At 42.9% G+C, this 72,089-nt stretch overlaps 2 protein-coding genes across 3 annotated transcripts; both read right to left on the reverse strand.

Annotated features, from left to right (window-relative positions):
• Positions 1–3,122: 3,122 nt before the first annotated feature.
• EPGN (epithelial mitogen) lies at positions 3,123–11,085 on the reverse strand. The gene is given in 3 exon segments (XM_067470559.1): positions 3,123–3,288; positions 3,427–3,544; positions 11,028–11,085. Coding segments are annotated over 3 exon segments (342 nt in total).
• A 6,906-nt stretch (positions 11,086–17,991) lies between these two features.
• On the reverse strand, positions 17,992–51,478 carry MTHFD2L (methylenetetrahydrofolate dehydrogenase (NADP+ dependent) 2 like). 2 transcript variants are annotated; one of them, XM_060781338.2, is made up of 8 exons: positions 51,264–51,478; positions 39,591–39,775; positions 39,200–39,322; positions 34,653–34,805; positions 28,777–28,884; positions 28,263–28,355; positions 22,093–22,218; positions 17,992–18,476 (listed from the first exon to the last, which is right to left on the reverse strand). In XM_060781338.2, exons 1-8 carry the CDS (start codon positions 51,383–51,385, stop codon positions 18,364–18,366), a joined length of 1,023 nt encoding a protein of 340 aa, XP_060637321.2. In that variant the 5' UTR covers positions 51,386–51,478; the 3' UTR covers positions 17,992–18,363. The 2 variants fall into 2 exon arrangements, with proteins under 2 accessions (XP_060637321.2, XP_060637322.2); XM_060781339.2 differs by lacking the exons at positions 34,653–34,805; positions 39,200–39,322.
• Between the last annotated feature and the right edge of the window lie 20,611 nt (positions 51,479–72,089).

Here is a 72,089-nt window from a genome sequence, read left to right on the forward strand (position 1 = left end):
GCTCAAACCCAGAACCTCAACCAATGGCTGATACCAAATGAAAGACTCCCCCCTGGGCGACTTGGAAGGCGCTGAACAGACTGCACTCTGGCACCACGAGATGCAGAGCCAATAGGGCTGGGCGGTTTCGTTTCGTTAATTCGTAATTTGTTAATAATTCGTTAATTTTTTCAATTACAAAACGATAACGAACCATTCTGGAGCAATTATTTAAAAAAAACGAATTTTCAAAAACGTTTTGTAAATGCTTCGTATTTCGATATTGTATTCGTTTCATTATTGTTTTGAGGTCGTTTCGTTATTATTTCCGCATGTCTGGGCCAGTTTTATGGTTAAATTAGTGAAAAAAAATTATAATATCACACGAACAGTCAACAACAGAGGGAGAGGGAAGCTTCAGAAGGTTTTGGAGGTTTTTTAGCATATTTCGCGGTCGCGTCCGCCATTAACGAATCGATTCGTTATTGTTTCGGAAATCGATTCGTTAATTTTTTACCATTTACAAAATTTCGTAAATATCGAACTTTTTAAAAGGAAAATTTTGTAATTATTTTAAATATTGAAACAAAACCCCCCCCCCAAATACAAATCGATTTTAGAAACAAATTTTTCCGTTGTTACCCAGGCCTAAGAGCCAACCTTCAGAAATGGGGCTACAAAGTGGAATCCACATGTGAGTGTGGAGAGGAGCAAACCACTGACCGCCTGCTGCAATGCACCCTGAGTCCTGCCACATGCACAATGGAGGACCTTCTTGCGGCAACACCAGAGGCACTCCAAGTGGCCAGATACTGGTCAAAGGACATTTAATCAACTACCAAACTCACAAATTTTGTATTTTGTCTGTTTGTTTGCTTTGTTCTGTTAGAAATGTAATATAATTTGACTGGCTGTCCTGACACAACAAATAAATTACCAGACAATTGGATACATTTCTGCCAACAATGAACAAGTTTTCTGAAACCATCATGGAAGAAGTTGATACTCTGTTTCCGCAACCATTGTCTCACAGTTCTCTTAACGTCTTCATCAGAAGCATAATGATGTCCCTGCAGATCTTCTTTCATTATCGAGAACAGATGGAAGTCAGATGGTGCTAAATCTGGACTTTATGGAGGATGTCGTATAGTGGTGAAATCCAGTCTCTGAAGTTTCAAGTCTGTTCGCTTTCATTTCAGACCTAAGCATCCTGGGTACCCATCATGCACAGATCTTCTGATAGCCAAGCAAAGCAATAATGTGACATTCTTGTGAAATGCTGATTATGCTTGAAATTTCTGAGTGATATGATGATTGTCCTGAATCATTCTGTCAAACTTTTGCTTGTGAAACTCGGTGGTTGCTGTCACAGAACGTCCAACTCTTTGTTTGTCACGCAAGTCAGATGTTCCCACCTCAACATCTTTAAACTTACTTGCCCAATGACACACAGTACTCACATCAACACAATCACCATAAACAACTTGCATTCTCTGATGAATCTCCTTCTGATAGGCAAGCAAAGAAATAATGTGACATTCTTGTGAAATGCCGATTATGCTTGAAATTTCTCTCCGAGTGATACGACGATTGTCCTGAATAAATCTGCCAACCTTTTGCTTGTGAAACTCGGTGGTTGCTGTCACAGGACGTCCAACTCTTTGTTTGTCACGCAAGTCAGATGTTCCCACCTCAACATCTTTAAACTTACTTGCCCAATGAAGCACAGTATTCACATCAACACAATCACCATAAACAACTTGCATTCTCTGATGAATCTCCTTTGGGGTGACAACTTCTGCTGTCAAGAATTCACTGCACGTTGCTTAAGTTGCATTGACTGACCATCTGCGCAGGGTTATGTACTTCGCACTTTAACAACACAACTGTTCAATGCTAAGGCTTCCTGCCAAAATGGAAATGTAGAGGAGAGTCTACTGAACCAGCATCTGCTGCATACCAGTACTGCCATCTGTTGAGGAATTACGAAGGGTTCTGTCACTCGCTGGGCCTGTAAAGAATTTCCTTTAGAACAGGACGTGCAACCTTTGCCCAGCGGGAAGCCAGGGGCCCCAAAAGAGAAGTTCTCAAGAGGTTTTCCACCACAAATGATCTTTAGATGGCTTGTGAAGTATAACAAAGTCTTTTATTAATGAACAATCAAACAGAAACTTCTCTTGTCTTCAGAAAGTTGAACAAATGATTCCAGGCTTTTATGCAACTTCCTAAACTTGCCCACGAAGGATAGGCAACTGTCTTCAATAACTTCTACTTTACTTTAAAGGAAAGTCCCCTTTTTAACTTCTCCCAGGCTGACTGTAATCTAACCCTTACTGATGTGGGCTCCGCTACTGGGTTGAACTGCTTCTTGAACACCGAGTGGACCTATCAGTAAAGGCTTAGATGTCCTCCAGCTGGAGTTCTTTGGTCTTTAGGGCTGTTTCCTTGGAAATCTTTGGAGACTCTTAAGACTGTTCTCCCCCGGAAGGTCTTGGATGCTCTTAAGACTGTTTCCCCCCGGAAAGTCTTAAGTGTTGAAGCTTTTGTAAAGAGGAAGCTTGCACACGTCCTGTACATTAGCTTTCCTTGCTAGGACTAACTAAAAATGGCTCCCTTCCCTTCCCAATTGCCCTGAGCAAGGGGCAGGACCCAAACTTAACGATGATGGACAGGAGACTTGCCCTATGACTGCAACCAAAGGAAGATACCTTTCTGCAGAGTCCCTGAAACCCAAGCAAGCATTTAATACAAAGCAAATAAAGTTGGAGCTCCTGGTACAGCCGTACCAGCACAAAGGTGGAGGCATTACTTTTCATTCAACCCTCATACATTGCAATGGAATAGTATCCACCACTATCATCAATGTATTTGTTTACTACTGTATGACCCCCGTTTCTGCAGAACTCAAATATATGCTTTCATTAATCCACAGTTTCATTTATTCATTTAAGGCCTCCAGTACAAGCTACACCTTTTTTTGGAGCCTCCATTATTCATCCCATTGAAAATAAAAAGGGTTTCACATATCCACATGAAGTCCAGTAATGTATCCCCCACAGGAATGGGGGTTGCATGGTTTTTCAATATAGCTGACCAGACAATGTACCTGTGATAAGTACACTGAGCAAGACCAGGACAGGGCCTTATCTTTCCTACCTTTTCCTTATGAAACAGTAGATTACAGCAAAAATTCCAATGAACAACATTGCAGCACCAATCCCGACAGCAATGTAGCCTTCATAGCTATATTCTGAATAAGACCTTAACATCACGTTTTCACATCTTTCACCGCTGTAACCAGTAATACACCTATAGGGGGGAAAATCCTAAAGTGAGATGATGTGGAAGATAAATGTAACAAAAAAATTGTAAATTTTACAGTCAGGATGTGTTCTGATCCAGAGTTTATATCATTAAAGCTGATTTGCCAGGGAACGACTGGTTTACCTGCAGATGGGCATCTTTAGTTCTGTGTGAAATATGCAGTTGCCATTAATACAATAATGGTTGTGCTCTTCGAGACAGGTCTGCACACTCTTTAAATTCATAGAAATTTCTGCATTTCCTATTGGAAAGAAATAATCGATGAGAATAAATCACATGGACTATCAGGTTGCCATCCTATACATATTTAAGCATGGAGGAAGTGCCACTGAAATAATGGTTCATATTTCCAAAGAGGTATGCCTAGAATTGTGGCCAAATTGTTTTAAATTAGTGTTTTTCATAGGATACCTCATTATTTTCAGTCCTTTTATTATCATGATTTTTAAAATTTAAAGTATTTATCTGATACGGTAGATTTTGATTTTAGGATTTTTATCTCTATTTTATTTTTATTTTATTGTGTTGGTCATTGTTCATTCGTTCAGTCGTCTCCGACTCTTCGTGACCTCATGGACCAGCCCACGCCAGAGCTCCCTGTCAGCCGTCACCACCCCCAGCTCCTTCAAGGTCAGTCCAGTCGCTTCAAGGATGCCATCCATCCATCTTGCCCTTGGTCGGCCCCTCTTCCTTTTGCCTTCCACTTTCCCCAGCATCATTGTCTTCTCTAGGCTTTGCTGTCTCCTCATGATGTGGCCAAAGTACTTCAACTTTGTCTCTAGTATCCTTCCCTCCAATGAGCAGTTGGGCTTTATTTCCTGGAGGATGGACTGGTTGGATCTTCTCGCAGTCCAAGGCACTCTCAGAACTTTCCTCCAGCACCACAGCTCAAAAGCATCTATCTTCCTTCGCTCAGCCTTCCCTAAGGTCCAGCTCTCACATCCGTAGGTTACGACAGGGAATACCATGGCTTTGACTAGGCGGATCTTTGTTGCCAGTGTGATGTCTCTACTCTTTACTATTTTATCGAGACTGGACATTGCTCTCCTCCCAAGAAGTAAGCGTCTTCTGATTTCCTGGCCACAGTCTGCATCTGCAGTAATCTTTGCACCTAGAAATACAAAGTCTGTCACGGCCTCCACGATTTCTCCCTCTATTTTCCAGTTGTCAATCATTCTTGTTGCCATAATCTTGGTTTTTTTTATGTTTAGTTGCAACCCAGCTTTTGCGCTTTCTTCTTTCACTTTGATTAGAAGGCTCCTCAGCTCCTCCTCGCTTTCGGCCATCAGAGTGGTGTCATCTGCATATCTGAGGTTGTTAATGTTTCTTCCAGCAATTTTCACCCCAGCTTTGCATTCATCAAGCCCCGCACATCGCATGATGTGTTCTGCATACAAGTTAAAAAGGTTGGGTGAGAGTATGCAGCCTTGCCGTACGCCTTTCCCAATCTTGAACCAGTCTGTTGTTCCATGGTCAGTTCTTACTGTTGCTACTTGGTCCTTGTACAGATTCCTCAGGAGAGAGACAAGGAGGCTTGGTATGCCCATCCCACCAAGAACTTGCCACAATTTATTATGATCCACACAGTCAAAGGCTTTAGAATAGTCAATGAAGCAGAAATAGATGTTTTTCTGAAACTCCCTGCCTTTCTCCATTATCCAGCGGATATTGGCAATCTGGTCTCTCGTTCCTCTGCCTTTTCTAAACCCAGCTTGAACATCTGGCAACTCTCGCTCCATGTATTGCTGGAGTCTTCCTTGCAGGATCTTGAGCATTACCTTAGTGGCATGAGAAATAAGGGCCACTGTACGGAAGTTGGAGCAGTCTTTCGCATTTCCCTTTTTTGGTATGGGGATATAAGTTGATTTTTTCCAGTCTGATGGCCATTCTTGTGTTTTCCATATTGTGTTGGTCATAGATTGTAATAAATCATTGATTGATTGATTGATTGATTGATACTGTAGATTGTGTTCTTTTATGTGACGAGAATGCAGCTTGGATTTCTTAGTGTTTTTCTTATTACCGTATTTTTTCAATTCTGTGACACACCTTCTCCCCCATATAAAGATGTCTAAAAATAGAGTGCATCTTAGAATCCCAGATTTTTTTCCAGATTTTTTCATGCTTTGAAGATAGTGCCACACAATTTGTTTATCCATGGAAACCTCACCTCCAGGTTTGACCATTATTGTTCCACCTCGCTTTCACTATTCCATTGTTGAATGAAGTGGCATATCTTGCAAGTGTGGAGCCATTGCTATTATTATTATTATTATTAGTTTGCAATATAATGATTTTTTTTGTTGTTGTTCCATTGTCTGTGCAGATATAGAGACTGTCTGGTTTGCTGACTCTAGAATATGCAACGTTCAGCTGTCCATGAGAGAAGCAATCTAGATCTGAACCATAGAATTCTAAAGATTGGCCCTGAGCTTTGTGAATGGAGATTACAAATGCCAATCGAACTGGGAATTGCAATCTCTTAAATTGCACTTCCACACTCCATCATTGCCAGAAGGTGGGATTGTAAAGGCTTCCTCTTTGTTGTCTGATATTCTATTTAATATAGTATGCTGCCACCATCTGTGAGGTACTAGGCCAGTGGTTACCAACCTGGGGTCCCCAGATGTTTTTGGCTTACAACTCCCAGAAATCCCAGTCAGTTTATCAGCTGTTAAGATTTCTGGGAGTTGAAGACCAAAAACATCTGGGGACGCCAGGTTGAGAACTACTATACTAGGCTATGCTGACATCAATTAATAAAGGTTTCCTATTTAGTTTATTAATAGATTCCCCTATTTTCAAATAGATTCACTGCTACCACTCTGTAGTGTTTCTTTTGGTGTGTAGTGAGGTTTTTTTTTCTTTGAAATAGTACACTAAGACTTCAGTTACTAAAGCAAGAACAAGTTTATTTGGAGTATGGAAGGGTCTTAATGGTTTCAGAGTTCTCTTCTCCTGAGGTATAAAGCTTTACAAGTTACAGTTTCAACAAATCTTAATATAGCTTTAGGATGTCTTTTACTTCACCAACTAGTTTTTTAGTTGTTACACTTCTAAATATGTTTCATTATTTGGCAGATTAACTAAGGTCAGCTAATGCCCTTGTCTCCCTTCAGCTTCCTGCTGAAGTAAAGATTCCCAGTAGTATTTCTTCTCCTATTAACACACAGCTAAACCACAAACCTAAAAAGGCTTATTTAAATCACTCAGGCTAAAAGCTTTCCCTTAGTTTGGTTCACCACATGTTTGAACCACCTTCCCTTTGGCTCGATGACCAAAGGACTGAAGCCTCAAAATGTTTGCTTCTGGTAAGTGCAGTTGGCTCCACCCCTTTCTCCATGGCAACCTAACTCAGAGTGCTGAGCTTGGTCCCATCTCCCTAGTTCTGCCATTTCTAAATGGTTAACCCTTTATGTACATCCATAACTGTCTTTTACTTCCTGAACATATACATATAATAATATTCAACCATCTAAGGATACACACACACACACACACAATCATATTTAACTGTAGAGACACATATACATAACTACGCTTAACTTAAAGTTAAAAATCAATGCTTCATCACACAGGATTAGAATGCTACTCTGGGCAATGGCAATCATTCATAAACTGGGAGGCAAAAACACACAAAACAGCGAGTCTGCGAAAAGCGAACCGCGAAGTAGCGAGGGAACACTAAATCAAAATCTATGAAAATTAAATGTGGCAATGCATTTGGAAAGACTGAAATAGAATTGCAAAATATGTAGTATAGTGTGTGTGTTTTTTTACGTTCAGCAGATGGCACTGCTTTTGAAAAAAGGCATATTTTTATCTGTCACAAGTGTGACAAATCATAGTAAGTATGTGAAAACATAAAAACATGTACCTATTCATATGCTACATTTTGTCAAAATTTCAAAGCAGTAAGTGAAGTATTTGGGGAGATTTAAGTTTTTGAATAAATGAACATTTACATTTTTATTTATATAGATTATTATTCGATACATAACAAAATTACTACAAAGCAAACAATATCACAGATAACATGATCACTCACTGTTAAACAGCTACAAGCACACACTCCAACCCTTATGTGCAGGGGCGGCTGCACCCATTACGCAAAGTAAGCATTTGCAGTATAGTTGATTTTGCCCAGGGGTGCTCTTGATGCGCTCTTGGGGGAAAATAGACCTTGACATATGTGAGTTGTAGTTACTGGGATGTATAGTTCACCCACAATCAAAGAGCATTCTGAACTCCACCAATGATGGAATTGAACCAAATATGGCACACAGAACTCCCACGACGAACGGAAAATATATATCAGTGATTGGTTTGGGGGGGGGGGGGGGGGCAAAATACTGTTTGCTTACCGTTGAAAATTACCTAGGGCCGCTTCTGCTCATGTGATAATGTCCCAACTCGGTGCATATGGCAAAAATCTCACATGAGCATGATAACATTCCTCCCATTATAGCTGAGACCTTCAACGAACTGCTCACCTGAACCAGGGTATGTCCATGGCAGGAATGCATATGTTTCTGTCTTAATCGATACTGTTGTGCTGGAGAATGACTCTGCTACATCTGTAGAAATACGTAAGTAGGTATTACTTTACTGCGGTGCTCTTTCACAACTGTAACCAAAACTGGTTACAGTCACTATCATCCAATTTTGCATCTGATCTTTAAGGGGAACTGAAACCACATCTAAAAACAGCTAAACATTGCCTTACAATCTGATAAAATCACTCATCTACACTTTATCTGAACTGAGTTTCAGGTTGTTAGCTCTTAGGTAGCTCATTACTGACTTTTGAGAGATTTCCATCTCTCTGGTGTCTTTGATCTCTGTACAGTCTCTCCCAGCTGTTGAATATATAGCTTGCTGAACAAGATGTCGAACCATACAGAATTACATAGAACCCTAAGGCATAGTGCTAGTTTCACAGATGTCAGTAGGACATTACACTGTGTACAAATGTGTAGGATTGTGCTATACAATTTGCAATTCTGGTCCCATTGAGATGCATTGCAGTCAATGGGACAGGATTTTTTTCTATAAATGTAAATTGATTTGTGGTTCTTGAATTTTAAGAAAATGTGCAGAAACTTGGAATTTAATAAGCAACAACTATCTAATGGTTTAATGTTATATTTTTCAAAAAGCAAAGAGATGTAAGCATTTAAAGACTGAGAGAACAAAGTTGGTCACATAAGCTTTTCTAGACTTAAGTGTACTTTCTTAGATAGATATTAGGCTTGGTTGATAAAAAAAATGGTTCAAAACTGGTGGTTTGATTCGAAATTGAATTCCGAATTTTTCCCAAAATTTTTTGGACCTTTCCGAAATTTCTGAAATTTCCAAATTGCTTCTTTAATGGCAGACGCAATTGCGCAATGTATGGGATTTATCGTGTCTTTTGTGGCAACACACAGCAAGCAAATAATCAAACAGAGCACAGAGTTAGGGAAGTATAGGCTTGAATGTATGGGATTTGTAGTGTCTTTTTAGGCAACGCATAGCAATGAAAGTAAATACCAAACAGCCCTGAGAGCTTTTGAGGCCTTGTAAGCTGATTTCACAAGCTAGGGAGGTGTTGTTCGTTCGTTCAGTCGTCTCCGACTCTTCGTGACTTCATGGACCAGCCCAAGCCAGAGCTCCCTGTCGGCCGTCACCACCCCCAGCTCCTTCAAGGTCAGTCCAGTCACTTCAAGGATGCCATCCATCCACCTTGCCCTTGGTCGGCCCCTCTTCCTTTTGCCTTCCACTTTCCCAGCATAATTGTCTTCTCTAGGCTTTGCTGTCTCCTCATAATGTGGCCAAAGTACTTCAACTTTGTCTCTAGTATCCTTCCCTCCAGTGAGCAGTCGGGCTTTATTTCCTGGAGGATGGACTGGTTGGACCTTCTCGCAGTCCAAGGCACTCTCAGAACTTTCCTCCAAAAGGAAAGGGAGGTATAGGCTTGAAAGTAAGGGATTTGTAGTGTCTTTTTAGGCGATACACAGCAAACAAAGAAAATAACAAACAGCCAGCCCTGAGAACTTTTGGGGCCTTGTAAGCTGATTTCACAAGTTAGGTAAGGAAAGGCCTGAAAGTACGGGGTTTGTAGTGTCTTTTTAGGAAATGCACAGCAATCAAAGAAAATAACAAACAGCCCTGCCCTTTTTGCCTTGGAAGCTGATTTCACAACTTTAGGAAGGAGAGTTTGTGTTCAAAGAGTGGCTTGAATTGATGGGAAATCTAGTTCTTAGACATGGTTAGGTTCTGTCGGAATCCTCAGAGTCTTCAGAAAGATTTGCTTTTTGAAGCGATTTCGACGTTTTTAAGCAAACCGGAAGTCCCTTTGCCCTTCCGAAGCTTTTTCTGCCATTTCTCTTACGAATCAGTAAGTGAGTCGGTGTTTACCCACTTCTGGTCCCTGGCCTCAGCTCAAGCGGATGAATTTCCACTCTCTCTCCTCCTGCCGGTCACTGGCCCCTGGGTGTGTGCTCTCAACCCTCTTTCCCCTGCGGGCACCTCTCTCCCAGCATTGGGAAGCCTCTGGCTGAGTGAAGCGGTTGGCGAGTGTGCCCTCTGCTGCTTCCCGCCTCTTTCCTTATGCTTCTTCTGTCCTTTCTGTGCCCAGCTGGGGCTCACTGCTCCCATAGGTCGCCTTTGGCCTCGTTCCTCACTCTGCCTGCACTGGGCAAGGAGGACACAGCGGGTGCAGCACTCACAGAGACCTGCCTGCCTTCCTGCCTGCCTAAACTTCCTGGGCCAGGAGGTTAAAACTATTATTATTATTATTATTATTATTATTATTATTAAGAATTGATGGCCATCTGTCAGGGGTGCTTTGATTGTGCACTCCCTGCATGAAGGCAGAGGGGGGTTTGTTATTATTCTTATTCTTATTCTTATTGAGGCTGAATGACCATCTGGAGTCTGGGCAAGCATTTTAAAATGGAGTGGAGAATCTCCTCTCTCTCTCTCTCTCTCTCTCTCTCTATTCCCCTCTTCTGCCTGGGATCAGTGGCAAGCATTTTAAAATGGAGTGGGGAATCTCCTCTCTCTCTCTCTCTCTCTCTCTCTCTCTCTCTCTCTCTCTCTCTCCCTCCCTCCCTCCCTCCCCCCCCCCCCCCCTCTGCCTGGGATCAGTGGCAAACATTTTAAAATGGAGTGGGGAATCTCCTCTCTCTCTCTCTCTCTTCCCCCTCCTTCTGCCTGGGATAGCTGGGTTATGCCAGAGAAGCCATTTTAAACCGTTTTAAACCAGAGTGGATGAATTTCCTCCCTTTGCTCCCCCCCCCCTTTCTGGAGTAAAACAACTACTTTAAAAGTAAAGACCACCCAGTGAAACAGGAAATAATACTGTTAAACCATTAACGAAGGATTCGGAAGTCTGGGAAATTTTGAACTTTTTTTCATTGAAAATCGGAATTGACTTTAGATCCGAACCACCAGTGTCCCTTACATCCGAAACTAGTTTTGAACCATTTTTTTTTTTATCAACCAAGCCTACTAGTTCTTTTTAGGCAATGTGCAACACAAATTAAAAAACACTGAGGCCAGAGAGACCTGCTACAATGCTGAGGCTTTTAAAAATATTGGACCTTTGGTTCCTCCGTGTTGCTCCTTCCACCCATGCCATGCACCCACACACTACCCTCGTGGTGCCCACCTGGCCCAAACCCCAACAGCAACAACACACAAATGGCAAGGCAGGCTGCCCAGCCAGCCAGGCAACAGACCTTCTCCCAGCCCTTCTTCTCCTCTTGGTTGCTGCTTGCGCTCTTGCTTGCCCACCATGTTCTTCTTCCAACCTCCCATCAACACAACCTCCCTTCAACACAACCTCATTTCCCTCTCCCTTTTCCTCTCCCTTTCCCTTCTCTCTTCCCAGCTCCGAATGAGCCTCTGAGCCATGTGCTCCCCTTTATATAGAGCAAGGGCTGCCAGTGCCGAAACCCCTCCCCTCCCCAAAACTTCTTCCCTGATTGGCTGGGAGGCAAGGAGCCTCCCAGCATGCAATCTGCTTGCCTCCCAGCAGGCTAGTAGAGGGATGAAAATACGCTGAACCATTTCTGACTCACTTCCTGAGTCGTAACAAAAATGGCGGAAAAAGCTTCGGAAGGGCAAAGGGACTTCCGGTTTTTAAAAATGCTTCAACATCACTTCAAAAAGGTCAGTTTAACGAAATTATAACGAGTAACGAGTAATCTGACGCGGCTCTATCCATGCCTAATAGATATACTTAGTCTACTTCCTTAGATGCATAGAAAAAGTCTACTTCTTTAGATGCCTAGAATGAAAGCTTATGCTATCAACTTCGTTCTTTCAGTTAGTCTCCAAGTGCAACAAGAGTCCTTTGCACATTGATATTCCAGATTAATGCAGCTATGCTTTTGAACTGTATTTTTCAGTACCATGCCAAAAGCAAAATAGCTTCAAAAATAAGTGTGCCATTTGACAAGATGAGTGCTGATTAATCCCCAGATTATACTAATGAAGTTTGCAGCCCAAGATTAAGCAGAATACACATTTTGAAAAGATCAAAAACTGAGCACACTTACCTTTCAGCAATATATACATTAACATTCCCAAAGCCATACTAATCGTCAGTTCTAATGTATGACTCTCACCTCTCTCTTTCCAACGCTTCTGCTCCAGCTGGCTGTACTCCTTTGTCTCTGACATATTTATATACCATAAACGATCACCTGCTGCTCTTACTAGCATGTTAGATAACTCACCTGAAGCCTCAAAGCAAAAAGAGATCAATTTAGAAAACCATCTCAGCCTTGCAATGTGGTCAGGTATTTTTCTTGAGGACAATGCAGAAGATGCCGGGATTTTCCTGTTACCTCTAAGCATAATTTTGTCTTCAGTGACTGTTTTAAGGTGGAAATCTGATATCTGTAAGTGGAGATAAGGTACAAACCTGACACTCATGCATGCACATATTTAGAGAATGCATAAGGAATGAACAAAAAATAGACCTTGGCAGATTAGCGGAGTTCATAGCCTGAGACTAGGGATAGCTATTTTTAGCCATTCGCTGAAAGAGGGGGGATGGGGTGTGTGATTGCGTGTGTGTATGTGCACGCACACATATTTGTGGGTGTTACATATATTTTAGAATTGCAGACAAGAAAATTAGTATTTGTTCAACTTAATCACAAACCACCTCACCCGCCTCATAGGAAACCTGCTACAAATCAGGAGCTTTTTTGTTGAGTTCCAGGGCCAGAGAAGCAGATAGCGGAAACAGAAAAACTGCCTGCCTCAGGGAAGCGTGCTTGCTCCATCCATGTTCAACATCTACACAAATGACCAGCCACTGCCAGAAGGGACAGAGAGTTTCATCTATGCTGATGATCGTGCCATTACTGCTCAAGCAGGGAGCTTTGAGATGGTAGAACAGAAGCTTTCCGAAGCTCTAGGTGCTCTTACTGCCTATTACAGCGAAAACCAGCTGATCCCCAACCCATCCAAAACACAGGCATGTGCCTTTCATCTCAAGAACAGAGAAGCATCCCGAGCTCTGAAGATCACCTGGGAAGGAATCCCACTGGAGCATTGCAGCTCACCCAAATACCTGGGAGTCACTCTGGACCGTGCTCTGACCTACAAGAAGCATTGCCTGAACATCAAGCAAAAAGTGGGTGCTAGAAACAATATCATACGAAAGCTGACTGGCACAACCTGGGGATCACAACCAGATACAGTGAAGACATCTGCCCTTGGGCTGTGCTATTCTGCAGCTGAGTATGCATGCCCAGAGTAGAACACATCTCACCACACTAAAACAGTGGATGTGGCTCTTAATGAGACATGCCGCATTATCACGGGGTGTCTGCGCCCTACACCACTGGAGAAATTACACTGCTTAGCCGGTATTGCACCACCTGACATCCGCCGGGAAGTAGCAGCCAATAGTGAAAGGACCAAGGCAGAGACATCTCCAGCTCATCCCCTGTTTGGGTATCAGCCAGCACGTCAACGACTTAAATCTAGAAATAGTTTTCTAAGATCTACAGAGACACTCGCTGGAACACCTCAGCAAGCGAGAGTCCAAAGGTGGCAGGCTCAAACCCAGAACCTCAACCAATGGCTGATACCAAATGAGAGACTCCCCCCTGGGCACACAGAAAACGGGGCGACTTGGAAGGCACTGAACAGACTGTACTCTGGCACCACGAGATGCAAAGCCAACCTTCAGAAATGGGGCTACAAAGTGGAATCCTTGACATGTGAGTGTGGAGAGGAGCAAGCCACTGACCACCTGCTGCAATGCAACCTGAGCCCTGCCACATGCACAATGGAGGACCTTCTTGCAGCAACACTAAAAGCAATCCAAGTGGCCAGATAGTGGTCAAAGAACATTTAATCAACTACCAAACTCACAAATTTTGTATTTTGTCAGTTTGTTTGCTTTGTTCTGTTAGAAATGTAATATAATTTGACTGGTTGTCCTGACACGACAAATAAATACAAACTATAACCTTGGATAAACTAAAATTGATTTCTGTCAATGTGCCTCAACTCTGTTATGGAAAGATGTTCAATGACTTTTTGGAGCGTGGAGAACAAGACACACTAATTCACAAGTGGCTAGATTGCCCCAAAATGAAAATATTCTGGAAGTGTACTTAAACTTATTGAAGATATTACAAGAGAAAATAATTGTTCATGCTTTCTTTTGTCTGGATAATACTGCAGTTACCTGACAAATACGGTGAAAAAATTGATATAACAACCCAAGTTGGGGGAAAAAAACAAACCCCAGGGCCTGAGATTAGGTTTGCACACAGACATGTTGATCCCAGGATTTCTGCCTGTGATGTCCAGACTTGCTGCTTCATTACGGGATTTCAAAGCCTGCAAGATGGCTGCTGCAGGACGTCCTCAGGAAAATTTGGCTTAAAAGAAAAACACCTTTAAATACGCAGATGTGAATATGTACATTGTTTGTATGAGTTTTGTTCCTGGGTCATACATATCTGTTCCTCATTGCTTTTATCCTGAAAATCATAGAATCATAGAATCAAAGACTTGGAAGAGACCTCATGGGCCATCCAGTCCAACCCCCTGCCAAGAAGCAGGAATATTGCATTCAAATCACCCCCGACAGATGGCCATCCAGCCTCTGTTTAAAAGCTTCCAAAGAAGGAGCCTCCACCACACTCCGGGGCAGAGAGTTCCACTGCTGAACGGCTCTCACAGTCAGGAAGTTCTTCCTCATGTTCAGATGGAATCTCCTTTCTTGTAGTTTGAAACCATTGTTTCGCGTCCTAGTCTCCAGGGAAGCAGAAAACAAGCTTGCTCCCTCCTCCCTGTGGCTTCCTTTTACATATTTATACATAGCTATCATATCTCCTCTCAGCCTTCTCTTCTTCAGGCTAAACATGCCCAGCTCCTTAAGCCGCTCCTCATAGGGCTTGTTCTCCAGACCCTTGATCATTTTAGTCGCCCTTCTCTGGACACATTCCAGCTTGTCAATATCTCTCTTGAATTGTGGTGCCCAGAATTGGACACAATATTCCAGGTATGGTCTAACCAAAGTGGAACAGAGGGGTAGCATTACTTCTCTAGATCTAGACACTATGCTCCTATTGATGCAGGCCAAAATCCCATTGGCTTTTTTTCCCGCCACATCACATTGTTGGCTCATGTTTAACTTGTTGTCCACGAGGACTCCAATATCTTTTTCACACGTACTTGTCTTGAGCCAGGCATTGTCCCCCATTCTATATCTTTGCATTTCATTTGTCCTGCCAAAGTGGAGTATCTTGCATTTGTCACTGTTGAACTTCATTTTGTTAGTTTTGGCCCATCTCTCCAATCTGTCAAGATTGTTTTGAATCCTGCTCCTGTCCTCTGGAGTATTGGCTATCGCTCCCAATTTGGTGTTTTCTGCAAACTTGATGATCATGCCTTCTAACCCTTCATCTAAGTCATTAATAAAGATGTTGAACAGGACCGGGCCCAGGACGGAACCCTGCGGCACTCCACTTGTCACTTCTTTCCAGGATGAAGAGGAATCATTGGGGAGAATCACCCTCTGGGTTCGTCCTTTTAACCAATTCCAGATCCACCTCACCGTAGTTTTGCCTAGCCCACATTGGACTAGTTTCCTTGCCAGAAGATCATGGGGGACCTTGTCGAAGGCCTTACTGAAATCCAGGTATGCTACATCCATGGCATTCTCCGCATCTATCCATGTAGAACGTTTACAAGAGGGCAAAAACTTTGTTCTGGCAAGATAAACTTCATCCTCCACACATTTAATGAAGTTTGTGGCACACAAACAAAGTTTGTGGCACACAAACAAAGTTTGTGGAGTGGGACCACTACTTTCAAAGTCTGGACTACACTATTAAACAGGAACGGATACTTTCAAGCTATAACAGGACTTTGTCATTATTATTATTATGCTATCTGTCCAGACAGCCTTTGACAATACGTTGTCCAGACAGGTTTGGTTGTTCCTGGAAACAACCTGGTGATGTTCCTGGGTTATACATGTCTGTTCCTCATTACTTTTATCATAGAAACATGGGGAAAGTTGATTGCATGGCAAAAGCTTTGTGACCGCATCTCCGTATATGAACCCACACGATCTCTCCGATCATCTGGAGAGGCCCTGCTCACGATCCCACCTGCGTCGCAAGCGCGGGACAGGGCCTTCTCCGTGGTGGCCCCCCGACTCTGGAACTCTCTTCCCAAGGACATCAGACAAGCCCCAACATTGGCAGGCTTTAGGAAGAGCTTGAAGACGTGGTTGTTCCAGTGTGCCTTCCTAGAATAGGAAACTCCAAGCATCATGTCCCAAATGCACTTTATTAGAGATTTAAGATTGTCTGCACATTGCACCTATCTCCAAAAACCTATCCATTTCACCTGTCATGCCCAGCATTTTAAAAATTTTAATCATTACATTGGCCCGGCCTTAGTTTTAAATGTGTCATGGTGTTATTGTATAATGTTAATTGCTATTGTTTTAATGTTTATTGCTTGTTTTATGAGTTATTTATTGTTGTATTTGTTATGCTGTTGTTTTTTGTTGTGTTGGGCCTCAGCCTCTTATAAGCCGCACCGAGTCCTTCAGGAGATGTTAGCGTGGTATAAATAAAGGATTATTATTATTATTATTATTATTATTATTATTATTATTATTATTATTATATTGTGTGTCACAAACTTCATTAAACAGGTGGAGGATGAAGTTTCTCTTGCCAAGATAGTCAACTGTTGCCATGTTTTTAGGTTACAACTAATCAGAAACTGACATAAATAATCAGGGAACAAACTGACATAAAAAATCCCATATTTTCTGAGTGTAGGGACATACAGAGATTTTCTGACCAGAACGAGGATATTCCACAACTGAAAATCTTGCAATTTTAGTGCTTTGTCACAATTCCTCCCATGTTTTCACAGAACACAGTTTGGCCACCCACCATTTAGAACTGGGAGGTCCTGAGATAAAGGTATTGTGTGGATGGTCCCGTAGAAAAAAGGAACCACCTATCCCTGAGTTGAATGGTAAAAAGTAAGAGCTTAGTCCATTCCTCTGTTGCGCCAGCTCCACTGGCTGCCTGTTTGCTTCCGGGCACAATTCAAAGTGCTGGCTTTAGCCTATAAAGCTCTAAATGGTTTCGGTCCAACTTACCTATCAGAACGTATCTCTCCTTATGAACCATCTAGGACGTTAAGATCTTCTGGGTAGGCCCTGCTCTCGCTCCTGCAGATGCGTCTGGTGGGGACAAGAGATAGGGCCTTTTTGGTGGTGGCCCCTAGACTGTGGAATTTCATAGATAGGAAATTTGCTTATGATAATCTTTTTCACACATCTATTTCCTCACTTTGGATTGTTGTCTGTAACTATCATAGGAACATATGAATGCAAAATAAAAAACATACATCAAGAATGACTGTTGTAAAGATTATCACATAGTTTTTAAAGGAAGCATTGCTTCAACAAAGTTCAAGATGGGAGGTGAGAATACCAACACTTAAATATTTAATAGTTATCTGAATTTATTGGGAATGAAACAATACAACTAAAATGGGTAATTTATCAATATTTTATTGTTGATTTTTTTATCTGAAGAAACTCTTCTGATTTGGGTTCATACAAGCATTTATATGAAATTATAGCAACAAGTACTGAATAAGATACTGTATTAAGTCCCTATGGTTGGGATAAAGATATGTTGATAAGTACTTAAGTGGATTCATCTCAGTTTTCATAATGGATCAACCAAAAATTTCAGCAGATTTTTTCATCAGTAATTTTTTACTTTCATCAGTCTTGGGTAATATGCTTAGACATTACATTGTACTTGCATAGAAATGTTGACCATAAACTTTTCAAATCCTTCTCAAGGCTTATAACCCTAAATATATGTCCAATTATCTTTGAACCTTTTCCTATGCCTTCATCTTTGGAAATGAGGATGTGGCAAATGTCTTTTCTTCAGATGTGAAAGCCAAGCTAGAGGTAGACATCAAGTGCTATGACGTACAGCCATCCTAAGAGTAGTACACATTTCAGTCATGATAAAAGCAATTAGAAAATACAGAGCATGCTAGAGTCTACATGCAGTTTACTTCATTTGTGTTATCTTCAAACATGTCCAACCATCATAACCTGGTTTTCCAGATTCATTTTTAGCAAGCATATCCCACAAGGAGTTTCTGAGTGCATGGTTGAGGTTTTCCCCCTTTGTGCATAAGGTTACTAAGGTATGAGCCCTTTATTAGCATACACTACAGTGACATTACAGGATGGAAACACAGATTCACATGTCACATTCGTCTGGAAGACTGTTCCTGCTAACAAACGACATTTTACAAAAAGTCACAACTCAAATTTGTTTTGGATCAACTGGGAAATCACACCAATTCATACATGAAGTCAACAGATGCATATTTTGCAGTGTAAGTAATAGTTTTGTAACATTTTGTAAACAATATACTTGCATAAATAAATAAATAAATACAATTTAATTTAGAAATAAATGTATCTGTAATAAAAATAATGTTTGTGTATCCATAAATAGAATTACTTGAATCTAAAATTTAGTGATTAAGCTTCTTTGCAGCAATTAATGTATTCTTCAGGAGCATGGCAACTGTCATTGGTCCTACTCCTCCTGGCACAGGGGTGATGAAGCCCACCTTCTTCTTCACCTCTGTCATGAAAATGGGGATTAGAAAAGGGAAAGGGGAGTGAAACATAAGTGTAAAAACGATAGTAATTGATTACATTCAACCAGCCAACATACACTGATTAACAATGCTAGCAATCAATCAAACTCAACTTGGGAAGATAAGACAACTGTACACTTTCAGATTCACATTGTCTGAATGCCTGATCACTGTCTCCCAAAGCAGTTACTTTATTATTAGCTCAAGAATGGATAGGGGCGGCTCAACCCATTACGTAAAGTAAGCATTTGCAGTATAGTTGATTTTGCCCAGGGGTGCTCTTATTTATTTATTTGGGGTTCTTGTACCCCGCCCTTCTCACCCCGGAGGGGACCCAGGGCGGCTTACAGCTGCAAGGCGCACTTAGACGCCTGCCACACAAAACAATCATCACAAAAGTACAACAATACAAGTTCCCACAATTCAGCCATTATCCCAATAAAATCAATAAAATGATAAAATCAATAAAACAATACAAACCTAGTTCTTCCTCCTACCCATCAGTGTACACTAACTCAAAGATCTGTTTTTGATTCCACTTCGACAATCCTGCTGATCTTACACATCTGATTGTCTTATTTAGTTGTCTTATTTAATTGCCTGGTTGCCCAAAGGCCTGGTTCCACAACCATGTCTTCACCCTCCTCCTGAAGGAGAGGAGGGTTGGTGATGTTCTGATTTCCCCCGGGAGTGAGTTCCACAGGTGGGGGGCCACCACTGAGAAGGCCCTGCTTCTCGTCCCCACCAGCCTCACTTGTGAGAGTGGTGGGGTCGAGAGCAGGGCCTCCCCAGATGATCTCAAACTCCGAGGTGGGATGTAAAGGGAGATATGTTCGGACAGATACACTGGACCAGAACCGTATAGGGTTTTGTAGGTTAAAACCAGCACCTTGAATTGTGCTCGGAATTGAACCGGCAGCCAGTGGAGCTGGCATAACAGGGGGGTGGTATGCTCCCTGTATGTCGCTCCAGTGAGCAATCTGGCTGCCGCTCGCTGGACTAGTTGGAGTTTCCGAACAGTCTTCAAGGGCAACCCCACATAGAGCGCGTTGCAGTAGTCTAATCGGGATGTAACAAGAGCGTGGACCACCGTGGCCAGATCACACTTCCCAAGGTACGGGCGCAACTGGTGCACAAGTTTTAATTGCGCAAAAGCTCTCCCGGCCACCACCGAGACCTGGGGTTCCAGGCTCAGCGGCGAGTCCAGGATCACTCCCAAGCTGCGAACCTGCGTCTTCAGGGGGAGTGTAACCCCATCCAGCACAGGCTGTAACCCTATACCCTGTTCGGCCTTATGACTGACCAGTAGGACCTCTGTCTTGTCTGGATTCAATTTCAATTTGAGGCGCTCTTGGTGGAAAATAGACCTTGACATATGCGAGTTGTAGTTACTGGGATGTATAGTTCACCTACAATCAAAGAGCATTCTGAACTCCACCAATGATGGAATTGAACCAAATATGGCACACAGAACTCCCACGACGAACAGAAAATATATATCAGTGATTAGTTAGGGGTGGGTGGGTGCCAAAATACTGTTTGCTTACCGTAGAAAATTACCTAGGGCCACCTCTGAGAATGGAAAATGGATTGTCAGTGGAAAACAGTTTGAAAAGCTAACCTTAAAAATGTGGAATAACACCAAAAACTGGGAAGTCCTGGCACTCAAGCACTGTAATTAGATGTCAACTATGACTAACAATTCTATGGATTCCGAGGCATTAATACAGAGTAAAAGAGAAATGTGCCAAGAGGAAGATGTGTCAAGCAAACCCTTGCAGTCATTGCCTCTTATCTGGAAATCTATGTTCTCATTGTGAAAGACCATGTGGATCTAGAGTAGCAACCTCATAAGATGGGGTTACTTTGGCGGAAGACCCCGGTTCAGCTACAGTTTACCCACAGAGCCTGCCAACTCTCATCTCACAATGCAGGGGAACTTCTTGTGGGGCTCCATGGGTAAACTATAGTGGAATCTGCATATGCCACTGTGGTGGCAATGCGGGAGGCTTCCCATGTTGCACCAGAAGCAATGGGGGGAAGCAATGTGGTCGACGCAATGCTGGTAAGCTGCATGATGTGGGGCGTGGGGTGACAAGTTCCTGGCGATTCTAACAGCCTTTATAAGGTTCTAGGTCTTTGCAGCCACTTACGGACACACTACCAAGACTCTATCCCTGAAAAACAATCATAGCCAAGAGTGATCGCTTATAGACACCTGTGAGATGCATTTTTAATAAACTCTGGATATTTCATGATGATAACACTTCCTGCCCCACATCAACTCTCACTTTCTAATGTAGCCACTTTTCAAGTAGGAGACCTTTTAAAAGCTGCATATTGTCTGAAGTTGCTGGAGATCTATCTCCAGTGAAGTGTGGGTGTGGGAAGCACCCATTGTCTTCAGAATCATTTTTAAATGCTCAGTCTTCAGTAAGTTCACATGAAAAGTGATAGGACTCATTGGTAAGACCACTTGCAGTCCAAAGGTATGCAAACAACATACTGTCCGAACGTATCTCTCTCTATGAACCACCTTGGAGGTTAAGATCTTCTGGGGAGGCCCTGCTTTCGGTCCTACCTCCTTCGCAGATGCGATTGGTGGGGACGAGAGACAGGGCCTTCTCAGTGGGAGCTCCTCGACTATGGAACTCCCTCCCCAGTGACATCAGATCAACTCCCTCCCTCCTGACCTTTAGAAAGAAATTAAAAACTTGGTTGTGGGACCAAGCCTTTGGAGAATAATTCAATGTAGTAAGTGGATATGAAATAAGTGCAACATGATTTGAATGGCTCCTGGACTATGATTTTGGACTTGTGTGGTTTTAATAATTGGTTTTAATGTATAAATGCTTTTTTCTTAATCATTTTTAGTTTTTAATGTATATGCTAATTGTATTTATATGTTTGCTTATATGGCATTGAATTGTTGCCAATTTGGAAGCTGCTCGGAGTCCCCTTCGGGGTGAAGGAGGGCGGGGTATAAATGTAGTAAAAAAAAAGAAATAAAATTTTGGATACATCTATCTAAGTCTGGTTTTGCTTCCTCAAAAAAACCCATAAATTTCATGTAAATATAAATATACGGATGTCCATCCAAGACACAGTGATCTACAAGGTAATAATGCAGGAAAATATCATGATTAGTACCAGGACAGTTTAAGGAAATCCTGATATAATTACAAAATTCTGACTGAAACGCTGTCAGTGCATGCATGAATATGAGAGGGGCGTCATTCCGTCTACAAAAATGGAGCAATATGTTGTGATTTCACATTAAAAGGGCCATTATATAAGTCAAGGTGCCCTGTACTGAATACATTTTCATGTAGGGAATTACAGAGTGCCATAAGTATTTTGCCCCAGATGTTTGGGACACGGTCAAGTACACACAGCATTCTCAGAATTTACACACGCACAAATCCTAAAGTGTAATTCTTTCTCATCTAACAATATACCACATTTTTGAAGCTTCTTTTGTATCTTTTTGTGATGCTTTTCTTTATAACAAGGGATATAGCATCACCAAACTTCTCCTAATTCCAAAGCAGCTATACAACATTTATTTAACAGTTCTGTGAGTATAGGCGTTTTGCTTACCTTCAAAGTCCACATCCCCAACTAACTTGGTCTTTCCTGTGACAGGATCTTGGATGTGGTTGATACCGACATCAATCACTGCTGCTCCTTCTTTAACCATATCAGAAGTAATCAGCTTTGGGATACCTACAATGACCAATTTAGTTAGGACTCCCAGATGTGAATCAAGGCTCCTTAGACACCCCAAACTATAGTCTCCCAGGATACCAAAACTGAGAAATGTTTCAGAAGGAGAATGTAATCTATTAAAGGGGTTCATTATTTAAAACAAATAAACAAAAAGTAATAAATAATTTTGCATTTATTGGCAGAGGGAAATGAACTAATATGGACTTTGCAAGTAATCAAGAATATATTCTACATAACAAAAACTTACAAATTCCTATTCGAGTGGGCTACAGAAGAAGAGCGCATTAAAGAGTATATGATAAAATGGGCAAGAATCATAGGAAGATCTATCTCATTGGAGGAGTGGAATCTAATATGGAATAAGAAAAGTAACTACTCCTACTCATATGATTTAAGAGAACATTGGATGAAAATTACTCATCAGTTGTACTTAACACCATGTAAGCTGGCAAAGTTCTCAAAAATATATGCAAAAATTGTTGGAAATGTGGAACTAAGGAGGGCACCTTCCATCATATGTGGTGGTCCTGTGAGAAGGTGAAATCCTTCTGGAAAATAATACAGGAAGCAATACAGAAAATACTGAAAAGTGACATCCCTCTCAAACCAGAATGTTATCTATTAGGACTAACCACAAAGAAATGGGACAAGAACACAGATAAACTATTTACTTATCTAATAACAGCTGCCCGCATCCTTCTGGCGAGAGTATGGAGACAAAACAAAATACCAACAAAGGAAGAATGGATGGAAAAGGTACTGGACATTATGAACATGGACCACGTAACATACATATTGGCTTGTGCATGAAACACACCCATCAGAACAACAGACTGGAATCCCGTTAAAGAGTGGTTAAAGGAAAACAAGGTGAAGATATTGCTATGACCAGACTAAATAGGAAGAGAAATCGTTCCTCAATTCAAAGTAATATGAGGAACGAGAAAAAAAAAAGAGGAAGAAAAGAGAAGAGGAGAGAAGAGTGAAGGAAAAGAAAGAAATGAAGGAAAAATCAGAAGAAGTAGGAAAGGGGGAATGTAGATAAAAGAAGAAGTAAAAGATCAGACGAACAGAAGAAAAAAAGAAAAAAATAGGAAACTACTGACGCTCGCAAATAGGAATAGGAAAATAGGAATCGGAAGAACGGATTAAGTATATTTGTAGAATATCATGATAGAGAAGAGTGGAAGTCTGAACAATTCACTTGTCATCTATCTTGGCTGTTGTCTTTTGTAAGCTGTTACTTGTGTATGTTCTTTGTTTGTTTGTTTTTCTTTTTTCTTTTTCTCTCCTAACTTAACATTTGTGATTTTAATAGTGTACTTTTGAAAACTTAATAAAAACATTTTTTAAAAAAGAATATAGAATCATAGAATCATAGAATCAAAGAGTTGGAAGAGACCTCATGGGCCATCCAGTCCAACCCCCTGCCAAGAAGCAGGAATATTGCATTCAAATCACCCCTGACAGATGGCCATCCAGCCTCTGTTTAAAAGCTTCCAAAGAAGGAGCCTCCACCACACTCCGGGGCAGAGAGTTCCACTGCTGAACGGCTCTCACAGTCAGGAAGTTCTTCCTCATGTTCAGATGGAATCTCCTCTCTTGTAGTTTGAAGCCATTCTTCCGCGTCCTAGTCTCCAAGGAAGCAGAAAACAAGCTTGCTCTCTCCTCCCTGTAACTTCCTCTCACATATTTATACATGGCTATCATATCCCCTCTCAGCCTTCTCTTCTTCAGGCTAAACATGCCCAGCTCCTTAAGCTGCTCCTCATAGGGCTTGTTCTCCAGACCTTTATTATATAATATATTCTACATTGTCTCACTATGGGAGATCAGCCCATGCAGCTACAAAGCCAGACTGGCTCAGTACTCTGAACTTACACAACTCAAAATATGTGCTTAAGACCATTATTGTGGGCACTGCCTCTTCATGCCCTTCTTCAAGTCCAACAGGACTGCCTAGTTCAGACACAAGTAACTTGTGTACAGAAACTGAAACAACTTGTATAATGATCACCTTCATGTTTTAGAATTCAGTACACATCTTAACGACTTTCTGAGTGGCAGAAATAATTTGGCAGTCTTCTTTCAATAAAAGAGGCTATTAAAAAGGTTTCCCAAGAGTATATGAGAATTTGGGAAGAGAAAGCAAAATATAGAATGTTTGATAATTAATGGAATAGAAGCTTTATTTCTTTTTCCACTGTGATGACTACTACATTGGGACCACCAAAGCTAGTTCATGAGTTGCAGGTCTGAGGAACTGGGTAGGTTTGGGGATAGCAGAAACCGAAGGAAGGCCAACACTACTATGACCATTACAGTAAGTTATGTAAAAGAACGAGATTTCTGGAGGAAAGGGCAAGAACAGTTATATAATTGTGCTAGAGAAATATCGCTAGTAAACGTTGGCATTTGCAGTACTGAACGGCCCTATAATTATATTTGCATGCCAAAAATTCTGTGAATACCAAGGAGCAATTAAACAATAAAAGCATTTGAGGATGACCTTTTTCAAAGGCAGGTTCTAAAGATATTGATAGACATTGTATGAATGACAAATCCACACTTTAAAACATGCTTCATTTTCCCCACAAAAAAAGATTTAAACAAAATCTCTTGCAGAATTAACTCAACCTGCTGTATATTAAAATATAGATTTTTAGGCAGGCATACAAATATACATACTTTTTATTCTGTGACTTCTACAACAAAAAGGGAATAGGCAATACACACTGGGCAAGAAGAAGAAGAAGAAGAAGAAGAAGAAGAAGAAGAAGAAGAAGAAGAAGAAGAAGAAGAAGGAGAAGAAGAAGAAGTTGTTTTTTATTTTTCTACCCCGCCTCCATCTCCCTTGGGAAGGAATCCCACTGGAGCATTGCAGCGCACCCAAATACCTGGGAGTCACTTTGGACCGTGCTCTGACCTACAAGAAGCACTGCCTGAATATCAAGCAAGAAGTGGGTGCTAGAAAGAATATCATACGAAAGCTGACTGGCACAACCTGGGGATCACAACCAGACACAGTGAAGACATCTGCCCTTTCGCTATGCTACTCTGCTGCTGAGTACGCATGCCCAGTGTGGAACACATCTCACCACACTAAAACAGCGGATGTGGCTCTTAATGAGACATGCCACATTGTCACAGGGTGTCTGCGCCCTACACCACTGGAGAAATTACACTGCTTAGCCGGTATTGCACCACCTGACATCCGCCAGGAAGTAGCAGCCAATAGTGAAAAGACCAAGGCAGTGACATCTCCAGCTCATCCCTTGTTTGGGTATCAGCCAGCACGTCAATGACTCAAATCAAGAAATAGTTTTCTAAGATCTACAGAGACACTCGCTGGAACACCTCAGCAAGCGAGAGTCCAAAAGTGGCAGGCTCAAACCCAGCACCTCAATCCATGGGTGATACCAAATGAGAGACTCCCCCCGTGGGCACACAGAAAACTGGGAAACTTGGAAGGCGCTGAACAGACTGCGCTCTGGCACCACGGGATGCAAACCCAATCTTAAGAAATTGGGCTACAAAGTGGAATCCACGACATGCGAGTGTGGAGAAGAGCAAACCACAGACCACGTGCTGCAATGCAACCTGAGCCCTGCCACATGCACAATGGAGGACCTTCTTATAGAAACACCAGAGGCACTCTAAGTGGGGGTGTGATTTTTGACTATAATTTTAAGATTGATACTTTTTATATACTTGTACAGTACATTAAATCCTCAAATGAAATCAATTGATTCATTTGTTGCATACATTTAGCCCATCTTTATAAAAGCTTAGGATAGCTAAGAATCTCACAGACAGTTAATTTCACAAGTGACCTAAACACCTAAAACTACAAGTCTAAATATCACAAAAGTATTTGTGTAAAATCAGAGATGACCAAAAATGGACTTGGAAGTTACTGGGTTGTTGCAGGTTTTTTCGGGCTGTATGACCATGGTCTAGAGGCATTCTCTCCTGACATTTTGCCTGCATCTATGGCAGGCATCCTCAGAGGTAGTGAGGTGAGGATGCTTGCCATAGTTGCAGGTGAAATGTCAGGAGAGAATGCCTCTAGACCATGGCCATACAGCCCGAAAAAACCTACAACAACCCAGTTATTCCGGCCATGAAAGCCTCCGACAATACATTGGAAGTTACTGTCCTCAAGGTCCTGCCCAGTCTTAGAGGCTCCACGCCATACCTTCTACAGGAATGGATGATATGTTCACTATTAGCCTGAGGAACAGTCTTGACCTCACAAGTTTGTACATTGCGCACTAAGTACTTTATTTAGATTAGGGCTGGAATTGTATGTTCCTTTAAATGTTGCAAGGAATTCCTCACCATGGGCTATACCGGCTAAGACTGCTGGTGAATGCAGCTTGATGATATCTGGAGGACCATATGATTTGCAACTTTGATTTAAATCCTCAAATAGGTACTACTAACATATGCAAATCAAAAGTTGAATTGAAGTGAAGCATCTTACATTCAGTGGAACTTCTTTGCTTTTTTAATAAATAAAACTGTTTATTTTGGTACATAACAGAAAAGCAAATTGTGGCAGATATAATCAGGTATCAATATTTTTGATGTGTACATGCCTATATACCTTAGTCAATCAACTAGTTAATTTTGACATTGTATTATTTATTTATCGTGTCAGGCAACCGAACAGTTGTATTACATTTTTGACAGAACAAACAAACAAACATACAAAAGACACAGAATGTGCAAACTTGGTAGTTGATTAAATGTTCTTTGAGCAGTATCTGGCCACTTGGAGTGCCTCTGGTGTTGCTGCAAGAAGGTCCTCCATTGTGCATGTGGCAGGGCTCAGGGTGCATTGCAGCAGGTGGTCTGTGGTTTGCTCTTCTCCACACTTGCATGTTGTGGATTCCACTTTGTAGCCCCATTTCCGAAGGTTGGCTCTGCATCTCGTGGTGCCAGAGTGCAGTCTGTTCAGCGCCTTCCAAGTCGCCCAGTTTTCTGTGTGCCCAGGGAGGAGTCTCTCATCTGGTATCAGCCATTGATTGAGGCTCTGGGTTTGAGCCTGCCACCTTTGGACTCTCGCTTGCTGAGGTGTTCCAGAAAAAGTCTCTGTAGATCTTAGAAAACTATTTCTTGATTTAAGTCATTGACGTGCTGGCTGATGCCCAAACAAGGGATGAGCTGGAGAAGTCACTGCCTTGGTCCTTTCACTATTGGCTGCTACTTCCCGGCAGATGTCAGGTGGTGCAATACCGGCTAAGCAGTGTAATTTCTCCAGTGGTGTAGGGCGCAGACACCCCGTGATAATGTGGCATGTCTCATTGAGAGCCACATCCACTGTTTTAGTGTGGTGAGATGTGTTCCACACTGGGCATGCAGACTCAGCAGCAGAGTAGCATAGCGCAAGGGCAGATGTCTTCACTGTGTCTGGTTGTGATCCCCAGGTTGTGCCAATAAGCTTTCGTATGTTATTGTTTCTAGTACCCACTTTTTGCTTGATATTCAGGCAGTGCTTCTTGTAGGTCAGGGCACGGTCCAGAGTGACTCCCAGGTATCTGGGTGTGCTACAATGCTCCAGTGGGATTCCTTCCCAGGTAATCCTCAGAGCTCGGGATGATAATCTGATTGAGATTCAGTACCACTCCCATTGGATTATGCTCCTCTTAAAACCTGGCCACTTGGCCCAGCAGCATGCACACCATGGCCACACCTCAGTTGAGTAAATTTGAGCCCTGTTGCCTGCCCCATTTCTGGACATTTGGTTGCCAGATCTGAAAAACAGCACCGTGCACAGCCCTAATCGCTAATATTATCTACAGCCAGTTAAGGCTGACAAGGGATGTCCTAGGACCTAGTCTCATACACCTGGGAAATGTCAGATCACAGAAAGTATGTTCATTTTGTATGAAGTTTTCACCTGATCCTAACACAATATTTTGTTTTAGTATCTTCAAAATGTGTTAAAAGAGTGAGCTAAAATAACACAATATTTACCTTCAGATCTATACTGTTTGGATTTCAATACATGTTAAACACTGCAAAAGTTATATTACCTGCTGCAACAATTATAATATCGGCAAGCTGCGTATGGATCTTCAGCTGATCTTTTGGTGTATATCTGTGAGTAATCGTCACTGTAGCATCACCTGTCAACACAGTCATCACAATAGGTAAATGAAGAAAATAGATTCAGGTAGAAAAATGAAAAATCAGGCTGAATGACATCTCGTCCTTTTTCATACTTCTATTTTGTAAAAAATGGACAATGAAAAGTTGTCAAAATTTAAAATATATTTGGATCCAGTCAAAATAACAGAGCATCACATCCTGTGACTCTCAGATAGTGAAATACTTAAAACTAAATGGAATGTCTAATAACCAAGTACATTTTATTTTCCAATAACAATAACAGGAATTCTGATTTCTATCTAACTGAACAAGTTTCAGTTGATTTTAAATCTTGCTCTAAATGAAGGCAATAAAGAACTATTTAACTTTTCTTTGCTTCCTCCCTTTCCTCTGTGTTGAAGATTGCAACAGAACCAATTAGTATATGTATCAACCTACCTCCAGGCCTTTCATGTCCTCCATCGGTATGCAGAAGCATTGAAATCGGCATTCCAACATTCTTTGATCTTCCAGCTACGACAACATTTCTTCCAAATGTTGGTATACCTTAGAGAACAAGCAAAAATATAAATAAATAACCAATCTCCATAAACATTCATGTGAATAAAATAGAGAGTTTTTTTGTCTTTCAGTTTTGGAAATTATTTTCTTTCCAATGTGGAAATAATAGAATGGCATTATAAGTGCTCAGATTCTTCTCTCTTATTTGACTTTAACAATGATTACCGTTATTACAATATGAAGAAGAAGAAGAACAACAACAACAACAAGAACAACAACTTTATTTTTCTACCCCGCCTCCATTTCCCCGAAGGGACTTGGGGCGGCTTACATGGGGCCAAGCCCAAGACAGAATACAATTAAGACAAAGTAATAACAATTAAGACAGTACAAAACAAGTCCGCAGTTTGGGTGTCCTTCTGGACTCATCACTTTCGCTTGAAGTTCAGGTGGCCGGGAGGACTTTTGCACAATTGACACTCGTGCGCCAACTGCGACCGTACCTCATGAAGGCTGATCTGGCCAGGATGGTCCATGCCTCGGTCATCTCCAGATTGGACTACTGTAATGCACTCTACGTGGAGCTGCCCTTGAAAACAGTCCGGAAATTCCAACTAGTCCAACGGGTGGTGGCCAGGTTGTTAACTGGTGCTCCTTACAGAGAGAAGTCAATCCTCCTGTTTAAGGAGCTCCATTGGCTGCCGTACATCTTCCGGTCCCAATTCAAGGTGCAGGTGCTTACCTACAAAGCCCTAAACGGTTTGGGACCCGCCTACCTGCGTGACCGCATCTCCGTATATGAACCCACACGATCTCTCCGATCATCTGGAGAGGCCCTACTCACGATCCCACCTGAGTCGCAAGCACGTTTGGTGGGGACGAGGGACAGGGCCTTCTCTGTGGTGGCCCCCCAACTCTGGAACTCTCTCCCCAAGGACATCAGACAAGCCCCAATGTTGGCAGTCTTTAGGAAGAGCTTGAAGATGTGGCTGTTCTGGTGTGCTTTCCCTGAATAGGAAACTCCTAGCATCATGTCCCAAATGCACTTTACTAGAGATTTAAGTCTGCACACTGCACCTATCTCCAAAAAACCTATCCATTTCACCTGTCATGTCCAGCATTTTTAAAAATTTTATCCATTACATTTGGCCCAGCCTCAGTTTTAAATGCGTCGTGGTGTTGTTGTCTAATGTTTATTGCTATTGTTTTAATGTTATTGTTTTGCTTTATGAGTTTATTTATTGTTGTATTTGTTATACTGTTGTTTTATTGATGTGTTGGCCTTGGCCTCTTCTAAGCCGCACCGAGTCCTTTGGGAGATGTTAGCAGGGTATAAATAAAGTTAATAAATAATAATAATAAATAAATAAATAAAACAGCGTAACAATACTAGCAAGCACCAACAGTAACTGCAGACTAATTTTGGAGGGGGGGGGGGGGGAAGAGAGGACCACTATGCAAGCTGGTTAAAGGATAAGGTGGTTCAATAAGGTGGATAGCAGCGCATAATAGCATAGGAAATATCATGACAGCAGAGCAAATTAACAGGGTCGGAGTCAATTCAGTTAATGTAATATAGGAAATCAGATTAAATGATGATTCAAGTCACAATACAGGTCATTTGTCATAGGAGTCATCAATCAAAAGCACGACGAAACATCCACGTCTTTAATTCCTTGCGGAATGTGGCTAGGGAGGGTGCCAGCCTAATCTCTCTCTGGGGAGGGAGTTCCAGAGATGGGGGGCCACTACCGAGAATACTCTCTCTCTCATCCCCACCAACAGGGGTGGGAGTGAAAGAAGAGCATCCCTGGAAGATCTTTGTAACACATGGCTTCAAGAAATACAACCAATTTTTTAAAAAGTGAGGGTGTCCTTGCGCTGCTCAAGGTCTTTCAAGTAAACCAAGCAGCCCAGTACAATACTGCTAGTTCCCATTCTAGGGCACTTCCAGATAGCATCAAAATTTGGATTAAATAAGTCGGTTCAAAAACCATGGGACTAGATAGCAAGTTCAGACACAGACTTGTCAGTTCTGGGAAATGGTCCCCCACTGTTTTGACACCTTCCTTGTAGTGGATTTTAGAAGTCTGCAAGATGGACTTGTAAAGACATCTCTCCAAGATGCACTGGATTGTATACACGCTCATGCAGATATCTTAATGTACACACAAGCAGATTTCTTATCTCTCCTAACTCAACTATAAATGCAAGCTCTGTTTAATATCATGAATATCAGAACAAAGGAATGGTTGCAGAGAGTTCTAATTGTAATTGTTTTCCATTTGTGCTTCTATTTAGCCACTTATGTGTCCATGGCTCCATTTTTGACAGTCCTGATTTCCACTATTTTGGGCTTTAAAAGCATGCACATACACTGGATGAGTCCACAATGGGTAAAGGAAGGAAGTCTTGTGTTTTCCATTACTGAAGGGATATACAGTCATGCAAATATGCACTTCCTTTTGGCCAGAATTGGGTTTTAAGCACACCTTTTAAACACGTGATTTTCAGCTGTTAACCTGATTCAGCCTGCGCTTTCGTAAAACATCATTTAGCTACACCACACACCTCTTTATCATGGTTTCTTCTGGGTTTTAGTGCATGTGTAGAAGGGCCCTACACACAGTTCCTTCTCTCATGCTCTCTTTATCCCATAATCAACTTTAGGGTTTGGTGTTGTCATCCTTGTAGAAGTGACTAGTAAGGTTTGCATCTGTTAATCTCTTTCTGGACATAATGTATCTCCTGACTCTTTACTCTCAATCCTTTAAAACCCAAAAACCATCTCTTCATAGACAGAACATTTTCTATTGTAAAATAAGTGGTTTAGATTGCTACACCACCATGAAGCTTTTAGGGAAAAATCTGGGAGATCCCCTCTTCCTTCCTACTTGCTAAACATTTTGTGCAGTTTTCAGAAGTGCAATTTCAAACTAAAATACAAAATGGAAATAATATCTTCATATGCCCTATAGGATTCTTTAAAAAAAAACCTTTCCCACTCAGCCTCTCTTGATATAATGAGAACAGCACTGATGGTAAAACACTACTTCCACACTCCTTCAAGAACTGCCTTGATGACATTCTAGTCAAGAAATTCATTCTAAAAACCTGGGTTGTCTTATCCTAGAGTCAATGTAAGTATTGTACCATAACCAGGGGCGGCTCAACCATTACGCAAAGTAAGCCTTTGCAGTATAGTTGATTTTGCCCAGGGGCGCTCTTGAGGCACTCTTGGGGGAAAATAGACCTTGACATATGCGAGTTGTAGTTACTGGGATGTATAGTTCACCTACAATCAAAGAGCATTCTGAACTCCACCAATGATGGAATTGAACCAAATATGGCACACAGAACTCCCACGACGAACAGAAAATATGTATCAGTGATTGCTTGGGGGGGACAGGACACCAAACCACTGCTTGCTTGTTGTTGAAAATTACCTAGGGCCGCCTCTGACCATAACCCTTATAAAACCATTTTTATAAGGTGCCATTCCCCTCTCTGAGTAGAGTGGCGAAAGGCAAGAGCTTTGTCCATCCCAGGAGAATCAAAGAGAAACAATGGCAATCTATATCCTTTCCACCACAGTGCTACTCCTTACCTATTTGATGCCTAGGTATCCAAAGGTGACTGACTCCTTGGCACGTTTACTTCGCCACAAAATGACCTTTGACTTATTCACAGATCGTATCAAAATCCAATTTTCCCCCCAAACCTGCCCTCAGTTGATACATAAGGTTAACTTATATAAGAATATATACAATATATTACATATAGTGCAGATCCAGAATTCAGCTTTTAGCTGACTGTGGAACAGCAATGCCTCTGTCATACTAAATGGTTTTGGCATAGAAATGCTCCTAACTGTGAACATTCAACATTTAAAACAGACCATATAGGTAAATATTTCAGGATTTCTATCTAAAAACTTGGCTTTTAAGAACTTTAAAATGTACATATGATGTGGACATATTGGAAATATAGATATTTATACATATATTATATGTACATTAGAAGCACTGAAATGTAAAAAAATCATGCTCTCTCTGTATTAGGAAGGCAAGCTGACAGGACAAAATGTTGTTGAAGGAGATCTGTGTTGAAAGGGGGAGGAGAAGGGGGGGGGCTGTTATCTATACATTCCCAAGCCCTGGTATAGCTTAGTACAGGCCATACCATAGCCTCTCTCCTCCCTCCTGACAGGTCAAAATAGGCCCCTTGATGGAACTGTGTTAGCTGAATCCTAGTCTGCTCTTTAGAAAAAATATGGAGATATGGCCCTTGCATATAGAAAGAAATAATTTGATATTTCTATGATGCAAAGGTGACATAATGATGATGTTACATATGTAGAAGCATGTTTCTTTGTTTGCCTGCATTTGAAGATGTATAAAAGGGAAAGTCAACACCTGTATCCTCACTCTGGTTTGCTTTTGGAAGAGATTCCATGCCAGGGTCTCAGCGGAAAATAAAACATACTTTTCTGCCTCAAAGGATCACTTTTGGTATTATTTATTTATTTGACTTGTATACCGCTACTCCCAATCTACAGCAGTAGATTAAAACAATACAATTAACTTTAAAATACAATAAAAACAAGAACAGACATAGTCCCGAGTTATTTACCCATCGAAAGCTTGTCGGAAGAGAAAGTTTTTACAGGCTTTCCGAAAAGCAAGTAGGTCTCGGATAGTTCGGGTTTCAACTGGCAAGGCATTCCATAAATAAGGGGCCACAATCGAGAAGGCTCTCTGCCTAGTAGAGGACAGATGATAAGTCCAGATGTTGGGGACTTCAAGCAAATTTTGGTCTTCGGACCGAAGTAATCTCTGGGATTGGTAGGGGGATAAGCAGGCCCCAGACCACATAAGGCCTTAAAGGTTAGTACCAGCACCTTGAAAGTAATCCGGTACTCAATTGGTAGCCAGTGCAGCTGTTGTAGAATTGGGGTGATACGACACCTTGCCGGCACTCGGGCGAGAAGACGAGCCACCGCATTTTGCACCAGCTTCAGTTTCCGGATCACTGACAAAGGAAGGCCAATGTAGAGGGCGTTACAGTAGTCAAGCCTCGAGATGACTGTCACCTGGATTACTGTAGCCAGGTCGTTCCTCGATAGGTAGGGAGCCGGTCGCCTAGCCTGACATAAATGGAGAAATGCAGATCTGCTCACAGCAGAGCCCTGGGCCTCCATTGTGAGCAGCGAGTCCAATAAGACACCAAGACTCTTTACAGAAGATGACGGACGTAGCGTCTCGCCATCCAGGGTAGGCAGCTGGATCTCCCTTTCTTCCAGACGGCCCAGCCAAAGGATCTCCATCTTCGCTGGATTCACCCTCAACCTGCTGGCATGCAACCATCCAGTAACGGCCTCAAGGCACTGATGGAAATTTTCAGGTACAGTGTCCGGCTGGCCCTCCATCCTCAGAATGAGCTGAGTGCCATCAGCGTACTGGTGGCACTCAAGCCCAAAGGTCCGCACCAGTCGGGCAAGCGGTCGCATATAGATGTTAAATAATAGAGGAGAGAGAATAGCTCCCTGTGGGACCCCGCAAGTTAGTGGAGATCTCTCGGAAACCATCCCTCCCCTCACCACACGCTGTCCCCGATTCTGGAGGAAGGAGGACACCCATTTAAGGGGTATCCCCCCCTAACCCCAGTCAGGGCTAGGCGGTGGGTCAATAGATTGTGATCGACCGTATCAAATGCTCTCATATCAGCCATAAACACATTGATACATGACTTCCTTGAAATATTTTCCAGAATGCATGCATCCTCCAGTGTCTTAAAATGTTTGGTTTAGTTACCTGTCCTCTTTATTATTTCCCAAACAGCAGCAGCAGTGGCAGGTATAACAGAAGGCTGGTCAAGACACAGTCGGCCAATGTTGTAAATATGGAATCCATCCACATCTTTTTCAGGGGCAACTGTGTTGCAAACAGTCCTTTCATCAATGTGTTCTGGAAAACAGTTTTATAGTCTCTTTTTTATTTTGTTTCCTACTCAACAATACCAGTAAAACAATTTTCTCGAATTATCTTGCACAATTAACATTGCAGATTTTGATAGATGAATACAGACCTTTATGAAGGTAATGAGACACACAAGTATGCTATGTTTCCTGAATCAGTTACTCAACTCCCATATTGGTGACAGAAGGGGGATTTCTCAGCATCAGTTTCTTTTCTATGGGCCTTGAAGCATTCAAGAACTTCCCCTGTCATATAGGTGGAGGAAAGTGTCACTTCCTGGTTGGCTTATCCACTAAGACAAAGATCTACAGCTAGATGGAAAAGTGCGGGAACATGCTTCTGATCTTATGTGTATTGTAACAGGCTGTGTTTTTTATTTAATTTTAGTTGTTATGTCATAATTTGTGTTTATATGTTGGGTTCTTTAAATTTTGTTAGCATGGATGTATTGTTGTTGTATTCAGGCATTGAATGTTTGCCTTTTATGTTTGGAATCCACCCTGAGTCCCTTTGGGGAGATAGAGCAGAATAAAAATAAAGATTATTATTATTATTATTATTATTATTATTATTATTATTGACACAAAAGCACAGTATGTCACAGCAAACGAGATCTATATGCTGGATTTCGTATCACAAAATCACAAGTCGAACACCATCCAAGCGTCTAGGACTGTGTGATGTATCTTCGAATGATGTGCGCAGATCCAAGTAAGGTGGCCTTTTGCGGTTGACAGATCGTGATTTTGTCAATGTTTATTGTTTCCAAATGCTGGCTGAGATCTTTTGGCATGTCACCCAGTGTGCCGATGACCACTGGGACCACTTGTCCTGGTTGATGCCAGAGCCTTTGCAGTTCGATTTTGAGGTCTTGATAGCGGCTGAGTTTTTCCTCAATGCGACTGTCACCTGGTATGGTGACATCAATAATCCAGACTTTTTTCTTTTCCACAATCATGATGTCTGGCATGTTGTGTTCCAAAACTTTGTCAGTCTGGATTTGAAAGTCCCACAGTATTTTTGCAAGTTCATTTTCCACAACCTTTGCGGGTTTATGATCCCACCAATTCTTTGCTGCTGGCAGGTGGTATTTGCGACATAAGTTCTAGTGAATTATTTGGGCCACAGAGTTGTGTCTTTGTTTGTAGTCCGTCTGTGCGATTTTCTTGCAATAGCTGAGGATATGGTCCATGGTTTCATCAGCTTCCTTATTATTATTATTATTATTATTATTATTAAATATTGCAGGCGTGTGCTTTGAAATTATGTTAGCAATGAAGTATGCAAAGAAATGTTCTCCACATCATCTATTATTGCTTTGGGAACAAGCAACAGGTTCCTCAGCCCACACATTTAAGCTGTTAATGGAAACACTGGTGATTGATGCTTAGAGGCTTTGAAACTTCTCTAGCGTCCCCTCTAGTTTTATTACAGAACTTATTAAGCAAGGGTAGAGAAATATGTGACCTCCAGTTGTTGCTGGATTGCACCTAAAACAATGGTCCCCAAACATTTGTCCTCCAAATGTTTGGGACTTCAGCTTCCAGATACACTAGCCATTGTGGTTAACAGTTAGGAATTCTTGATGTCCAAACTATCCAGAAGACCACGGTTTGATACTCACTAACTTACAGCATATGCTAGCTAGGGCTGAGAAGAATTGTAGTTCTACAACATCTTGAGAGCCACCTGTTCCCCAGGCCTACGTTAGACCTTCTCCATCATAAGCTCACCCGTGATATTTTCAAACAGGGAAGAAAGTAGGGCTGGGCGGTTTCGTTCGTTAATTTCGTAATTCGTTATTAATTCGTATTTAAATTAGCTTACGATCCGATATTGAGCCATGCAGGAATAGTGTGAGGAGTAAATTAGATTCGAAACAATTTTTTCAATTTATTTCGTTATTATTTCGAAATTATTTTGTAATTTTTTCGTAATTTTTTCGTAATTATTTTCACATGTCTGGTGCAAGTTTTATAGTTGTTGTTTGTTTTATCACACCAACAGTCAACAACAGAGGGAGAGGGAAGCTTCAGAAGTTCCCCCTGTCCCATTTGGAGGTTTTTTTTAGCATATTGCGCAATCGCGTCCGCCATTAACGAATCGATTCGAAATTAACGAAATTTCGTAAATAACGAAATTTTGAAATCTCAAAATTTTGGAAGTATTTAGAATTTGGAAACGCTAGCGCCCCCTGGAAACGAATCGAGTTTAGAAACAAATTTTTCCGTGGTTACCCAGCCCTAGAAGAAAGTTTATTGACTCTGATGTACTGTTTTTATTATATCAACACTGCCACCATGTGGACTATCCCCATTTTGCTTATCCCATCCTTTAATGCATATTGCTGCAGATGTTTGTAGCGTACATGATTTAATCGCCACATTCTCTGCCTCCAAACCACATGATATGGTCAGTGTAGATCAGGGGTCCTCAAACTAAGGCCCGAGGGTTGGATACGGCCCTCCAAGGTAATTTAGCCGGCCCTCACTCAGGGTCAACTTAAGTCTGAAATGACTTGAAAGCACACAACAGCAACAACAGCAATCCTATCTCATCAGTCAAAAGCAGACCCACACTTCCCATTGAAATACTAATAAGTTTATATTTGTTAAAATTGTTCTTCATTTTAATTATTGTATTGTTTTAAAGTGTGGTGTTTTTTTTTGTTTTTTTTTTGCATTACAAATAAGATATGTGCAGTGTGCATAGAAATTCATTCCTTTTTTTCCAAATTATAATCCGGCCCTCCAACAGTTTGGGGGACTGTGACCTAGCCCTCTGTTTAAAAAGTTTGAGGACCCCTGGTGTCGATGGAGCCGTAGTTATCCAGATGGATTACTGTAATGTGTTCTGTGTAGCATTGCCTTTTGAAGAGTATTAAAAACATCCAACTTGTTCTAAAAGTGGCAACCAGATTGGTAACACAGGAGTTCCTTGTTGTAGGAGCTTTCCCGGCTGTCACTCCATTGACTCCATAGCATTGGAGCATTGACTCCACCGTCAATGCTCCAATTGACTCCATAGTCAATGCTTTCATGTCATTCAAACTGGCACACATATTAAAGAAAAGGATATTAGAAATATGTATTACCTTAAAAACAGCAGTCTGAAAGAAAATGGAACAATTAAAGATTATCTCATCCTTTTTTAAGGGTGGTATTGGAGGTGTATATATATATATATATATATATATATATATATATATATATATGTTGTGCACATATTCTGCTATCTGAAAGTGTTGGGGTTCAGCCTGCATGTGAACCTGAACCTGATTCTCTTATTGCATTTCCTGATGCAACTGAACAGGCTGCTGAACATGTTTTTTCCCCCTGATGGTTTGGAAACTGTTGATTCTGAGGTCAATGGCTTGGAAAGTGAAACTACATTTCCTGATGGGAATGTTTCAGAATCAAGCAGTGATAGTTCTCCAGAGGAGCTAGCACCTGCCTTTTTTCAATGAGGATAGAAAATGACAGATTTGGAAAAACAGGAGTGAATCGCAGAGTCTGCGAAGGTCAAGCAGATTAAAGGAAAGGGAGGCACAAGCTTCAAAGCCTGGAGGCGTGTCCTGAAACAGTTTCTTTAGTTTAAAGTGTCTCTCCCCGGGCTGTCTCGTTAGATCAAGCATCGTTTAGACTGAGGCAATACCTTGGCAGATGTCCCGTTTCCCATGGCCTGCATTCCCAGAGGCTTCTAGTTTCCAAGTACGGTTAGTGAAATGCTAACAGGTTCCAGGTTTTTATGGTGTTGCTTTTGGAATTTTGATCTAGTTCAGAGATATTCCTGACTGCTGAATTTTACTGTGGTTTTTTAATTTGTCTTTTCCTCTATTTTATAACCATTTTTCATCAATAAAAAGGGATTGTTTTTTCCCACAGTCAAGTGTGGTGGATTAATATCTTATGGTCTTGTTTCCTGATCTGGGTTGCAACAGAAAGCTACCTTAGATATCTTAGGAAATGAGTGAAAAGCATCTCATGGACCTACGCTAGCATGTGGAAAATATAAATATCACACAAGTTGCTAAAATTATTGCTATATTTAATGGAGTATCCAGATCATCTCATTTGAAATTGAGAGTAGTAATTGCAATGAAGGAAGTGATCTCCTTTGTCACATTGGTATGATGGTATTCAGCAGAGCTATTCCAAATAGTAAGGGGTTGGTTTTTTAACATATTGACCTCTATAAAACAATGTATTTTTTAAAAAATGAGGGGTTACAATTGGGAAGTAAATATCAATGGGATCAATACAGTTTTGAAGATTATTTTTAACATTTTGGTTGCATTGGTATGTAAACTGCAATTAATGTTTCTCATTTAACACCCACAATCACCCAACCCATCTCAGTTGTATAAAACAGTATGACATTACCTGGCAGAGGTAACTGGACTAAGATGCCACTGACTCTTGAATCATTGCTTAGTTTGGCAGTTAGATCTAAAAGCTCTTCCTGAGAAATATTTTTAGGCTTCAGTATTATTTCACTAGAAATGCCTGGGGGAAAAAAAGATCAACTCTGTTTTACTTAAGTCCAACAAAAGTGAAATTGTATAATTCTAACACAGGCAACTATTCAACAGTATCAAATTTAAACAACAGTAACAATTTAAACAACAATATAAAACGGGGGTGAGAAGGGCAGGGTACAAATGGTCTAAATAATAAATAAATAAATATAATTCTACATTTCATAAGCACTTTGAGACAAAAATATGATAAAAACAACTGTGCACTGATATAATTTCTTTTTTTAAAGGCATACCTACAGCTGCTGCTGCTTTTACTTTATTTCTGACATAGGTGTGACTGGCTGGGTTGTCCCCCACAACCACAACTGTGAGATGAGGCCTCTTCTTTCCGAGGGCGAGCCAATCTTCTAAGTCCCTTTGTATCTCCACACAGACCTGGGCAGCCAGCTTTCTCCCTGAGATAATAGTTGCTTCAGAGCTATAAAATGCAAAAACATGCAAAGAAAATGTTAAAGGGTTCCCCACTTTTTAAATCTAAAATGTTACGACTAAGAAAATAGCAGTATTCTAATTTATTTGTGTGTCTCAAAGCATTTGCATGTTGCTGTTTAGAGAAATTTGCATGACACACCACATGGTGAGAAGACTATGTTTAAAAAGGTTTCTGTCATTTCTTACGTTTTTATATTGTGAACCATTTTGAGTCTCTTTTAAGCGAGAAAATAATAATAATAGTAATAATGATAATAATAATAATTGTGATGATGGCCACCAATTTGCGAAGAAGCCACCAGTTTGTAATGGTTTTGTAAAGGAGCCACCACTTCGTAAGGGCTTATTAAATTGATAGCGTAGCTAATAGCTAGTAATATTGATTTGGTCTTTCTTCAAGCTGTAGCGTGCCTTAACTTGGAAAGGATTTGTAACAGAGACCAGGTTTTAGAAGAAACTGTAACAAGTTTATTGAAATGTAGCAGAAGCTTGATGGTTTCAATGTTTCTTGATTCTTAGAGACACATATCTTCAGAGGTTACATTTATAACATTCCTTAAAACAACTCTGGAAAGGACTCTTCCTTCTACTAAACAGGTTTCAAACTTATTTTTCTTCAAACTGTGTTTCTTTCCTCAAGATTGCTAAGATCGTCTGGAGGGGCCCTGTTCTCGATCCCACCTGCCTCACTTTAAAGTTAGGTGTCATATCCGCAAGCCTTGCATCTACATTCTGAGTAAAGAGAACAAACTGCAGTCTACCAGATATCACTATCTCCCATTAGCTCAAGTTATACTATCTAATGATGAGGAATACAGGAATTGTAGTCCAGGGTCTGGAGGGCCACATAAGATGACATGGAGGGCCAGATTTGGCCTGCGAGCCTTGAGTTTAACACATGTGCTTTACCTCCAACACAACTCCATGGTCAACTTCAGAGCAAGCGTTGGCTGTAGAATTGTGCAGGAAGACTTACCAGTGGGTTGTTGTAGGTTTTTTCAGGCTATATGGCCATGTTCTAGAGGCATTCTCTTCTGATGTTTCACCTGCATCTATGGCAAGCATCCTCAGAGGTAGTGAGGTCCAAAAAAACCTACAACGTATAGTCCAAAAAAACCTACAGCAACTCAGTGATTCTGGCCACGAAAGCCTTCGACAATACATCAGACTTACAAGTGCCTGAAAAAGTCCTGGGGGGGGGGGGGGGGTATAGTTTGAAAAAACATGAACATATTCCTATGCACATCACAATATCTTATTTGTAATGCAGAAGATGAAAAAGCAATATAATATTTAAAATGAAAACAATTTTATCCAACATAAATTTACCAATAGTTCAATGGGAAATGTGGGCCTGCTTTTGGCTGATGAGAGAATCAAGTTAATGAGGGTTGCTATTGTTGTGCGTCTTCCTGTTGTTTCAGTCTTAGGGTGACTCTAAGTCTAATAGGATGGAGGGCAAATAAATGACTTCATCAGGGCCACATCTGGCCTGCGGGCCTTAGTTTGGGGACCCCGATCTATGTCCTTTAGTACAACCCTATGGTCAACCTCCAGCGGACATTGACCATTAACTAGCACTGGAGGACCTAGATCAAGCATATTAACCAAATCCTCAAATAATCAAAATTGCAAAAGTGAAATTTGTGGATGTGGAGGAACAATTATACATGATTTATGCTGGCTAGACAACTTGTTGTGTGTTTTTAAGTTATTTCTAATTCATGGCACATATTACACCATTTTCTTGTCAAGATCTCTTCCGCTAAGGCTGAGAGGTTGCTACTTGAACACAGTGGGTTTCCATGGTAGAGTTAGGATTCAAAATCTTGGTATCCAGGAGTCCAACATTCATATGACAACATTACACTGCTTTGAATCAATGGTAAGACCATTTACACTGATGAATCCCAAAGATCTCAAACTAAGGCCCGCAGGCCAGATGTGGCCCTGACAAAGTCATTTATTTGCCCTCCATCCTATTAGACTAGAGTCACCCTAAGATTGAAACAACAGGAAGACACACAACAATAGTATCATAAATCTTCATCAGTTATTATGCCATGTACTATAATGCCACCACGTCTCTGTCAGAGCAAATACTAAAAATGGGTGGCATCAAGGGGACAGTGCGGTATTTAGTTAAGATATCTCAGACAACAACCTGACTCTCTGCATTGCCATAGTAACAGGCTGACAAAAGAGGGGGTCCAAGTTAAAACATGCTGACTGTATTCAATGGAATATCCTATATTTGCTATACACCAGCATTCCATTTTTTTTTGTAGAAACTGAAAGGCAGTGCCCATAGCTAGCATACACAACTCTCCTTGTGCTAGGAGACTACTATTCTATGTTTTCCTCCATGCCAGATAATGGAACAAGCATTGATCTTTTCCACACTCTCCACTTTTCAAATGCTCAGGCAGGAAAAACGCAGTAGTGTCCAAAGGTGGCTGTTCTCAAGGTGCATTAGCACTTTCCTCTCCAAGGGATAGCCCCTCAACTTATCCTGGGATCATATCACAATCCATAACTTTCCCCCCAAATCTTGCCATCAATTTATACATGAGGTTGACTTATACTTGAGTATATACAGTATTCTACAGTGTAGATTTACTCTTAGGACTTCATCAGGATTTCCTCACACAGGTAAATTTATCCCTCGTATGACATTTTCACCATAGTTCAGGGGTAGAGCCCTCTGGATCCTATCAAATGATATAGAGCTACTTCCGGTGAGGCTCCATCCCTGAACTGTGGTGAAAGTGTCATACGATTCCCCTGCTGTCCACTGGATTTGCCATACTGCCTGGAGAATCTCCCCACTGTTGCCCTCATTGGATGACTGAATGTGGTGGGGTCCTTAGACTCAACCAGGCTTCATTCTAAGTAGAGATGAAAACAGTTAAATAAATCTGTAAGTCAGATATAAACATCATATAAATTTTGTTTCTGTAAACACTGAGAATGTAAGAAAACAGGAATACTCCCAATATAGATATCAGTGTTATTTATTTATTTATTTATTTATTTATTTATTTGGGGTGCTTCTACCCCACCCTTCTCAACCCTCTAGGGGGGACTCAGAGCGGCTTACAAAATGCACAATTCGATGCCTAACAATTACAACATACAATGCAATATACAATACACAAATTTAACACATAATATCACAGTTATAACTGATTAAAACAATCAGACAATAAACTAGCAGCAATAAAAACATCCTGTGGTCAGTGTTCACCAAATCCAAGTCCGTAAACCATTTAGCATTGTCGTTGTCCTTTCCTACTCTGGTCATTATTGGTTGTTTTTGTCCATCTGCCAGCCTACCCGAAGGCCTGGTCCCACATCCAGGTTTTTAGTTTCTTACTGAAGGAGAGGAGGGATGTTGATGTCCTAATATCCCCGGGGAGTGCATTCCACAGGCGAGGGGCCACCACTGAGAAGGCCCTGTCCCTTGTCCCCATGAGTCTCGCTTGTGATAAAGGTGGGGCCGAGAGCAGGGCCCCCTCAGCAGATCTTAAACTCCGAGGTGGGACGTAGAAGGAGATACGTTCGGACAGGTACGCTGGGCCGGAACCGTAAAGGGTTTTGTAGGTCAAGATCTTCTGGGGAGGCCCTGCTCTCGATCCCGCCTGCTACTCAGGCACGGTTGGTGGGGACGAGGGACAGGGCCTTCTCGGTAGTGGCCCCTCAGCTGTGGAACGCCCTACCCACAGACATCAGATTAGCTCCCTCATTAATGGCATTTAGGAAGAAAGAAAAAAACCTGGTTATTCGAACAGGCGTTTGAATAGGCAGTGCAATGAATTACAATGAATTATAGGAAATCGGTACAACGGATGACGAGCTTGGATTATGACTTTAGTTATGAGACGCCAGTGTGTTGTTTATTGATGTTACTGATGGTTATTGATGTTAATAGCTTATTGTATTATTGTCTTAACTGTCTTTTAAATGGCTGTACGATGTCTGTATTGAATTTTTTGCCGCTACTTGTTGTTAACCGCTCTGAGTTGCCTAATTGGCTGAGAAGAGCGGTATACAAATAAAGTAAATAAATAAATAAAACCAGCACTTTGAATTGTGCTCGGAACTGGATCGGCAGCCAGTGGAGCTGACATAGCAGGGGGGTGGTATGCTCCCTGTATGACGCTCTGGTGAGCAATCTGGCCGCCGCCTGTTGGACTAATTGAAGTTTCCGAACAGCCTTCAAAGGCAACCCCACGTAGAGCGCGTTGCAGTAATTCAGTTCCTTCTCTTGTTACTTGCTCAGTACTGTAATGTCTGAGAATAATAATAATAATAATAATAATAATAATAATATCTTTATTTTATACCCCGCCAACCATTTCCCCTAGGGGACTCGAGGGGGCTTACAAGGGACACGCTCAAGATTACAATTAAAAGATACATGTAAAATACTCTAATCAATTATAAGTCTTGTTGATTAAAATTAGACTGATCTAGCAAGTTATCTAAGACCTTGATTTTTGATCTCGGAGTACTAATCTCATGTAGTACAGGTTTCCACCCACTATCCTACACAAATATCAAGCCTCTTCAGAAATAATCCCAATGAAACCTTTTATAATAAATACGTCCCGGAGAGTATAGTAAGGAATAAATCCACAACAAGAAGAAAAACCAATTTGGTTAGAAGTTTTCCCCATTCCCACACATGTTAGTGTATCCTTTGTTTCAGTGGAACAAAGTCAACAAATAAAAATTCTGATATTTTTTCCCCTTTTGGAAGGAGTGAAGTGTTTTTAAGAAAAGGTTTTATTCACTCAAAATTCTGGGATCTATGCACTGTTCTGACTTACATACAAATTCAACCTAAGAACAACCCTACAGAACCTGTCTCGTTCATAACTTGAAGACTGTTAGTATTCTGAAGTTAACTATTTCTGTCAGGTTTTACAATGTATTGTAATGTAATATAGCTGAGTCATGCACTGCTAATAGTCTTCTATTGGAAAAGCTGAGTCATGCATTAACTGTATATAGGGAATCATTTGGGGAATGTGTTCTGGACTGATCCAGGTGATTGTGAATGATGCAATCCTGGGTTTGAGATAAGTCAATGAGTTGGGAACCAATCAGTGATTGCTATGTGTAAATGTACAGAATTGTATATAAGGAAGTCGTGTACAGTGTATATTTCCTCTCCTTGTGCTGTGATGCTGTTTGCCGAAGGCTCTATGTAATTTATTAAAGGAGCCTGTCTGCCAAGACAAGATATAACCGTGTGCTGTGGTAAGTTTGTAGTGTCATCTAGATTGGAGGAGAAAACAATAGTAAAACTGACAATAGCTGGGCATGTGCTCAAGTGCCTGTAAAGAGTTCCAGAGTGACTGCACTCTGTGGGAGCAGTTGACTGAAAATACTGTGCAGGAAGAAAGTACTGGAAAACACTGAAGTTGTGCAGCTGATCTGCTGCTAAATTGTTAGATAAAACACGACAATTTCATGGTGTTTATATGCACTATAATATTTGAAAAAAAGACTGATATAGAAGATAGAAGAAAATATTCTACATATCATAGTGACTTCTTTACAACTACATTTTAGTTTTCCTTATTATTAAAAAAAACACAAAACAAAACTTGAAAATTTTCTGACTGTTCCTACACTGTCAGACCTGAAACAAAAGGTCAAAATTTATTGAAACATAAAACAAAAATGAGCTGCAGTTTCACTTATTTTAGGTGGGTATCAATAATGTCTGATAAAAAAAATCAAGGTAAAATATACCTTTTAATATGTAAATATTTTACTTAATTGCATTCCTTTGATTCGTAACGTAAATGAGTTTAAGGGACATATGGGAGAAGCAGACAAGGCTGAATTCAGGAGATGGAATCTCTTCTCTCTGGTGCGCCTAGAAGAGAAAAGAGAAACCAATAAGCATTGGCACACTGCCTTACATTCTCTCCAGCCATGTCCCATAACTCATGTTCAGAACTGAATGATCTATTGACTTATATATATCTGAGACCTATGATTTCAACTACACCAGTGTTCTGTCATCACAGTATACCATAAATCTCAAGCATTCAGGCTGTCCAGAGTTACCAAATCTGTGCTGCAAGGCATCACACCCAAGACTTACTGGATTCACAGGACTTCATACGTTAATCTACGTATTTTTTATATACTTGCCACATGGCCCAACAGACCTTTACAAGAAATAACACAGGCTTGCATACAAGCACATATTTTCAAGCGAAAGCTCAACTTGACCAAACTGTGTACCAATTTTTTTGAATACAACCCATTCTCTTAAGGCCACACTCCAGTTATCCTCAATAGTCACAAAAGGGGCAACAGTCCAAAGAAGGTCGAATCTTGCTTCAGTCACTTTCCTCCTAAAATGCTTTCTCCCAGCAGTTTTAAATTTTATGTTTTTAAAGTAAACATGGTTCTAGGAGACATGGCCATCATATATATGCGTTAGGGCTGGGCAACCATGGAAAAATTTGTTTCTAAACTCGATTAGTTTTTAGGGGGTTTTTGCGTTTCGTTTTTTAAAAGAATTCCGAATTTTTTCTTTAAAAAAGTTCGAAATATACGAAATTTCGGAAATTACGAAACAATTACGAATCGATTCGTTAATGGCGGACGCGATTGCGCAATACGCTAAAAAACCCTCCAAATGGGACAGGGGGAACTTCTGAAGCTTCCCTCTCCCTCTGTTGTTGACTGCTGGTGTGATAATTTATTTTTTTTATCACTGATAAAACAAACAACAACTATAAAACTTGCACCAGACATACGGAAATAACAACGAAACGATTTTGAAACAATTACGAAACAATTACGAAATAAATTGAAAAATTCGTTTCGATTTTTAGTTGCTCCTGAATGGTTCAATATCGGATCGTAAGCTAATTTAAATACGAATCAATAACGAATTACAAAATTAACGAACGAAACCGCCCAGCCCTACCAGGCACCCCTACCCGTCATTTTAGGCATCCTTATTCCTTATAGCCTTAATTAAGAATTGAATTAAAAGTACTAGAGTTAAGATGCCCAGAGTTAAGAAACCACCCAGCCCTAATATGCGTGTGTGAGTGTGTGGTGTGTGTGTGTGTGTGTGTATACACATACATGTAACTGAATTCTGGAAAGGCTTCTATAAGGCACTCCTATTTATTTATTTATTTATTTACATTATTTCTATCCTGCCCATTTCAGCCTGAAGGCGACTCAGGGCAGTATACACAGTCGGCACAATTCGATGCCGAAACAAAGCAAATAAAGCAAAAACATCAAGTGCAATTAAACATAAATGACAGTGCATAATACACAATTTAAAAAGAAACGATGTCCTCTCGTTCAGATCATCATTCGTTACATTATCTTGGCCGTTCCTGGGTCAATTTCCATCTCTAGTTTGTCTGTTTTGAATGCTTGCTCGAAAAGCCAAGTTTTTACTCTTTTTCGGAAAGTCAGGAGGGAGGGGGCTGATCTAATATCCCTAGGGAGGATGTTCCACAGCCGGGGAGCCACCACAGAGAAGGCCCTGTCTCTCGTCCCCACCAGACGTGCCTGCAAAGCAGGCAGGATTAAGAGCAGGGCCTCTCCAGACAATCTTAAGTTCCTGGGGGGTTTGTAGGAAGAGATGCGTTCAGATAGATAGACTGGGCCAGAACCGTTTAGGGCTTTATAGGCTAAAGCCAGCACTTTGAATTGAGCCAGTGGAGCTGATGCAGAAGAGGAGTTGTATGCTCCCTGAACCCCGCTCCTGTTAGCAACCTGGCTGCCGCACACTGGACCATTTGAAGCTTCCGGGACATCTTCATAGGCAACCCCACATAGAGCACGTTGCAGTAATCTATACGGGATGTAACATACAACACTCAACAAATAGCAAGATAAGCTGGAGCTCCTGGTACGGCTGTACCAGAACAGTGGTGTCATCTGCATATCTAAGGTTGTTAATGTTTCTTCCAGCAATTTTAACTCTAGCCTTGCATTCCTTGAGCCCCGCACATCGCATGATGTGTTCTGCATACAAGTTGAATAGGTTGGGTGAGAGTATACAACCCTGCCGTACGCCTTTCCCAATCTTGAACCAGTCTGTTGTTCCATGGTCAGTTCTTACTGTTGCTACTTGGTCCTCATACAGATTCCGCATATTAAACTATATGCTATATGAATAACGTGCAGCTCAAACTCAGCATCTTTTAAAGTTAAAAATAAGAATGTCCTGATCCAGATGAATTCAATTCACAGGATGACTGCAACATATTGAATATAGCATGTGGTTTCACTGATATATAACCGCCATGATTACTATAGAGGCAGTATGCAGCAAGCATGACTACTACTATAAATAATAAATAATAAATACTAGTCATTAAATCATAAGAGCCCACCATGAGCCTTGATGTGATCCAACACAAGTACAGGTTTATCACCTTAGTAACAACCCTCACAGCTTAACTACACCTTGCAGCTGTCATCCTTCCATTGCTCTCTTTTATGAAGTGGCATGGAGGATTTGTGCAGTAAGTCCAATTCTCCATCACCACTACACTAGGGGAGAGAGGCAAATTGCTGAAGCAAAAGGAGGATGAGGGATGCCTTTATTGCATGTTGGCCATTTAAAGGAGAGATGACCAGCAAGCGAGCAAGCAGAGGAAACAGAGCAGATTCTGCCACAATGTTGTGGTGTGCTTTCAAGTAGTTTCAGACTTAGGTTGACCCTGAGTGAGGGCCGGGTAAATGACCTTGGAGGGCTGTATCCGGCCCTCGGGCCTTAGTTTGAGGACCACTGATTTAAACTGTTGTGTTGATTCATATCATGATGTGATCACCATGCTCAATATATCCCATATGCATGAGGGCAGGCATGTAGCCGGGGGGGGGGGGGGGGGGGCTTGAGCAGCTTCAGCCCCCCCCCCCCCCCGAAATTCTCATGGTGGTTCGCGAAAAGGCCTTACTGGTGCATTATTTAAACTGTTATGTTTATTCATATCATGATCTGATCACCATACTCAATATATCCCATATGCATGGGGGTATTGGGGTAATGATACAAAAGGTTTGCTAGGCTAGACCCTCTTTCACTCAGACTCAGCCCCCCCCCCCCCCGAAACTCAGCCTTCCCCCCGAAATCCCCCTGAAAATTTTTAGCCCCCCCCCTCGAAACGAAATCCTGGCTACGGGCCTGCATGAGGGTATTGGGATAATGATACAAAAGGTTTGGTAGGGTAGATTCTCACCCCCCCCCAATCAAACACAGCCCCCCCCCCCATCAAAATCCTGGCTACGGGCCTGCCAGGGGAGATAGGGTGAGTTGTAAATAAATAAATTATTATTATTATTATTATTATTATTATTACTACTACTATTATTATTATCATCTATATAAATAAAAATGTAATGTTCGTTTGTGGGATTAACATAACTCAAAAACCACTGGACGAATGGTCGCCAAATTTGGCCACAAGATATCTACTAACCCAAGGAGTGACCATGACTGAAAAAATGATTTTTGTCATTTGGGAGTTGTAGGTGTTGGGATTTATAGTTAACCTACAATCGAAGAGCATTCTAAATTCCACCAATGATGGAATTGGGCCAAACTTAGCACACAGGACTCCCATGACCAACAGAAAACACTAGAAGGGTTTGGTGGGCACTGACCTTGAATTTGGGAGTTGTAGTTCACCTACATCCAGAGAGCACTGTGGACTCAAACAATGATGGATCTGGACCAAACTTGGCACGAATATTCCATATGCCCAAATATGAACACAGATGGAGTTTGAGGGAAATAGACCTTGGCATTTGGGAGTTGTAGGTACTGGGATTTATAGTTCACCTACAATCAAAGATTCTGAACCCCATGAATGACAGAATTGGGGTAAACTTCCCACACAGAGCCCCCATGACCAACAGAAAATACTGTGTTTTCTGGTGGTCTTTGGTGACCCTTCTGACACCACCCTTCTGACACACACACATATATGTATATGACATAGGGCCATCCAGCCATTCACACACACACACACATATATATAAGACAGATGCAGTACCATAGATTTGAGAGGGACCCCTAAAGATGGACAATGATATGTTCCATGTTCCAGAGTAGGCAAACCAGACAATCTCCACATCAACATTGGCAAAGAAACAGCAAGAAATACTGTTTACCCACAAGCATAAAAACATTATATATATTAGAAACCAACACTTTCTCATTACTTTATTTTCCAGATCACCAGACTGGGCCACAGCAACGCGTGGCAGGGGACCGCTAGTACTATATATTGTTGTTTGTGCGTGTGTGTGTGTTATTATTATATGCCTAACCTGGGCAATGCCAGGCATATATGCTATTTTTATGTTTTCCTACAATGGGACTTGAGATTGTGGGTATTCAGGGGTTCGTGGGACCAAATCCTAGTGGATACCAAGGGTCCTCTGTATCTCCAATGCCACCATCTAGATCAGTGGTTCTCAACCTGGGGGTTGGGACCCCTAGGGGGGTCACGAGGGGGTTTCAGAGGGGTTGCCAAAGACCATCAGAAAACATAGTATTTTCTGTTGGTCATGGGGGTTCTGTGTGGAAAGTTTGGTCCAATTCTATCGGTGGGGTCCAGAATGCTATTTTATTGTGGGTGAACTATAAATCTCAATAATTACAACTCCCAAATGGCAAGGTTTATTTTCTCCAAACTCTACCAGTGTTCACATTTGGGCATATTGAGTATTTGTGCCAAGTTTGATCCAGATCCATCATTGCTTGAGTCCACAGTGTTCTCTGGATGTAGGTGAACTACAACTCCAAAAAACTCAAGGTCTTTGTCCACCAGACCTTCCCAGTATTTTCTCTTGGTCATGGGAATTCTGTGTGCCCAGTTTTATTCAGTTCCATCACTGGTGGAGTTCAGAAGGCTCTTTGATTTTAGGTGAACTAAATACCAGCAACTCCAGCATTACCAATGACCAAATCAATCACCCCCAACCTCACCAGTATTCAAATTTGGGAGTATTGGGTATTTGTGCCAAATTTGGTCCAGTGACTGAAAATACATCCTGCATATCAGATATTTAGATTACCATTCATAACAGTAGCAAAATTACAGTTGTGAAATAGCAACGAAAATAATATTATGTTTGGGGGTCACCACAACATGATGACCTGTACTAAGGGGTCGCGGCATTAGGAAGGTTGAGAACCACTGATCTAGATAAAATGAAAAGGGAAAGGGATACGAATCTTATGAAACATCAGCCTAGTACAGACCTCCTCCTGTCCAGATGATTTCTAGCCCCAGTTGCTTTCTTGGACTCTAGACCTAGGCTGGATCTATACTGCCAAACTGCCTTATTGGGGTCTAATGGGCAGTGCAGATCCAGCCACGGAGGCTTTCCCATTCAGATCCCTCCTCCCCGCAGAACAGGCCCTTTAACTCCCATCCTCGGCTCTCTGCCTTCCTTGGACTCACCTGGCGCTGCTCCGGCTGCGACCCCAGGCTCCGGGCGCCGGGAGGAGGAAGGCGCCCTCCCTCCTCCTCCTCCTGGGCAGCAGCAGCCGCAGGAGATGCCCAGGGACCCCCCGCGCCGCCATGGCAGGGATCAAAGAGGCTCTCCCTTCCCGAAGGCAGGCAGGCAAGCAGGATGCCTGGCTGGCTCCACCTCCTTCCTGCGCCTCCCGCAGCAGGCTTCTTAGCAGTAAGGGAGCGATGCGCGCCCCCGCGGAGGCTCTTGCGCGCCTCCGAGGCCTGAGGTGACCCCAAGGCCAGCCTTGGGCAGGGCAGCTCCATCAGCCTCAGGTTTGACCAGCTGCCACTGCCATCAGGCCACATCTGCAGCTCCCATTAGCCACAGATCTGGGAAGCTGCAATCCCAACAGCAACAAATAATAATAATAATAATAATAATAATAATCTTCTTCTTCTTCTTCTTCTTCTTCTTCTTCTTCTTCTTCTTCTTCTTCTTCTTAGAATCATAGAATCAAAGAATCAAAGAGTTGGAAGAGACCTCATGGGCCATCCAGTCCAACCCCCTGCCAAGAAGCAGGAATATTGCATTCAAATCACCCCTGACAGATGGCCATCCAGCCTCTGTTTAAAAGCTCCCAAAGAAGGTGCCTCCACCACACTCCGGGGCAGAGAGTTCCACTGCTGAACGGCTCTCGCAGTCAGGAAGTTCTTCCTCATGTTCAGATGGAATCTCCTTTCTTGTAGTTTGAAGCCATTGTTCCGCGTCCTAGTCTCCAGGGAAGCAGAAAACAAGCTTGCTCCCTCCTCCCTGTGGCTTCCTCTCACATATTTATGCATGGCTATCATATCTCCTCTCAGCCTTCTCTTCTTCAGGCAAAACATGCCCAGCTCCTTAAGCCGCTCCTCATAGGGCTTGTTCTCCAGACCTTTGATCATTTTAGTCGCCCTCCTCTGGACACATTCCAGCTTGTCAATATCTCTCTTGAATTGTCGTGCCCAGAATTGGACACGATATTCCAGGTGTGGTCTAACCAAAGTGGAATAGAGGGGTAGCATTAATTCCCTGGATCTAGACACTATGCTCCTCTTGATGCAGGCTAAAATCCCATTGGCTTTTTTTGCCGATACATCACAAGCATCCCAAGCTTTGAAGATCACCTGGGAAGGAATCCCACTGAAGCATTGCAGCGCACCCAAATACCTGGGAGTCACTCTGGACCGTGCTCTTACCTACAAGAAGCACTGCCTGAACATCAAGCAAAAAGTGGGTGCAGAGGCGGCCCTAGGTAATTTTCAATGGTAAGCAAACAGTATTTTGGTGCCCCCCCCCCCAACCAATCATTGGTATATATTTTCTGTTTGTCGTGGGAGTTCTGTGTGCCATATGTGGTTCAATTCCATCATTGGTGGAGTTCGGAATGCTCTTTGATTGTAGGTGAACTATACATCCCAGTAACTACACTTGCCGCATTTGCTCCCTTGCCTGGCCCACTTTGGGTCCAGAGGCGTGCCTGAAGACCCCGGGCGTGTGCACCAAAAGTCACCTCTTCTCCTGACTTTCTCCTCAGGCATTGGGACCAAGAGAAAGAGAGAGAGAGGTGGAGATGCCCACTTTTCCTGAAGGTAGGCGCAAAAACAAAGGAGGGAGCAGAGGTGGGAGCTACCTCCAGCTGGAGGGGCTCTCTCTCTCTCTCTTGATCCCAATGGCTGAAGAGAAAGTCAGGAGAAGAGGCGACTTTTGGTGCGCACGCAGGGGTCTTCAGACATGCCTCCGGACCCGAAGCGGGCCAGATGTGGCGGCTCCGCCCCTTGGCCCACCTGCGGATTGGGGAGAGGAGAGGAGGCGGGTGGAGCACCGGGGGATCAGGAAAGGAAGCCGGTCATGGGGAAGGGATCGAACGTGGAGAACGATTGAGCGCCGGCTCTGCTCGCGCACCCAGTGGCCGGATGGAGCAGGAACGAGAGGGGCTAGGTGAGGCTCAAGGTACCAGCTCCTTTGGGAAGAGGATCGCCTGGCAGCGAGACAAGAAAGTCGAGGCTCCCCCCGGACTGCTAGGGCTGTGGTGAGCTGAGGGGGCACTCCTCAAGTGGCGGTTGAGGGACATTTACAGAGGCACCTCTGCGCCCCTGGCAAAAAAAAGTGTTCTGCGACCACTTACTTCGCGTAATGGACGAGCCGCCCCTGACAACAAGTAATAATAATAATAATCATCATCATCATCTATATCAGTGTTTCTCAACCTGGGGGTCGGGACCCCTCTGGGGGGTCACAAGAGGATGTCAGAGGGGTCGCCAAAGACCATTAGAAAACATAGTCTTTTCTGTTGGTCATGGGGGTTCTGTATGGGAAGTTTGGTCCAATTCTATCATTGGTGGGGTTCAGAATGCTATTTCATTGTGGGCGAACTATAAATCCCAACAACTACAACTCCCAAATGGCAATGTCTATTTTCTCCAAACTCTACTAATGTTCACATTTGGGCATATTGAGTATTTGTGCCAAGTTTGATCCAGATCCATCATTGTTTGAGTCCAAGGTGCTCTCTGGATGTAGGTGAACTACAACTCCAAAAACTCAAGGTCAATGTTCACCAGACCCTCCTGTTATTTTCTCTTGGTCATGGTAATTCTGTGTGCCAAGTTTGATTCAATTCCCTTATTAGTGGAGACCAGAAGGCTCTTTGATTTTAGGTGAACTATAAATCCCAGCAACTCCAACATTCCCAAATGACAAAATCAATCCCCCACCCAACGCCACCAGTATTCAAATGTGGGCGTATCGGGTATTTGTGCCAAATTTGGTCCAGTAAATGAAAATACATCCTGCATATCAGATATTTAGATTATGATTCATAACAGGAGCAAAATTACAATTATGACATAGCAACGAAAATAACGTTATGGTTAGGGGTCACCACAACATGAGGAACTGTACTAAGGGGTCACGGCATTAGGAAGGTTGAGAACCACTGATATATATAAATAAAAATGTAATATTCGTTTGTGGGATTAACATAACTCAAAAACTACTGGACGAACTGCCGCCAAATTTGGCCACAAGACACTTACTAACCCAAGGAGTGACCATCACTCAAAAAAAATTGATTTTCTCATCTGGGAATTGTAGTTTATTTATTTCGTGTACTTCTACCCCGCCCTTCTCAACCCCTGAGGGGGGACTCAGGGCAGCTTACAAAAAGGCACAATTTGATGCCTACACAATAATACAGATAAACGAATACAACAGCAATTAAAACAGTAATAACAGTTAAAAACAATCAATATATGTCACAGTCAATAACCAATCTCAGCTCAGCGTTCGCCAACTCAGAGTCCATATTTCATTCCACATTGTCTGTTCCTATCGGTCGTCGTAGTCTTTTATTTATCTGACAGATTGCCCAAACGCCTGGTCCCAAATCCATGTTTTTAATTTCCTTCTAAAGGAAAGGAGGGATGTCGCTGATCTAATTTCCCCGGGGAGTGAATGCCATAGGTGAGGGGCCACCACCGAGAAGGCCCTGCTCCTCGTTCCCACCAATCTCACTTGTGATAGAGGTGGGGCCGAGAGCAGTGCCTCCCCAGAAGATCTTAAACTCTGAGGCGGGACGTAGAAGGAGATGCGTTCGGACAGATACGCTGGGCTGGAACCATATAGGGTTTTGTAGGTCAAAACCAGCACTTTGAATCATGCTCGGAATTGGATTGGCAGCGAGTGGAGCCGACATAACAGAGGGGTGGGATGCTCCCTGTATGATGCTCCGGTGCGTAATCGGAGCTGTCGCCCACTGGACTAATTGAAGTTTCCGAACAGTCTTCAAAGGCAACTCCACGTAGAGTGCGTTGCAGTAATCTATTCGGGATGTAATGAGAGCGTGGACCACTGTGGCCAGATCAGAACTTTGTGTTTTGTTTGTTTGTTTGTTTTTAATGCAATACAACTGGTTTGGTTCGCTTCTGACATGATAAATAAAATAAATACAATGTATAATCCAAAAATATACAAATATTAAAACAGAATTAAACAAACATAGTATTAAAATTAATAGTTATAATTTTTAAAACTAATTTTAAAAATGTATTTTAGCTGTCATGATTCCATCTATAGGATCTTAGAATTTGCAGTTTAGGGAGGGACAAGGAGCTCCATTGGCTGCCGTTTATTTTCCGAGCCCAATTTAAGGTGCAGGTACTTACCTACAAAGCCCTAAACGGTTTGGGACCATCCTACCTGTGTGACCGCATTTCCATCTATGAACCCACACGCTCACTTCCTTCATCCGGAGAGGCCTTGCTCGTGATTCCGCCTGCATTGCAGGCGCGTCTGGTGGGGACGCGAGACAGGGCCTTTTCTGTGGTGGCCCCCCGACTCTGGAACACCCTCCCCAAAGATCTTAGACAGGCCCCTACATTGGCAGTCTTTAGGAAAAACTTGAAGACCTGGCTGTTCCGATGTGCATTTTCAGAATAGGAAAACTCCAACATCAAGTCCCAGAAGCACTTTAGTAGAAATTAAGATTGCTGCACACTGCACTTACCCTATAATCCTACATATCACCTGTCACATCAGCACTTTTAATCTGTACCCATTACTCTGGCCTGGCCCAGTTTTACTGTGTTTTGGTGTATTGTTTTATTGCTTGTTGTTTTAATATTGCTTAACTGTTTTTGATTTGCTTTAGGTTGTGTATTGTTATACATTGCCTTGGCCTTTGTAAGCCGCATCGAGTCCTTCGGGAGATGCTAGCGGGGTACAAATAAAGTTAATAATAATAATAATAATAATAATAATAGAATATCAGTCAAAGAGCTATAGCACATCGCCAAACTATAAATCCCAGTACGCCATAGGAAACAGCTAGGACGGTCAAATTGGAATCATAGCGCTATAATTGTATAGTATGAAAGAGTCACAGCTACTCTCAACAAAATCTAGATATCCCGGGCCAGATGAAATCTTAAGAAACTTACAGATCTCAAGACCTCTGTCTATTTATGTAAATGATTTATTTTATTTAAAGGGTTGTTTCTGTCACCTTGCAAGACCATATCTTTTTCTGTATGGTTGAAATGTGACATCACAACACCAGAAAATAAGACAAATTGCAACAATAGACAACAAGCAACGGTTGAAAAGGAACAAACCTTTGAAATAGGTTGCAGTTTAGCATTAAACATGGTAAAACAATCAAAATCGGCAGGTTAAAATGAATGCTCTACAATTGTAGCAACAACATTCCATTTTTTAAATTGAAAACTAACTTTGAAAAGTAGATTTTTATCAGAGATTCAGGATATCTCCATGCCCATCCCCCTCCAAACACCCCACCGTGTCATGCCCAGCACTTTTAATTTTTAATTTATATTATTACATTTGGCCCAGCCATTGTTTTTAATTGCGTCATTAGGTGTTGTTAATGTTATTGTTATTCTTTGCTTTTGTTTTGTTTTTTGTGTTATTGTGTTGTTGTTGCTGCTGCTGTTTTTATTGTTGTATTTGGGCTCGGCCTCTTGTAAGCCGCACCGAGTCCTTCGGGAGATGGTAACGAGGTACAAATAAAGGTATATTATTATTTATTATTTTTATGGAAGCTGGTATTGAAAATGCTTATTGCAGATCTCTTGGAAGAGAAGTCAGTAAGGTATGACAGTGGTAGCTGATAGTTGCCAAGTATCCGGCACAGTGATTGCCAAGTTTTAGTCTAAACCTCAAAGACCTGGTTCAGCAGCTCTCCAAGGTGCTGAACCAGGCCCTTCAAACAGGGTCAGATAGTTCACTTACAGCTATTCTAAAGTCAGAATGGATTCATTGTCCCATGACAGATGGACAATGCCATTGAAAACGCCACTGAAAAGCCTCATCTAATACATGAATTGGTTCTCATAATAAGAAAGCAGTTGTTGTTCATTCGTTCAGTCGCTTCTGACTTCGTGACCTTATGGACCAGTCCACGCCAGAGCTCCCTGTTGGCCGTCACCACCCCCCAGCTCCTTCAAGGTCAAGCCAGTCACTTCAAGGATACCATCCATCCATCTTGCCCTTGGTTGGCCTCTCGTCCTTTTTCCTTCCATTTTCCCAAGCATCATTGTCTTCTCTAAGCTTTCCTTTCTTCTCATGATGTGGCCAAAGTACTTCATCTTTGCCTCTACTATCCTTCCCTCCAATGAGCAGTCGAGCTTTATTTCCTGAAGTATGTACTGGTTGGATCTTCTCATGGCCCAAGGTACTCTCAGAACTTTCCTCCAACACCACAGTTCAAAAGCATCTATTTTCCTTCGCTCAGTCTTTCTTATAGTCCAGATCTCACATCCATAGGTGACTACAGGGAATACCATTGCTTTTACTATGTGGATCTTTGTTGCCAGTGTGATGTCTCTACTCTTCACTGTTTTATTGAGATTGGTCATTGCTCTCCTCCCAAGAAGTAAGTGTCTCCTGATTTCCTGGCTGCAGTCTGCATCTGCAGTAATCTTTGCACTTAGAAATACAAAGTCTGTCACTGCCTTCATGTTTTCTCCCTCTATTTCCCAGTTATCAATCAGTCTGGTTGCCACAATCTTGGTTTTTTTGATGTTTAACTGCAACCCAGCTTTTGCACTTTCTTCCTTCACCTTGATTAGAAGGCTCCTCAGCTCCTCCTTGCTTTCGGCCATCAAAGTGGTATCATCTGCATTAGGCCTGGGTAACAACGCAAAAATTTGTTTCTAAAATCGATTTGTAATTGGGGTGTTTTTTTGTTTCGATATTTAAAATAATTACAAAATTTTCCAAAAAAAAATGTTCGGTATTTACGAAATTTCGTAAATGTTTACAAAACATTTTGTAAAGATGGCGCCCTTTTTTTTTCAATATTTTTAAAATATTTTTAAAATTTAATTATTAATTTAGTAGAATAGGGAGGAGAAATTATTATTGAGGGAAGGCAGGCACTCACTCTGGCGGGCCCTCTCGCTCGCCGCTCGCTCGCCGCTCACCCTCTCGCTCGCCGCTCGCCCTCTCGCTCGCCCTCTCGCTGGGATGGGTTCCTTCCAGGAGGGGCTCTTTTTCCCAGGCTGCCAAACTACAACTCCCAGGATGCTACAGCATTGAGCCAATGAAAGAAAGAGAAGGAGACCTCCCTCTCGCCCTCTCGCTCACCCTCTCGCTCGCCCTCTCGCTCGCCCTCTCACTCGCTCTCTCGCTCGCCGCTCGCCCTCGCCCTCTCGCTCACCCTCTCGCTTGCCGCTCGCCCTCGCCCTCTCGCTCGCCGCTCGCCCTCTCACTCGCCCTCACGCTCGCCGCTCGCCCTTGCCCTCTCGCTCGCCGTTCGCCCTCTCACTCGCCCTCTCGCTCGCCGCTCGCCCTCGCCCTCTCGCTTGCCGCTCACCCTCTCACTCGCCCTCTCGCTTGCTCAGCCGGCGCCGAGAGAGGAGAGCTCCCAGCAAGCCAGGCGGCCATCTTACGTATTTCCGAAATGGACGGAAATACAAAAATTTTTGGCGCCTGCCATTTCGATATTTAAAAACACTTCCAGGTTTAAAAATAAGTTTTGTAATAGTTTCGTAATTCAAAAATTAACGAATTTTTTAACGAATTACGAATTAACGAAACGAATTGCCCAGCCCTAATCTGCATATCTAAAGTTGTTAATGTTTCTTCCAGCAATTTTAATCCCACTGTTGCATTCGTCAAGCACTGCACATTGCATGATATGTTCTGCATACAAGTTGAATAGGTTGGGTGAGAGGATACAACCCTGCTACATGCCTTTCCCAATCTTGAACCGGTCTGTTGTTCCATGGTCAGTTCTTACTGTTGCTACTTGGTCCTTATACAGATTCCTCAGGAGATAGACAAGGTGATTTAATATGCCCATACCACCAAGAACTTGCCACAATTTATTATTGCCAAAAGGAAGGCTAGTGGCTGACGGTTCTGAAGGTGAACGACGAATCTGATGCTCTAAAGATCAACAAGAAAGCAGACAGAACTCTGAAGCTGATCTTTGGGCAAGTGTAGGATCATCCAGGAGAATAATTTGGGGGATTTGGGGGAGATAGGGGACCTTTCCTATTAAACAATTATAGTTTTATATCCCACTAACTGGCATGGCAACATCTTATGAAAAGGTCTTCGCATTTGAAGTTTGTTGTGTGCCTTTGAATTGTTTCCAACTTACGGCGAACCTGTCACAGGGTTTTCTTGGCAAAAGTAGTTGATCCTTTGAAAGATCTTTAATTTAGATTCAATGTATAACCACTAGATGTCAGCAGATGAGAATTAGTGAACTGGAAAATTGCAAAGTGGAATTTCTCTGTTTCAGATTTGCTAAAAGAGGAATCTACATGAATTTGAGGTAGCCACACAGCTTACATATACCCTAGCTCTCATTTCTGAACAAATATGGCCAGGGTTAGATTAAAATTGTATCAAATTTTCACATACTTAAAAAAAGCAAATATTTAAACATTTAATATTCTAACATTCATGCAATATTTTCTGTCCCGGGGATCATAGAATCATAGAATAATAGAGTTGGAAGAGACCACATGGGCCATCTTGTCCAACCCCCACCATTCAGGAAAAGTACAATCAAGGCTATCCAGTCTCTGTTTAAAAGCTTCCAAGGAAAAAGCTTCCACCACACTCCAAGGCAGAGAGTTCCACTGTTGAACAGCTCTTATGGTCAGGAAGTTCTTCCTAATGTTCAGGTGGAATCTCCTTTCCTGTAATTTGAACCCATTGCTCCGAGTCCTAGTTTCCAGGGCAGCAGAAAACAAGCCTCCTCCCTCTTCCTTATGGCAGCCTTTCATGCATTTATACATGGCTATCATGTCTCCTCTCAACCTTCTCTTCTGCAGGCTAAACAGATCCAGTTTTTTAAGATCCTCCTCATAGGGTTTCATGGTCTCCAGACCTTTGATTATTTTAGTTGCCCTCCTTTGGACACCTTCCAGCTTGTCAATATCCCTGTTGAACAGTGGTGCCCAGAATTGGACCAGTATTCCAGATTATGTCTAACCAAGCAGAATAGAGAGGCTCTAGGACTTTCCTTGATCTAGACACTATACTTCTTTTGATACTGCCCAAAATCCTATTGGCTTCTTTAGCTGCTGTGTCACACTGTTGGCTCATGTTCAACTTGTTGTCCACAAAGACTCTAAAATCTTTTTCTCATGTACTGTTGTCGAGCCAGGTGTCACCCATTCTGTATCTTTGCATTTCATATTTTCTGTCTAAGTGTAGTATTTTACATATATTTTTGTTGAAATTTATTTTGTTAGTTTTGGCCCAGTTCTCTAATCTGTTAAGGTCATTTTGAATTCTATTCCTGTTCTCAGAAGTATTAGCTATCCCTTGTGATGTGGTGTCATCTGGACAGTTGATAAGCATGCTCTCTAAACCTTCATCAAAGTCATTAATAAAGATATTGAACAGAACTGGGCCCAGGACTGAACTCTGTGGCACTCCATGAGTCATTTCTTTCCAGGATGAAGAGGAACAATTGGTGAGCACCATTTGGATTCAGTCAATTAACCAATTACAAATCCACCTAATAGTAGCATTGCCTAGCCCATACTTGGCTAGTTTGCTTGCAAGAAGGTCATAGCAGACTTTGTTGAAAACCTTACTGAAATCAAGATATACTACATCCACAGCATGGATGGGCAAGCATTACTGTAAACATCATTAGCAGAATACTACCTGCCCAAGGCATTTGTGAATCTGGCTGCTCCCTGATGCAGTGGTTGCAGGTTAGAATGAGCTTGCTGCAAAGACTGATGGATTGTTTTGGATTCTAGGTTGTTACTGATGCAACCTCTTATTATATTGCTGGGGATAGCAATGTTACCCTGTTGCTTACTTACTTAGGCAATCCCTTGTTGTCCAAGTAGGATAGTCTTCCAGGATCAGTGTACTGGCAGTGGGTCCATAGGTGACTGTGGAGCCCTATCCTCTGCTGAGCCAACTCCACTGGCTGCCAATCTGCTACCGGGCTCAATTCAAGGTGCTGGCCTTGGCCTATAAAGCCCTAAACGGTTCTGGCCCCGCTTACCTCTCCGAACGCATTTCCGCCTACGAACCGACTAGAATATTAAGATCGTCTGTGGAGGCCCTGCTCTCGATCCCGCCTGCGTCACAGGTGCGCTTGGCGGGGACGAGAGACAGGGCCTTCTCAGTGGTGGCCCCTCGGCTATGGAATGCCTTACCAGCAGACATCAGACAGGCACCTTCGTTGCTGGCGTTTCGGAGAATGGTCAAGACCTGGCTTTACGAACAAGCGTTTGGCTAGGCAATGCAACTAACTAAGGAAGACGGTAACTGAATATAGGAACGGCAAAATGACTATGAGAATGGATCTGACTTTAACGGAGGCGCTATATATGTTGTTTGTTGATTGTCTGTCTGATGTTAATTGTTGTGGAGCGACGTTGTTGTCCCGGTTGTTGTATTGCTGTGTTTTAATTGCACTGTAAACCGCATTGAGTCGCCTGTCAAGGGCTGAAATATGCGGTATAAAAGTGAAGCAAATAAATAAATAAATAAATAAATATTCTTGATCTGTATCTTCTTCTGCAGTGAGGGCATCGGTTTCAGGTGGAAGGCAGTCCCGGTCAGGGTTGGCTTGACACACCTTCCTCTTGGCACGTTTCTCTCTTTCACCCTCCATTCATGCCTCTTCAAATTCTGCAGCACTGCTGGTCACAGCTGACCTCCAGCTGTGCTTCCCAGTTCCTCAGTGTCTATGCCAGAGTTTTTAAGGTTGGCTTTGATCCCATCTTTAAATCTCTTTTCCTGCCCACCAACATTTCATTTTCCATTCTTGAGTTCAGAATAGAGCAACTGCTTTGGGAGATGGTGGTCGGGCATCCGGACAACGTGACCAGTCCAGCAGAGTTGATGGTAGAGGACCATCGCTTCAATGCTGGTGGTCTTTGCTTCCTCCAGCATGCTCACATTTGTCCGCTTGTCTAACCAAGAGATTTGCAGGATTTTCCGGAGGCAGCGCTGATGTAATCGTTCCAGGAGTTGCATGTGACGTCTGTAGACAGTCCACATCTTGCAGCCATATAGCAGGGTTGGGAGGACAATAGCTTTATAAACAAGCCCTTGGTCTCTCTTCAGATGTCTCAGTCTTTAAACACTCTCTGCTCCATTCGGAAAAAAAGCTGCATTCGCAAAGCTCAGACGGTGTTGTATTTCAGTGTCATTGTTGACTTTTGTGGAGAGGTGGCTGCCAAGATAGGGGAAATGATCAACATTTTCTAATGTTACACTATTAAGCTGTATTTCTGGCATTGGAGAGGAATTGGCTGGTGACTGATGGAAGAGCACTTGGTTTACCCTGTTGCAACCAAACATCAGCAACAGAGTGTCTTGTGGTAGTTGATGGACTAGCAAGCTTCATCTGAAATATGCTTGCTTGGATGGTGGGTCACTTCATCAAAGATATGTAATATTAACCTGACTAAGCAAATATACCCTGCATCAATAGGAGCATAGTGTCTAGATCTAAGGAAGTAATGCTACCCCTCTATTCTGCTTTGGTTAGACCACATCTGGAATATTGTGTCCAATTCTGGGCACCACAATTCAAGAGAGATATTGACAAGCTGGAATGTGTCCAGAGGAGGGCGACTAAAATGATCAAGGGTCTGGAGAACAAGCCCTATGAGGAGCGGCTTAGGGAACTGGGCATGTTTAGCCTGAAGAAGAGAAGGCTGAGAGGAGATATGATAGCCATGTATAAATATGTGAGAGGAAGCCACAGGGAGGAGGGAGCAAGCTTGTTTTCTGCTTCCTTGGAGACTAGGACGCGGAACAATGGCTTCAAACTACAAGAGAGGAGATTCCATCTGAACATTTGAATGTGTTTTGCTGCTAAGAAATTTACGATCATCCTCGCCCATTGACGGACTGCTCCTGAAACTCTTGCACTTTAAGAACTAGTTATATCAATATTACCACCTGCATTACTACTACCCATGTGGTCCCCTGCCCCCCTTTGGATATTGTTTATGTTGCTCTGGTGTGGTGGAGGGGGCGGGAGAGGAGGTAGTCCGGAGCCTGGGACTGAGAGTGTGGTAGGGAGGGGGGAGGAGGGGGAGGGGGGATGCTGGCAAGAACCAATAAATTTAACAACAAGCATAGGAGAAAGCACTCTTATGGCTCAGAACTGCGGCATGGAGGGGGGGAGGTGTTCCACTAGCCGAGGGGCCCCCATAGAGGTCGTGGTGGGAAGGAGGAGATGCGGGAGAAGGAGACCTCGAATTCGGCCTGATTCGGACCGCTTTTCCAAATTAACTATTCCCAATAGGTCTCCTAAGGTAATTTGGTGTAACCAGGTGAGCGGGCCCTCTGGCTTGAAGGTGGTGTTGTTGAACGCCAGGTCTGTCAACGGGAAAACAACTTGGATTCAGGACCTAATCCTGGAGGAGCGGGCAGACCTGGCGTGCATCACGGAGACCTGGCTGGATGAAGCGGGGGGCGTAAATCTCTCCCAGCTTTGTCCTCCAGGTTTCTCCGTGCAACACCAACCAAGAGCCGGAGGACGGGGAGGCGGGGTCGCAGTGGTCTATAGAGATACCATCCATCTAACCAGGAGCCCCATCCCGCAGACCACAAATTTTGAATGCGTCCACCTGAGGGTGGGTGACCGGGACAGAATAGGGATTCTGTTAGTGTACCGTCCACCTCGCTGCACTACAGTCTCCCTACCTGAGCTAGCGGGGGTGGTCTCGAGCCTGGCGGTGGAGTCCCAACGGCTCCTTGTGCTGGGGGACTTCAACATCCACGCCGAGACAACCCTCACGGGTGCGGCTCAGGACTTCATGTCCGCCATGGCAACCATGGGGCTGTCCCAACAAATAACTGGCCCCACCCACTGTGCTGGACACACATTGGACTTGGTTTTCTGCCAGGGATGGGAGCAGGGTGGCGGTGTGGAGGAGTTGTCTATCTCTCCGTTGCCGTGGACCGACCACTTCCTGATTAGATTTAGGCTCACTGCGCCCCCTAACCTCCGCAAGGGTGGAGGACCCATTAAGATGGTCCGCCCCAGGAGGCTAATGGATCCGAACGGATTCCTGACGGCTCTTGGGGAGTTTCCCGCCACCGCGGCAGGTGACAATGTCGAGGCCTTGGTCGCTCTCTGGAATGGGGAGATGACCAGGGCTATTGACATGATCGCTCCGGAACGTCCCCTCTCGAGTAACCGAGCTAAACCAGCCCCTTGGTTCACCGAGGAGCTGGCAGCGATGAAGCGAAGGAAGAGGGTTCTAGAGAGCGTGTGGCGATCGGACCCAAGCGAGTCAAACCGAGCACGGTTTGTGTCCTTTCTGAGGGCATATGCCGCGGCAATAAAAGCCGCAAAGAAAATTTTCTTTGCGGCCACTATTGCGTCTGCAAAGAACCGTCCGGCGGAGTTGTTTCGGGTTGTCAGAGGCCTTTTAACTCCCCCCACCGGGGGGAGCCCTGACAACTCGACAACGCGCTGTGAAGCATTTGCTCGGTTCTTTGCAGACAAAGTCGCTTTGATCCGTTCCGGGCTGGACGCCACATTAGATGCAGTCTCCGTGGATGTGACACAAGCACCTGCTTGTCAGATTTCGTTGGATTCTTTTCAGTTTGTGAAACCCGAGGATGTGGACAAGGTACTTGGAGGAATGAGACCCACCACGTCCATCCTAGACCCCTGCCCATCCTGGCTTCTTAAGGAGGCCAGAGGGGGATTGGCCGAGTGGGTAACGGTGGTGGTTAACGCCTCCCTTCGGGAAGGCAAGATTCCAGCGAGCCTAAAACAGGCTGTTATAAAGCCGCTGTTGAAGAAACCATCACTCGACCCCACTAAATTGGACAACTTTCGGCCTGTTTCCAATCTTCCCTTCTTGGGCAAAGTCATGGAAAGCGTGGTGGCCTCACAACTCCAGGTATTCTTGAGAGACACGGATTATCTGGATCCGGCACAGTCTGGTTTCAGACCGGGACATGGTACCAAGACGGTCTTGGTCGCCTTAGTGGATGATCTCCGTCGGGAGCTAGACAGGGGGAGTGTGTCCCTGTTGGTGCTCCTGGACCTCTCAGCGGCCTTCGATACCGTCGACCACGGTATTCTTCTGGGGCGCCTTGCAGAGATGGGTCTCGGGGGCACTGCTTTGCAGTGGCTCCGGTCATTTCTGGAGGGTCGTACTCAGAAGGTGTTATTGGGGGACTCCTGTTCAACGCCGCAGCCGTTGACTTGTGGCGTTCCTCAGGGTTCCATCTTGTCCCCCTTGCTGTTTAACATCTACATGAAGCCGCTGGGTGAGATCATCCGGAGTTTCGGGGTGCGGTGTCACCTGTACGCAGATGACGTCCAACTCTGTCACTCCTTCCCACCTGCTACTAAGGAGGCCGTCGAAGTCCTGAACCGGTGCCTGGCCGCTGTAATGGTCTGGATGAGGGCGAACAAACTGAAATTAAATCCAGACAAGACAGAGGTACTCCTGGTCAGTCGCAAGGCCGAACAGGGTATAGGGTTACAGCCTGTGCTGGACGGGGTCGCACTCCCCTTGAAGGCGCAGGTTCGCAGCTTGGGTGTGACCCTGGACTCGTCGCTGAGCCTGGAGCCCCAGGTTTCAGCGGTGACCAGGGGAGCATTTGCACAGCTTAGGCTCGTGCGCCAGCTGCGCCCGTATCTTGGGAAGTCTGACTTGGCCACGGTGGTACACGCTTTGGTCACATCCCGCCTCGACTACTGCAACGCTCTCTACGTGGGGCTGCCCTTGAAGACGGTCCGGAAGCTCCAGCTAGTCCAGCGCGCGGCAGCCATGTTGTTAACAGGGGCTGGGCGCAGAGAGCATACTACGCCCCTGCTGTCCCAGCTCCACTGGCTGCCGATCTGCTACCGGGCCCAATTTAAGGTGCTGGTGTTATCCTACAAAGCCCTAAACGGTTCCGGCCCAAAATACCTTGCAGACCGCATCTCGGCCTACGAGCCCACGAGGGCCTTGAGATCATCCGGGGAGGCCCTTCTCTCGGTCCCGCCTGCCTCACAGGCACGTCTGGCGGGGACGAGGGAGCGGGCCTTTTCGGTGGTGGCTCCCCGGCTGTGGAACACCCTCCCTGCTGAAGTTAGACAGGCGCCCTCTTTGATGGCCTTTCGTAGGGGCCTGAAAACATGGCTCTTCGAGCAGGCCTTCAACTGAGTGTATGGAATGACAATGGAATGAACTAGGACTACGAAATTGGCTATGACCCCAGGATTTTTGACGAAGCGGATTTTTAGTATAAGTATATGTTATGTTGTATTTGTCTGGTTTGTATTGTCACGGCTCACTGTACATTGTCTCTTTGTTGTTGTTCACCGCCCCGAGTCGCCCCCGGGCTGAGAGGGGCGGTCAATAAGTGCAAGAAATAAATAAATAAATAAATAAACATTAGGAAGAACTTCCAGACTGTGAGAGCCGTTCAGCAGTGGAACTCTCTGCCCCGGAGTGTGGTGGAGGCTCCTTCTTTGGAAGCTTTTAAGCAGAGGCTGGATGGCCATTTGTCAGGGGTGATTTGAATGCAATATTCCTGCTTCTTGGCAGGGGGTTGGACTGGATGGCCCGTGAGGTCTCTTCCAACTCTTTGATTCTATGATTCTATGATTCTATATGTACACATGTATGTGAATATTTAAGTAGTGGTTTATTCCGACAACAATCCTTACGCTGGAAAAGATGGAGTAGTGTCCTCAAAATGAGCATGACAATATATAAGATGCTATGAGACTTTTGTGTGTGTGCATAACTCTGCTAGTTACCCAAGGTAAGATCTGAACAGGGAACTCACTTGGGCAATTGACTTCTGACTCCTGGCATCTACATCCCCCTCCACAAGAAGTCCACTTCCACAGTGAACTGAAAATTAGGATGCCAGGAAACTTATTTGTGGATGATGCCAGCATCAGTATCTGAATCTAACTGGCTACGCCATAGAGGCTCTTGACAATCCCATGAATTGTCAGCAATGTCACCAGAGTAATTATGCTTCTGCAAAATTGTGTCCCGGTGAAGAGAAGTCACGTGGTGTCTAAATAATGATTCACTAGAAGATAAACTACCCACACCCTGATTGATACTTTCAAACAATTCTTTGCTGACTGAGCTTTGTTTTGACTTGTATAATATCATTCAGATGGAGTCTGTGCTTAATTGTGTGCCAGGCAATGGCTTGTTGAAATTATTTGGATCAATTTAGCATAGTTTTGATTGTGATGTGTTATCTGGCATCGCAAAGACTACTAGTTGTAGTCTGTACACAAGTTAAGGATGCCTGTGGAGGAACTTCTGGTCAGAATAAAGAATGCTTATTTGGAGAAGTGAGTCCCATTTGCATCTAAATACATTGTTTGCTTGTTCCTCAAAGCGAATAAGGAACATCTAGTTCATTTTAGGTCCAAACAAAACCAGACTCTTCCATCTATCTTTGTAACCACATCCAAGTGGTTCATAAATGGTAAGTTTTAGAGCAGGGGTCCTCAAACTAAGGCCCGGGGGCCGGATGCGGCCCTCCAAGGTTATTTTAGAGTTTTTTTAATAGTGGTAACCAGATTTTGCTCATTTTCATGGTCTCCTCCTTTCTGTTGAAATTGTCCACATGCTTATGGATTTTAATGGATTCTCCGTGTAGTCTGACATGGTGTAGTCTAAAATTACAACAGCAAAACAGCAGAGAGGAAACAACCAGGCACATCTTAACACCTCTCAACAAAAGATTCCCCCAGGCTCAGCCAGGCCTTCAAATGCTAATCAAGGTGGTCAGTTGAAACATTCACTCCTAGCTCCAGCAGAGAATAGCTCTTTGCCCCACCCCAGTCATTCCACAGATATATAAACCCATTTTCCTAACTCCAACAGACCTCACTACCTCTGAGGATGCTTGCCATAGATGCAGGCAAAATGTCAGGAGAAAATGCCTCTAGAACATGGCCATATAGCCCGAAGAAACCTACAACAATCCAGTGATTCCAACCATGAAAGCCTTCGACAATATACCAAGACAGACATTGTGGCTGCTACTTTCAAAAGCCAATGTGGTTTGAATATCGGACCAGGAGCTCACCAGTGAAAGTAAGGTTGGCTCAGACATCGGACGAGTTAATTACTTGGGATTTAAAATTCCAGATTCCTCGTGCTGACTGCCAGATTCTTAGAACTGTAATCAATCAATCAATCAATCCAAGATTTTTGCAGCCTCATGAAAACAGATGAGAACACTTATCAAAAGAAAAAAAATAGCTGCTCCTTACATTGGCTGATATTTCACTATATATGATTTGGCCATAATCCAGCTATATCTCACACAACTAATTACAGCTAAGACTGGAAGTCTTGGGTGGGAATATGTAGCTGTGAATGAATATCACAATGCATCTGGTTATGCAACAATAACATATACAAGAGGCTTCTTGTGTGTCAATCCCTCTTGCTAATCAAAGCAGTTTTGCATAATCCAGATGCTGCCTGTTTGCTTAGAGCACAGATCATGTTGCTTACAAAATTCTGCTTTCCAGAAATGACATAATATAATGTTAGCCAATGAATAACATCTTGTAGATTCACCATCTTTTCTTTTAAGAGTGATCGCCTTCCTTGCCACAAGCATGCAAACACCAGATGAGATAGTTGTCGACCCAATCATTTCAACACTTCTTGTTGCTCTTTGTCCGTGCTCTTGCAAGAAAACCCAGAATAAGTTCCTGGAATTGCACACAATCTCACAAGAAGGTAAAATCCCATAGTTGCACAATGGAATACTTCACGTGTTCTAGATTCTTTCCCACTCAAGGGAAGCTGAAGTGATGTGCATATGGCAATGCAAAGGAAGAAAAGGATGATGCCTACTAACAATTAAAACTCTAGTGGATCAGGGTATTACCTATGAGACGATTTTTCATACTTCAGTGAAGAGCTGCATGGGAACTATATCTTGCTATTCCTTTCATCTCAATGTAGATTTTTACAGAAGTACTTTGTAGCAGATCAAGAAGTATCTGATTGATATATCATAGGGATTTAAGTACAGTTGGCCTTCTGCATTCACTGGGTTATGGGTACAGGACCTTAATGAAAGTGGGAAAAATATGTCGAGAGAACAACTCTCTAGGAACTCTCTAGGAAGGACTCTCTACGAACAACTCTCTGAGAGAACACCTCTCTAGGAATGGCTAGGCCTTCCAGTGCAACCCTCCTGTCAATATTTGCAGGAGGATGGCCATGGAGTTGTGTTGCAGAACCTAGAGAATCCTACAGGTTAAAACCATGAATAATCAAACCCACAAAAGTGGATGCACAATTGCAATAGCAATAGAATGAATCTGGTTGTTCCCATGTCAGTGGGAAGTTGAATGTCTTTGGGGTTTTAGTTTAAAGCAGGGGTCCCCAAACTACGGTCCGCGGGCCACTTCCGGCCCGCCAAGGGCACTTATCCGGCCCGCAGAGGAGGGGCACCCCCCCCCCACACACACAGTGCCCCTTCCTTGGCTGGCTCACGCTATCCGTCAGGCCCGATGTGCAGCGTGAGCCAGCCAAGGGCAGCTGCTCCACGCGGCCCACTCGCCCGTAAAGCACCTCGCAAGGTGCTTTACGTGCGAGTAGGCCGTGCGGTGCTGCTCCTCCCTTGGCAGGCTCATGCTGCCCATCGCGCCCGATGGGCAGCGTGAGCCAGCCAAGGGCAGCTGCTCCTCCCTTGGCAGGCTCACGCTGCCCATCGGGGAGGCTGCCCCGGCACTCCATGCAGTCATGCCAGCTACATAATCTTGGAGGTGTCTACGGACAATGCCAGCTCTTCGACTTAGAAATACAGATGAGCACCACACCCCAGAGTCAGACACGACTGGACTTCATGTCAGAGGAAAACCTTTAACTAGGAAAATTGTGGAAGATCCAGGGTGAGAGAAAAAACTCTTGTCTGTTGGAGGTAGGTATTAATGTTTCAATTGGCCACCTTGATTACCATTTCATAGCCTGACAGTTTTTAGGGAGAATCCTTTGTTGAGAGGTGATTAGCTGGCCCTGATTGTTTCTTGTCTGGAGTTCCCCTGTGTTTGAGTGTTGTTCTTTATTTACAGTTATAATTTTAGAGTTTTTTTAATACTGGTAGCCAGATTTTGTTCAGACTAGAAATAGGAAGATTTCCCATTCTCTGCTCCTCGAATTACTGCCTAAAGAGGGCTAGAAAGAACCCCCTCTAAGGGCCCTTCCACACAGCAAAATAAGATATGAGCAATGTGCATAGGGATTTTTTAATTTTTTTTTTAAAAAAAACTATAGTCCGGCCCTCCAATGGTCTGAGGGACAGTGAAATGGCCCCTGGTTTAAAAAGTTTGAGGACCCCTGGTCTAAAGGAATTGTTCAAGTGATGAAACAATTTGGGTGCTAAGATTTGGACTTAGATAGTTGCTTTAAAATTTGGACTAAAATCCAGAGCAGATTCAGTGTTCTACAGATAACCATAAACTCCCACCAACCACTGGAAGAGTGAAATGTTGTTCATTCGTTCAGTCGCTTCCGACTCTTCGTGATCTCATGAACCATCCCATGCCAGAGCTCCCTGTCAGCCATCACTTCTCCCAGCTCCTTTAGAGTCAAGTCAGTCACTTCAAGGATCCCATGCATCCATCTTGCCCTTGGTCGCCCCTTCTTCCTTTTTCCTTCCATTTTTCCCAGCATCATTGTCTTCTCTAAGCTTTCCTTTCTTCTCATGATGTGGCCAAAGTACTTCATCTTTGCCTCTACTATCCTTCCCTCCAATGAACAGTGAGACTTTATTTCCTGGAGTATGGACTGGTTGGATCTTCTGGCGGTCCAAGGCACTCTCAGAACTTTCCTCCAAAACCACATTTCAAAAGCATTTATCTTCCTTTGCTCAGCCTTCCTTGTGGTCCAGCTCTCACATCCGTAAGTGACTATGGGGAATACCATTGCTTTGACTATGTGGATCTTTGTTGCCAGTGTGATGTCTCTACTCTTCACTATGTGAAATGTTAATACTTTGCTTTTATTCTTTTCAGAGTTGCAGTCAACCGCATGCAGGTATACCTCAGTTAACCAAATAGAAATATTCCTTGGTATTGCTTCTATAAGAGAAAGTATAGAAGCAGAGTTTAAAATACCACAGAAAGACTAGAGATAGGTTCCTACACAACTCTAATCAATCAGCCAAGCAAGCAAAATCTTCCATTATTTTTATAATTCAGAATTAATGATGTGCACATGTGCAATTAAACAAGCAGATGCAGTACGCCTTGCATAAGTAAGGAGAATGTTTATCAGAAAAATGTATTTTCTCCATAGTTACTGTGACATACAGTTTTGCTCAGATGAACAGGAAATTCTGAATCAGATGGTTTCAGCATCTCTGCTAATAAAACAAAAGTGCTGGCACTCTATCCTCTGACGCTCTGTCTGGCTCCGTTGACCCTTTACTCTTCCACAATGGCTTGGAATACTTGTCCTCTTTGACCTTTTGACCTTTTCAAGCAGGCATCCTCTTTGATGCCTGCTTGAAAAGATCAAGGTCCAAGACCATAGTACGGACCGTATTAGTTCTTTCAGATGATCCAACGGGCGCCAGCCAGGCTGTTAACTGGGGCTCCTTACAGGGAGCGGTCATTCCTCCTGTTCAAGTAGCTCCACTGGCTGCCATTCATCTACCGGACCCAATTCAAGGTGCAGGTTCTTACCTTCAAAGCCCTGAATGGTTTGGGACTCGCCTACCTGCGTGACTGCATCTCTGTATATGAACCCACACGATCTCTTCATTCATCTGGAGAGGCCCTGCTCTCGATCCCACCAGCATCGCAGGCGCGATTGGTGGGGACG

The sequence above is a fragment of the Anolis sagrei genome, chromosome 6 (assembly GCF_037176765.1).
Source record: "Anolis sagrei isolate rAnoSag1 chromosome 6, rAnoSag1.mat, whole genome shotgun sequence".
Taxonomy (NCBI): Eukaryota; Metazoa; Chordata; class Lepidosauria; order Squamata; family Dactyloidae; genus Anolis; species Anolis sagrei.

Bases quoted from the DNA above. Each gene is read 5' to 3' on its own strand.
- MTHFD2L (XM_060781338.2), bottom strand. From the start codon at position 51,385: ATGGCGGCGCGGGGGGTCCCTGGGCATCTCCTGCGGCTGCTGCTGCCC. The intron at 39,776-51,263 runs GTGAGTCCAAGG...TGCATTTTATAG, and splicing joins CGCAGCCGGAGCAGCGCCAG to CTCTGAAGCAACTATTATCT. The intron at 18,477-22,092 runs GTAAGCAAAACG...TTTTCATGACAG, and splicing joins TGGGGATGTGGACTTTGAAG to AGGTGAAGAAGAAGGTGGGC.